Source organism: Miscanthus floridulus, chromosome 14 (assembly GCF_019320115.1).
Source record: "Miscanthus floridulus cultivar M001 chromosome 14, ASM1932011v1, whole genome shotgun sequence".
In the NCBI taxonomy this organism is placed as follows: Eukaryota; Viridiplantae; Streptophyta; class Magnoliopsida; order Poales; family Poaceae; genus Miscanthus; species Miscanthus floridulus.
The window spans coordinates 68,606,715-68,678,803 of record NC_089593.1 but is presented as its reverse complement, the minus strand read 5'-3'; the positions used below and the strand labels follow the sequence as shown (position 1 = coordinate 68,678,803).

General features: G+C 44.4%; 2 protein-coding genes, 1 long non-coding RNA gene and 1 pseudogene across 5 annotated transcripts in view; 2 read left to right on the top strand and 2 right to left on the bottom strand.

Moving 5' to 3' along the window:
* LOC136502699 (uncharacterized) overlaps positions 1-823 on the top strand; it is a 1,099-nt gene extending 276 nt beyond the window's left edge. The window contains exon 3 of the mRNA XM_066497940.1: positions 53-823. Within this exon, the coding sequence (XP_066354037.1) occupies positions 53-823 (771 nt within the window). The remainder of the gene's footprint in view (positions 1-52) is intronic.
* Positions 824-1,184: 361 nt separating this feature from the next.
* On the top strand, positions 1,185-10,209 carry LOC136505449 (uncharacterized). 3 transcript variants are annotated; one of them, XM_066500604.1, is made up of 10 exons: positions 1,185-1,336; positions 1,433-2,000; positions 2,173-2,230; positions 2,313-2,408; positions 3,730-3,970; positions 8,430-8,523; positions 8,610-8,735; positions 8,813-9,138; positions 9,215-9,280; positions 10,067-10,209. In XM_066500604.1, exons 5-8 carry the CDS (start codon positions 3,939-3,941, stop codon positions 8,861-8,863), a joined length of 303 nt encoding a protein of 100 aa, XP_066356701.1. In that variant the 5' UTR covers positions 1,185-1,336; positions 1,433-2,000; positions 2,173-2,230; positions 2,313-2,408; positions 3,730-3,938; the 3' UTR covers positions 8,864-9,138; positions 9,215-9,280; positions 10,067-10,209. The 3 variants fall into 3 exon arrangements, 2 of the variants coding, with proteins under 2 accessions (XP_066356701.1, XP_066356702.1); XR_010771209.1 differs by lacking the exon at positions 3,730-3,970; XM_066500605.1 differs by lacking the exons at positions 1,185-1,336; positions 1,433-2,000 and adding an exon at positions 2,015-2,054.
* Positions 10,210-33,235: 23,026 nt separating this feature from the next.
* LOC136503653 (protein FAR1-RELATED SEQUENCE 5-like) lies at positions 33,236-67,426 on the bottom strand (annotated as a pseudogene).
* LOC136506156 (uncharacterized) lies at positions 49,156-49,989 on the bottom strand. The gene is made up of 3 exons (XR_010771412.1): positions 49,489-49,989; positions 49,290-49,400; positions 49,156-49,185 (listed from the first exon to the last, which is right to left on the bottom strand). It is a non-coding gene; the product is annotated as an uncharacterized lncRNA (long non-coding RNA).
* Positions 67,427-72,089: the final 4,663 nt, after the last annotated feature.

Genomic DNA, 72,089 nt, shown 5'->3' with positions numbered 1-72,089 from the left:
CTTCTTTGTTTTAAATCACAAGCACTAATAAATATAATGCAACTCTTTGCTGTGCAAAATCAGATCAAGTGTTCACAATGTGTTGCGTCAAATTTCATATGGGTTTCGCAAAAGAGTGTCCACCTATGGTTGCTATGATGTGAATGGATATAGATTTCGGTCGGAGAAGTATGAGAATAACAGGACAGGATTAGCTACAACCAATAGTGGTGTTTGTGTGACGTGTAGCGATGGCAATGGCAATGTTCTTGAGTACTTTGGTGTTATTGAGGATATTATTAAAATTTCTTGGGAGGGCAGGGAACAACTAGAGCTAGTTTTGTTTTATTGTCGCTGGTTTGATCCAACCTCTAGGGGTGTTAGGCAAACTGAAAATCTTGGTTTGGTGGAAGTGAAGTATAGCTCAAGGCTTCCAAACTTTGAACCATTTGTGTTGGCTAGTCAAGTTACACAGGTGTATTATCTGTCATATGCTTGTGATAAACCTAATTTGAGGGATTGGTGGGTAGTGCACCATGTAGCACCACGAGATTGTTTGCCTCCAATTGACATCAACAATGATTCCATTGAAACCGAAGAACCATCACATGACATCTCATTTTTTCAAGAGGATGGACTGGAGGGCACATTTGTGATCGATCTAGGTGACATTGAAATAGTTGCCTCATCAGCAGATGAAATAACTGATCCAAAAGAATTGAAAGAGCTGGAGAAGCAAACTGATGCTCCACAGCAGGAAGAGATATTAGAAACTGATGATGAAGGCAACGAAGATGATGCTGAATCCGATGATGAAGACTGTTATGAGGATGAGGATTTCTAAAAAATGCTTCTTGTTTTTTCTTCTAAAAATTATTGTACTAATGTTTAAGTCTTAGTTCTATCCTAATCTGGACTCAGTGCTATGTATCTTTTGTGTGCTGCTATGTATCCTAATCAGGACTCAGTGCTATGTATCTTTTGTGTGCTGCTATGCATCCTAATATAGACTCAGTTTTATGTATGCAGCCTTTTTTCTACTGTTGTACTGTTATATTTAACATATATATGCAGTTTTTTTTCTACCGCTATATTGTTATATTCAACTTTTGTATGCAGTCTTTTTTCTCTACTGCTTGTACTGTTGCATTTAAAAGTCTGCTACTAACATTATGTTGCAACATGTTATGTGGCAGGAGATGTAGTACTTCAATCATCGGACGGATAGGCGACCAAGATCAAGTGATGTCTCACATGACATCGAGAGTTAGCCCCTTGCAGGAAAGAGGATAAGGGGCCGCAATAAACCGCATAAGCCTTGCAGTGGTCAGATAGCCATAATACCTGAGGGTGACAAGTATGTGCATGCTGATTTTTTTTCTCTTCATGGACACTGCTAGTGTTAGAACTTGCTAATATTTTTATGGTGTACTTCATTTTTCTTATTGAGCAGCCAATTCCGCTATGCTAATTACTCAATTGATGATAAAATGAAGAAAGGCCCCATCCTTGGAGTGCTTTTAAAGCAAGAATATCCTCCGATCATTGAAGGGACAACTAGTGATGGTCGTCCATTCAAATAGCATGCAAGAAAGTGGGAACACTACTCGCACATTCTAAGGGATGATGCACAGACCCCAACTGATCGTGTGAAACCAGGGGCGGATCTACAGGGTATGCCGGGTATGCACCGGCATACCCTGCGATCCTAGAAACTTTTACGGTATATATACGTGTATTTTTGAAATAAAAGAGAAGAAAAGAACACTTACATGGACGCCCAACACCCAGCGGGTCACATGCAACGTGACCGCTCGCCCCTAGTGGGTGTGACCGTGACCACATGACGGAGGCCCACGCGGCCCACGAGGCCATGCAGCCACAGCCACGGACACGTTCCCCTTCGGTCTTGTCGTACAGACGCGCACAACACATCGCCGGGCCGCCTGACCGCCGATGCCCTAATCCTCATCCTCATCTGATCGTCCACACCGCCGCCGGAGGCCACGTTCCACACGCCGGTATGAAACTTCATCGACTCCGTAGTTGCTACTCACTATCTTAGATTCGCTTAGGTGAGATTTCTTTCTTTTTCTCTTCAAGTCTCTTCCACTCTTCGTCTTCTCATAGAAAATTTTTGTCTCCTTAATTTCGTTGCTATTTGCTAATATCATAAAATCATCACTCGCGCAGGTGCAATGAGATATTGGGGATTTTCCCCGACATCAGAGACAATCGAGACCGATATCATGTCAGTATTTGTCTAGTTGCATGTGAGAATTCGATCTGTATGAGAAGACTTTGTTTTAATTATTTGGCATCGTATTTTGTAGAATCTGTACAGAGAGAGCAGGGACATTGTATCTCTTTTTCAGAAGGATGCATAAAGAAGGTGACGGCTACTGCTGTTTTAAATCCTTCATTTGATTGTGAGTCTCTTACTCTCTTTTATGCCTATATTTTAAAGTACCAATACGGTGTTTCAATTATTTATTATTTATATTGTAATTTGTGGATGTTTTTAACTTAATCTTTGAATTCAACATTTATCTTGTTATTTTTATTGCAAATATTCCTAATTATATTAAAAAAATTCAACTGTTTTTCTCAAATACACGTAAGTATGCGTATCATTGTATTAGAAGGAAAAAAAATCCAATTGTTACCGAATTGCCAGATGGCTTTACCGAATTTGTATATGAAAAATTTTGGGTGGCATACCCTGAACTAGAATCCTAGATTCGCCACTGTGTGAAACAAGAGTTCTGGGTGAGCATATAAGATATGTCACTGTATTTCTTTCAACTGTAGGCATGTAAGAGCAGTTGTCAAGTTTTAGTTGTCAACTGTAGGCTTTGCACTAATCTAAGTAGGTGTATATACTTAATACAATACTTCAGTCCAAATTTCCTGCTTTAATATTAATTAGAAGCATTAGGTGTTACCGTCAGCCTGTTCATTTGTTCTTGCAAAGGACCAGAGAATAGTACATGTACTAGTAGGCAATTAAAAGTACCTATTAGACTTTTGTACTAGGAACATGTACAATCTATTGCTCTTCATGTTCGTTCAGTAGGGTCCTGTCCTCTATTCTTTTATTCAAAGTTAGTTGTGTGTTTATATATGCACGCTTGCTCAAAGTTCGTTCACAGAATATGTTAAATACATCAACAATTCACAGGATCCAGTTTGCTCATCCTTTAGCTGCTGCACTTTCTAACAATATGAAAGTGGTGTTCAGCACTGTTTACAGTCACTACCGGAAACAGTAGCTTTGCCGTGTGCCACAGGCACCCGGCAAAGCCCGAAAAACACTCGGCAAAGCCAAAAAAACACTGGAGAAAAACACTCGGCAAACTTATCATTTTGCCGAGTGCTGGAGAAAAACACTCGGCAAACTTATCATTTTGTCGAGTGCTGGGCAAAAACACTCGGCAAAGTTGCACTTTTGCTAACGACCGGCATGCCGTCAGATGGCCGTCGCACCTGCCGGTCACGTGATAGTATTTTGCCGAGTGTTAATTTATTGCCGAGTGTCGTATTGTGGTTTGCTGAGTGTCTTATATTCTACACTCGGCAAATCGTGTTTTTTACCGAGTGTAATATGTATGCCAAGTGTCTTCTTCACTACACTCGGCAAATTAGCTCTTTGCCGAGTGCCCGATGAATTGCACTCGGCAAATCAAAAAACACTCGGCATATTTCCTGTTTCCGGTAGTGAGTAATGCTTGATTATTGTTTCTTTTCCAGAGCATATATTCAGTTCCTGAAGAACTTGAAGATGAAGCAGACCGTGTATTTGAGAAATATGCTCGCACCCAATGCAAGAATATGATGTACCAAGCTCGTCCAGATGCTGGCAAGCACTACTATCACGAAATCATAAAGAGCCCAAAGAATGATGCATTTGCTTGCGCCAAACTACTTACTTTTGAAGAGTACATGCAATGCAAGCCTGAATGGTTCACTGTAGAAGCCTGGGAGTCCCTCTGTAAGTATTGGTGCTCTGCTGAATACTTGAAGAAAAGGAGGGTTGGGCAAGAATCTCGGAAAAAAATCCTGATGGCACTCAAAACAGGGGTGCACTACTGGAAACTCGCATTTTTCTGTGTGTGCGAAAACACATAGAAAAATGCGAATACCGTCAGAAAAATATTTTTTCTGATGGTGTACCCTCAGAAAAATACACACAGAAATATAATGACAGAAAAATTCAATTGTTCTATGTGTTCGCCGTCAGAAACAATTTTTCTGTCGATCTTACACGCACAGAAAATTGTGTTTTGCCAGATTAAAAATAAAATTTCTATGAGGATATCTACACAGAAAAAAGAAATAAACACACAGAAAATACGTGTATTTTTCTGTCGGTCTAGGTGAACTCACAGAAAAATTCCTTTCGCCCAGATTAAAAGTAATTTTCTGTGTAGCCATCCTCACAGAAAAGAGTTAAACGCATAGAAAAATAATTTATTTTGAAACGGTAGCAATAGCATATTAAAATATATATTGTCCATACAGTAATTTCATGACACATCACAACATAATAAATACATTCATAGGTGTCTAAATGTTCAGCACATTCATAGGTACATAGATGGTGTCCAAATGTTCTGGCATCAATACATTCAAAACCCTCAGACTAACCAAGATTCAGCTCTTGCTAGTTCTTCATACGCTTGTCCCTGATACTATTCAACTTTTGCTAATTCTTCATGCGCTTGTCCCTGGGAGTGACCATGGCAGTTGAGTCTGTCATATCCTGCAGATCAAGCATTGACTGAGATCTCATGAGAGCTGAGAACTGCTGGAGTGGACGAGGTGCAGGCGGAGAAGCAAAAACACCCATGGCATTGCTGGGCCTTCTGTGTGGGCGACGGGAAGACTTGCATACCCCTTTCCTGACACATTAAATATAATGATCAACAATATGGAAGTCTGATATGATTTTGAAAGATAATTTCTCATAACCAAGATAAAGCTAGTATAACAATTTAAGGACTGAACAGAGAGATTCCCCAGGCTGCTCACAATGAATAAACAGACAAATTAAGTTGCCAACCCAAAACAAAGACAAGTAACTACATATTTTTAGTGTTGTAGATAACAAACTAAGCTAGTAGCTAACAAATTCATGTGGACTAAGAACACCCTGTCTGTTTGATCCTGTGCTTGGGTTATTCCATGTTGTCTTGATAACAAATTAAGCTAGTAGCTAACAAACTAAGTTGCCAACACCAAAACAAAGACAAGTAACTACTTTTAATTTTATATGATCAAGAGCATGTGCTCTAATAGACAATAGTGGTAAATAGATAATCAAATATGTCCAACAATATGCGCAAAGAGATGAATGCATTCATGTGATTCCACACACAAACCATGAAACCGTTTTTTCTTCTTTTCTTTTTTTTTGTGGCAAAATCACATAGTTTAACAAACACAACAAAGGATCACTTGCCAAAGATTACATGCATCTGCCAATCCCAAAGCTTACAACCTTACACAGACCCTATCTAACCATCAGTCAGTAAGGTCATGGAACCAGGAACAAACAAGTTATACCAGATTTCCAATAGATATTGATCTATTTGACCTGCTATGCTGTAGTCGCCTTGATTCCTCTTTATGTTCGAAATCATCATCCTCATCATCAGAATCTTTATATGGAGTCATTATGTATGACTACAAAAGTTCAACAAACCACAGAGCAGAGAATTCGCAATTAGAACCTTTGCTGACACTGAAGTGAAATAACACAACCAAATGAAATCAAAGTAGCCCAATTGGAGAATCTCCATCTTTTTCCCCATCAAAAAATAATATGCCGTCTTTGTATCCCAGCACTTTCTAAGACTTAAGATCTCGCAAGGTTCTTTCTAAGATAAAGCTAAGTGAAGACTAGAACATACCTCCTCAATACTGTTTGGGATATTTTCCTGAAAATGAGATCCAAAAATTGCAGGCCTCTCATCGGTTATCACAACCATTTCATTGTGACTATTAGTGGCCTTTCCTCCAAGGCCTGTCATTTCATCAACTTTTACTGGGACTTTCACCACTTCAGCCAAATTCTTCTGCCGCTCCTTATTATCCTGCAACGACTTAAATGATTAGTAACAAATATTTATCATATTAAGGAACACTTGGTAGACATAAACAATATAGCTTCTACTCACATGAGCTTCTGGATGAGATTCTTTGTCATTGTTGGCATGCTTTCTTTCCATAGGTCGCGTCTGTTGTTTTCGAGCTTCTTCAATGCATTTCTTTTTTCTCTCCTTTTCCCTCCTTTCCTCCTCATCCCTCTGCCTCTTCTGTTCCTCTTCCTATTTTTTTTCTTTAGTTCTTTCTCTTGCTTCAGTTTCTCATGCTCTAATTTTGCTGTTGCTTTGCACATTTCACGTTCATTTTGTTTCTTTTCTTCAAGACGTTTTGCTGCTTTAGCTGCCTCAAGTGCCTTCACTCTGACATCTTTTTTCACTACAAGACATAAACCCCATTTGTAGAGGCCTTCTGTGAGCACCACTCAACAAATATTTCTAACTCAAGGATCAGTTGCCTACTAGATTTAGCATAATTTACTTATACTAATACTCCCTCTATCCCAAAATATAGGGTGTATTATGTTTGGAGAAAGTAAACCATACTACACTTGGACCATTAATCTCTCATAGAGTATATTACCAATTGATACAAAATCAATATCGGTATTAATGATATTCCAAGTAGGAATCTAGTGGTGCAACTCTTGTAGACTAAACATGTTCAGATTTTGAGTAATTATTGGTCAAAACTTGTGAACATTGATTCCACCAATTCCTAGTACGCAATGTATGTTCGAGATGAAATAGTGAAAGTAACAAATGAGACTTACCACATGCAGGTTGCACCTTTGGCTTTACAAGAGGTATCACTTGCCAAAGATTACATGCATCTGCCAACTACAGCAGCATTTGGTAAAATCACAGTAACATGTACTCCAGGAGTAATACCAATGAAAATAATATCACAAGAATTATAAAGTGTTCTGCGCCTAGTCCAAAGTACTGCTCCAATCATACATAAATATGTGATAGTAACATAACTATAAGGAACTCTACAAACAGTTGGCGCACAATCTTTCCATCATAAATAGAAAGAAACAAAACTTTATAAAGAATAAGGTTATAGCGATTAGGCTTTATTGGAGAAATACTATGCTATTCTCATTGATACCTACATTTACTCTCATTGGAAAGCCTAATCAAAACTTATCATTGCGCAGTCAAGTGGATCACAAAGTATTTGAAGGACTAGATTAGAGTTTGGTATTCTGTGTGTATACTATCGATCCACCCCCCAAATCGAATCCTAAACCGAGCACAAAAACCCAAATAGATTACGTTAGCTAGGGTTTGGGTGCTCGGTTTCAAGGGAGAGCAAAGGGGTGGGCGCATACCTGGTGGGTGCTCGTCGTTGGCGAATGTCGAGGGCCCGATGAAGACCAGGGTGAGCGCAGATCTGGAGGAGGGAGTCGATGCCGGCTAGAGGAGGGAGGCAGCGCCAGCCGGATGTGGGTGGAGGGAGGGCCACCGGTTGGATCTGGTAGGAGAGGGAGGCGGCGCCGGCCGGTCTGGAGGAGGGAGGCGCCGCCATCCGGTCTTGCACGGGTAGCCACTGCCGTCTTCCGAGGGAAGGGAGGGGAGGAGTTGTAGTGGAGGAGGGGGTGGTGGTCTCATCGGTGGAGGAGGGGGTGGCCGCCGCGACGATGGAAGAGAGGAGGGGGAGGCAATGGGAGATGGTCGGGTCTTAGGGAAGAGTTGCACGGCTGGAAGAGGGGCGCACCTCGGCCACTGGAAGGAGGTTGCGCTCGGAGCTGTAGATCTGGACACCAGGACAAGGAGGGGCATCGCCTGGGAGAGGAGGGACGACACGCCGGGCCGAGCGCTGCACGGGAAGGGCTGCAGCCTGGAGGAGTAGCGGTTGGTTGCAGAGAACGACATCGAACCGGCGGCGAAGCTCCTTGGTGCGGCAGGAGGCAGATCTGTTGGTGGCGAGCGGCGACGGACCTAGGGCGGCGAGCGACAGCCATGGAGCTGGGGTGGCTGGCGGCGGCCTACGGGCGCCGGATATGGAGATGGGGCGACGGGCCTGGAGCTGCGAGACCAAGGAGCGATGGGAGTGCGGGCGTCGTCTTGGGCGGGTGTGGGCGGCGCGTTTGGGATAGGGATGGGCGGCCGCGTCTGGAGATAGGTTTAGGGGGTTTTGTGTTTTTTGTGCATGTATATAGTTTTTTTGTGCGTGTATATAGTTTTTCTGTGAGTTTTGAAAAGACCAACAGAATAATGGCAATTTTCCTGTGTGTATTGACACGCACAGAAAAACACGATTTTTCTGTGAATTTTTAAATATTTCTGTCGGGATTTTTGAAACCCACACCTTAATTACCAATTTTTCTGTGTGTATAGAGAAAAACGCACAGAAAAATTTATTACCCACAGGAGTATTCGAGTTTCCAGTTGTGGTGGTTCTAGGCCACTAGTTGAGACTCAACAATATCTGGTAATCTCCTTTATCACTATCCATTTTTGAATAACTTTGAAATTTTCATACGCATTAACATTGGTCAGTTCTTTTATGCCTTGAAGGAAGCTAAGCATGGACCTAGGAAGGGCACTATAATAAATGCTTTTTCCTGCATGAAAGCTGGCCTTAAGAATTGTGATGCCAATGGGAATGCCAGCCTAATTCCAGAACGGGCAAAGAAACTTGTTGTATGTAGAAGAACATTCTATCTAGTTTCATGCTTTTCCAATTGTAGTTTCTGAGTAATAATTTCTGTTATTTCTAGGATGACTACAATGAAGCATTAGAAGAAAAGTATCCAGAGAACTGGCAATAGCAAACTTTTGATGGTCAAATTGCATATAATATTGGTGGTGGCTTGCCGCATGGTCGTCTTGCAATAGGAAATGGTGCTGTCAACAAGGCTACAATAATTGATGCTTCCAAGGCAAGTGGAACAAGGCCAGCAACCTCAAGGGCTTTTTAGAATCTGTTGGCAAGATATGAGGAATCACTTGCCAACGTTGGTCGCTAACTGAACAAAACAATGCCTTGGTTCAACAGAAAGCTGCATTGACTCGAAATGTGAAGCGTAATGGTCGTGTACTTGAGGTACAATTCTGTTTTGGTGCACTATCTGTCTACAGTTCAAGGTTCATAAACATTGATTATGTATCTTCACCTGCAGCTCATTATTAACAAAGTACAAATAGAGAAACCACCAGACCAGCTTCAGGAAGAAGAAAATGACATGGTAAGATTAACATTATCTTCACCTGCAGCTGCTTGTGTACCAGCTGCCATCATACATGTTCTCCTGGCGCATTTATATTTGTACTTGTTCTCCTGCAGCTGCTTGTGTACCAGCTGCTTCAGAAATAAGAAATTTAATATTTCTGTTCTATAATCGACACATGTTCTGGGATTTGTCTATGTTCTTGGTCTCAGCTACCATCATACTTGTTCTCCTGGCGCATTTATATTTATATTTGGAGCATCTGAATAACTCTTCTGCTACTGTGCTGGACAAGTCATTAAATTTGTGTGCATTTTATAATGCAATGTACATACTGTCTTTATTTTAGAAAGCTAGCCAAATTACAGGGTGAAATATTGATTATTCTCAATATTAGTGAGAAAAGGCTAACTGTGTATGCCTTGCTTGCTTGAGATTTAAGCTGCAGCTGCTGTAGCCTTTTTAGTTCAATCCACAGTACATTATAGGAGGTAAACTGCACTGCAGCTGAGGGCATGTGTGTGTTGCCGCTAGTAAGTCCTAGTTTTTTTTATGCTAAGGACCAATGGAGAAGCATAAGCTATGCTGCTTTGCATCGTTTCTGATTCGTCAAACGAGTATCATATATCCTGTCCAGTGAATGAACTGTGCAGCTGCCGCCTTCTATTTTATTTATTCAAAGTGATTCAGTGGTTGTAAATAGATGCATGCTTGCCTTCTGTTAGGATTGGTGTCAGTAGTAGGCTGTTTTATTTATTTATGCTTGCCTCCTATAATGATCCTATTTATTTGTTTTGGTTGTAGGGAGGGACTATAGATGGATCATCTCGTGCTTCAGCCAACATGGACAGGGACAACAGCGATGGCCATTGAGTTGTCTGGTGGCAGGAAGTATTTTGTAAAGCCGTAGCCTTTTGTTTATCTACTACGGCTGATGGCAGCAACCAGCAAGTTCGAAGGCCATGCATGTGTCATGCTGGGTATTTTGTTAAGGGAGGTATTTCGGTTGTGCATGAGCTGCTGCATATTTAGGTTGTGAAGCAACATATGCGGATTCCATTGTGGAGTAGCAGCTACATGTTGCCTATTCGCTGCACGCATGCTTGTGCAGAAGTGAGTGCATACTGCCATCAAAGAGCAACTTGCTACTTGTAGACTTCCTGGGTCAAGGAATGTCGATTTTTTTGGCTATCTTGTGCAGAAGTGGCTGCATACTGCAATGAGATAGCAGCTAGCTACCTGTAGTTGTGTTGGGAGATAGATAGCACCTAGTTGTGAGTTAGCACTTTTAACTTGTGCTGCCTGTTATGTTAGTTACGTAACTAGAAGGCTGACTAGGAGGCACTAATTATTATATAGCTTTGTATTCATGAACAACTTGAATGATGTTCTAAGATTATTGAATATAATATTTGTTACTTCAGTGTGGATGAATGGTTACATATGTTGCTGTAATATTGTTTTTAATGGCTAATTACTTGCTATGAACAGTGGTCTTATAATGGCTAAATAATTAGTGATTTTGGACAGCCAATTGACTGAAAATATTTTCCTTGACGGAGGTGAACCATCAGGAATTATTTCAGGCCTGACGGTTGCGCAACCGATGGGAAAGTTGAACCTATCCCTGACGGTTCAGGAACTGACAGTGGAAGTTTTAAATTTCGCTGACAGTTCAGCAGCCGACGGGAAAAGCTGAAATCTATCCCTGACAGTTCTAGGCCGTCAGGAAAACTTTCCCAGTCGGGAGGCTTAACAACCGACGCTGTAGATCTTTCCTGACGGTCGCAGCCGTTAGGAAACACTCCATGATGGTTTCTGTCCAGGAAACTTGAGTTTCCTGACGGCTTATCCCTGACGGTAATCGTCACGGATGACCTTTCCTAATGGTTTTCGGCACTTTTCCTGGCGGAACAGGACGTCAGGGAAAAACTTGGGGTGGTGCACCCAGGGACAAGGTATGGCAGCCACCCTACCTACCAACTACCACCGATGAGACCTGCTCGACACTCTTGCAAAGTTCCAAGATCTCCAGCCTTTGGTGGCGTAGGTGTTTGGAGGTGAGCCATGTAGCACAGAGCTGAAACTTGTTCTCCAGCCTTTCTTGCCTAAGAAGCAGATATTGAGTTACGAGCTAGTCAAGACTCAAGAGGTACAGGCATGAGCTAATAAGTTGATGCATGGTCGTGGGCAAGACAGCAATAGCATCTACCACGAGCCCATGTTTTGAAGCCAAGGCTGTGCTACACTTACATCTTGTTTAGCGGTGATGCTATATACATGGCATGACTCAAAGATTGATGCATCCATTATTGTCGTCTTGGGCATAGGGAGCGGCAACCTGCTTCTAGATTCCCACTAATGCCCCCGGATTCCGCTCGCTCTTACTGCGCAGTGATTATTCCGCTCGCTCTTACTGCACATGCCCAACCTCGCCTCTGTCCTATGTTTTCTTTTTTCGTTCTTTTATATTTGTTTTTATTTTTTTAGTTTTGTTTTCTATTTATTTAATTGTTGTTATTTGCCATTATTTTTTAGAATTTTTCCTAGACATTTTATAGATTTTTTCTTGTATCCACGATCTTGTGGTGATATTCACTTGAACTAGAGCCGGCAGTGATTATTTCTCACTACCAGATCAAAAGCCTAGGATCTAGAAAATTCGAGGGAAGCTATTCACCCGGTGGTGAAAGCACATACCTGGTAGTGATATATCACTGTCGGGTCAAACCACAACATGGTAGTGATAAGTGTGATATCACTGTCGGTTGAACCTGCTTGAACCTGAGCCGAACAATATGATTGAACATTTATCAACATCCACTGCTTCATCTGAATCTGAGTGGACGCATGCATGGTTACACTCCATTCACTCTAGTTATAATAATCCCCAAAGATGATGTTCCGCTACGAGAACTGATTAACATTTATGACTTAACTTCAGTAATGGATGGTTACTCACTCACATGCATTGGTCATAACTGCATAGATCAGTTTGTACCTCCAGATGCCTTGTAGCAGTCTCTCAAACGACCTTGTCTACCTATATATAAAACAGAAGGTAATAAGGGAGCAGAAGCCAGTAGTGTTTCTAACACTCTACCTGCTGCTCCAGTAGTGACGACCTAGCTTAGCTTGCTACGGAATTATGTATAGGAGTCGGAAGCATCAGGAGCACCTGCTTTACTTAGGTCGCCACAAGAGGGGGTTCTCATGTGGTTCCACATGCGGAAGAAGCTCTCTGTAGTACAAATTCTTGCCGTGGCGGATGGGTCAGTGCGTGCCCGTGGCAGTGGCGCCCGTGCGTGGGTCACTCTCTGGATGCGTGTGACTATTCTGGCAGCTCCATATGCTGCTGCGTAACACAGTGAACGAACTGGAGCTATACTAGACAGTGCCACATTGGCAACATATATAGAAGTACAACTGCTGGCTGTGGCCAAAACTTATTCACCAGTTGGATCTTGTACAGCAATATCGCCAGCTCTTGGATGCCGAGACCCAGCTACGCCAGGAGCTCGGCTCAAATTAATGCCCGTGTAATTTTGGGTATACTACTCCATTCAGAAAACATTCATTTTAAAGATGTTGGGGGAGCCCATACGGAGTATGGGAGCAAGGCATACGTGGGGACAGTTGATGGACCTCTAGTGGGCGTCGGCTTAGGCCCAAGATGAAGACATCGCGAGACGGTGTGATGAGAACACCCCTGAGGTTAGACACTAGGGCTGGAATATTCCTGGAATGTACCGTAGCAGTTGAGGAGCACTGTTGTAAACTCTGTAAAGTGGTAGTTGAGCCCTATAAATAGGGAACACTTGTAACTGTGAGGGGGAGGTTGGTGAAGCAATTATGAAACCCTAGTTCTTGTGAGTCGGTACTTGATCCTCACTCTCTCCTTTAGGCAGAGCCTGAGCCAAAGCCCGAGTCCGGAGCATCGGCCAAAGCCGGGGGCCTCCGCCCCTTTCTCTTACTCCTACTTGGCCAAAGCCTACTGAATCTCTTGTTTAGCGACCTTCTGTCTGGAGCCTCCGACAGAGAATTTTGTCCGATAGGAGTGCGCTGCGTTCAGGGACCTCCGCCTGTCTTAGGCGGAGGCCGGCCTCCGCCCATCTCGGGCGGAGACCCCGACCTAAGATGAAGGCCTCCGCCCACTTCTCACTCTTGTTAGAAACTGGGAAGAGCCTCCGCTAGCTAGGCCTCGCCGTCTTGGGGAGAGCCTCCGCCGGCTAGGCCTCCGCCGTCTTGGGGGGAAGCCTCCACCGGCTAGGCCTCCGCCGTCTTGGGGAGAGCCTCCGCCGGCTAGGCCTCCGCCGTCTTGGGAAGAGCCTCCGCCGGCTAGGCCTCCGCCATTATTCCTTCATCAGGCCTCTTCGAGGGGGAGTTGACCCATACTCCGTATGGGCTCCCCCAACAGTAGCCCCTCAGCTACTAGGTTATGGACGGTACTACATGACCTGGTACATGTTCATACAAGAAGAGGCACTATACAACCCAGATCTTGGTAGCGAGGATTGCCCTCTGCAACCCATTCATGCACGCCTCGCTAAAAACTCCATCCCAAAAACCCTGTGGGAAAAAAGTGTATGGAGAAAAGAGCACGTGCATGACTCTAACCTATACATGCACTAATTCCTTAGGCTTTCAGCTCTGGGTGCCTTTATCTTCCAGATTTCTTCATCTATGGCCTTCGGCTCCTTCTGCTGCTTCTATGGCATGGTTCATCGGCTTCGCTCAGTGCTCTGGTCTTCATTTCTGGGATCTTCACGATGCGTAGGTCTGTATCCTTGAGGCCTTTGCTTCTGATGTCTTTTTGGCGCACAGGTGTGTCTCCAAGGCCCGATTGTATGAGCCTTCGTCTGTGTCTCTTCTCGGTGCAGAGGTGTTCACCTTCGGGTCTTCCGCCATTGGTGTCATCTCGGCGTGCGGGTCTCCGCCTCCGAGGCCTCCCCAGGTCTTCATCTCTGGGGTCTTCGCCTCTAGTGCCTTCATGATGCGCAAGCCTTTGCTTCCAAAGCCTTTGTAGGTGTTCATCTCCGAGGTCTTTACCTCCGAGTCTGGTATCGTCTTGGCGTGCTGGCCTCCGTAGGCCTTCGACTTTTCTTCGGGCGGAGGTCTTCATCTCCGATCCTTCTTTGGGCGGAGGTCTTCGACTTTTCTTCGGGCGGAGGTCTTCATCTCCGATCCTTCTTTGGGTGGAGGTCTTCATCTTTTCTTCAGGCAGAGGTCTTTGTCTCCGATCCATCTTTGGGTGGAGGCCTTCGTCTTTTCTTCAGGCGGAGGTCTTCGTCTCTGATCCTTCTTTGGGTGGAGGCCTTCGTCTTTTCTTCAGGCGGAGGTCTTTGTCTCCGATCCTTCTTTGGGTGGAGGCCTTCGTCTTTTCTTCAGGCGGAGGTCTTCGTCTCCGATCCTTCTTTGGGTGGAGGCCTTCAAATAAATCTTCGTTCACGAGCGCCAGACAAAAGGCCTCACGCTCCTGAGTGGTTGGTCCTCTGGTGCACTCCCCTAGCCCCTCTTGGCTGGCGTTTGTGGCCGAGTTTTTAGCCACGATTGGTGTAGTCGACGTAGTCGTAGTAGTCGAGGTAGAAGGTTGTTGTGAGGCCTTCAAACCGTTGCTCACGAGCACCAGGCAAAAAGACTTGATGCCCCGGAGAAGCTGGTCCACGTGCTTCCCTAGCCCCTCTTGGCTAGTGCTCGTGACCAGGTCCTTAGTGACGCTTGGTGTAGGCGACGCAGTTGTAGTAGTTGAAGTAGGTGTTCAGAACCAAGTTTGCCGATGTAGACGTCGACGAAGGTGTTGTAGAACTTGGTGTCGAAGGTGTCGACGGAGGTTCTTGAGCCATATTGCAAAAGGTGTTTGACAGAGGCGATGTTGTTGTACACGATGAAGGTGTCGATGAAGCCCCTCATGCCGTCGCGTTGGCGGAGGCTAGTTGTCATGGTTTTGCCGAAGGTCCTCCTGCAAAGCTGCTTGGCGAAGGCCAAAAGGTGTTTTTGGCGGAGGCGATGTTGGTGAAGTTACCGAAGATGGTTGCGGAGCCCCTCATGCCGAAGAGCTTGGCGAAGGCGATGCCTACATAGACGCCGACGCCGCGTGTCGAAGGCCGGAGAAGTCGTAAAAATGCAACTGAGTTGATCTCCTGCATTTTTAGGGACTTAGGTTGGGCATTATAGCTTCGTCGAATATCGACTTGCTTTGCAAGTCTTTCGACACCCGGAAAGGCATTGGCTTTCCCACTAGCTGCAAAAGATGGTTAGTCATTTATATGATACGTGAAGGTAGCACGAGAGCCTTAGCTCCGTGACCTGGTGCCCGTGTTGGTTCAGGACTTCTTCCAGGATTTGATGTTTCAGCACGACAGCCTTAGCTTCGTGACCTGGTGCCCGTGTTGTTCAGGACATCTTCCAGGATTTTGATGTCTCGGCACGACAGCCTTAGCTTCGTGACCTGGTGCCCGTGTTGTTTTAGGACTTCTTCCAGGATTTTGATGCATAGAGTCATGGCGCACGTGTATTCTCGGGACTTCTTCCGGGTGGCCCAGGCCATGCATTGCAATGTATTTACGCAATATATGTATGCGATGATGAGAATGATAGCATTTGCACAAAAATATTAAAAGGTGTAAACTTATTATGCATGCTGCAAGAATGTTGGTTAAGTTTGAATGAAAGACAAGCTATGCATATAAGAAATAATGTCCTCAAATGAGAGGGTAATAGTTTTAGATGGCTAGCGAAGGCTGCCACTTGATAGCCTGCATGAGCACAGGTAAGATTCATAGTAGTGACTATAGTAAGGATTAGTTCCCTGTGAAGGTTAGCTCAAATATTTGATTGATATAGATATTATGAAGATCTTCAAAGAATTTAGTCAGTACAGCCTGCAAAAAAGAAGAAGAGGAAAACATGTTAGTGTTTGTGGGTTCGAAGGTTGGTTGGATGTCGAAAGTCAATTTTTGATGGAGGTCTCCGACTAGAAGGCTGTTAACAGGCGAAGGCTGTAGAGTGACGAAGGCTACCAACTGATGAAGTTCAATGAGTGACGAAGACCAATCAGTGACGAAGGCTGCTGAAAACCAATGATAGATGAAATCCACTGATTGATGAACGAAGACCATGACTGACGAAGGCTCAAAAAGACGAAGGCCAAAGACTGACAAAGGTTATTGACTGATGAAGGACAATACGTGTCAAAGGCACTGACCGGCGAAGACCGTTGACAGATGAATAATCGGCGAAGGTCCTTACTGACACATGCCCTGCTGAAAGTTGTAGAGAACCTTGATTGATGAAAGCCACTGACTGATGACGGAGGCTGTTGACTGATCGAAGGCAATCCACTGACTGATGACGGAGGCTGCACTGACATATAATGAAGACCAGTCTCCGCCTAAGATGGGCGGAGGCCGGCCTCCGCCTAAGACGGGCTGTAACACCCCAAATTTTGCATATTTTTGAAAAAAGAGAAAAATGATTAATTTTGCATTTTGTGGGAATTTAAATTTAGGAAATAATATTTTTATGAAATTAAAATCAAATATAAGGTTAGAAACTTTTTGATGCATTCATGCTGCTGCACATTTTTTTTTGTAATGATTGACGTTGACTAGAATTTGAATTGAAAAAAAAAATAATTTGAAAATGCTTTTGGAAAATCCATTTGGAAAAAGAAAAGGAAAAAAAATCCCTCTCACTCCCTCTCTTCCTGGACTTTCGGCCCCATGGCCAGCACCGCGGCCCAGCACCGCAGCCAGCGCCCCAGCCCAGCAACCGCCGGCCCAGCTCGGCCAGGCAGCCGTTGCCGCGCGCCTCTGCCCCGCTCTCAGCCGCTGCTAGCCGGGCCCACCTGTCGGAGCCGCCCCCTTCCTCCCGCGCGTCCCGCAACCGCAGCGGCGGTCATGCAGCAACCGCCCGCGCTCCACTCGCGCATCGTGGGCGCGCCCCCCCGCTCCTCGGCCTCGATTTAAAGGAGCCGAGCCCCCTCCCGCGTGGCCCTCTCTCGCTCCCTGCTCCATTTTCGCTTCACTCTCGGCCGCAACCACCGCACGGAGAAGCTCCGAGGACCGCCGTCCGCGTCGCCGTCTTCCCCGAGCCGCCGTCGATCCCATTCTTCCCCGCTGTGAGACTCCCTATGATCCCCTTTACCTCCCCAAGCCGTTTAATTTGAGTTTCATGGTGCCTAGTGCCCGTTTCGCGTGCGCCCGAATGCTCTCGGCCGCCGGCCATGGCGCCCGCGCCCCGGCTTTCCCCTCCGGCCGTCTTCTCGACCCGTGCGCGACCCCCCTTCTTCCCCCGAGCTCTCGGGTGCCCTCGGTTCCCCGTTTGGCGGACCCTAGCCCCTCTATCCGAGCTCGCCGGCGTGTTCTTTGCCGCCGGCCATGGCTAGCCTCGCCGGCGACCCTGTTCCGGCCGGCCAACCCCCCCCCCCCCACGTATAATCCTAGCCGCCCATCGCGCGATCAACGGCCTGAAATAGAAGATACCCCTTCGGGGGTAAATTTGCTAAAGAGCCCCTGGACTTTTCTAAGTCCTAACCCGCCGTCCTTAGCGTATTTCCCCGAGTGCGCAATCCCGTTTAGAAAACGTAAACTTCACTGTTTAAGTCAAAAGTACGCTTTCGGTATTTACAGAAATGCCATTCGAACTGTTTCGCTTATATAATTGTCGTTTTAACTCCGAATTGATCCATTCAAATCGCGTTAGCTTCGTAATTTCGTAAGCTACATGTTGGAGCTACTGTTAGACAAGTTTGGAACTTTTTAATTTCATGATTAGAATTAATTAAATATAGGGCTATAGGAAAACCCGTTTTAATCATAACTTTCGCATTTTAGCTCCGTTTTTCGTGAACTTCGCGTTGACGTGATCGTAGAGAAACGTAGATTAGTTTTACAAACATTTTATCTTGATTTCAATACTGTTGGTGTACTGTTCTAATGATAGGAATGTTTGCTTTGCATGAATGCTTTTGGAATGTTGTATGTTGCCGTGTTGGTCGCGTTCAGACGGTGAGGAAAACGTTGGAGATCAAGAACTCTTCGACGACCAGCAGGACCAGCACGAGTTTGTGAACCAAGGCAAGTATAACATGGGCCTTCCTTGATGTCCTATTTCACTCTAATCAATGATTCATTTGCATGTGTCTAATTTTGATACCCGTAAGGACATCCTAGTGATTGTTATCCTGTTCCTTGTCTCCTATGGGTTAAATGCATATGGGTAGTTTGCTAGTGCTCTAACTGAACTTGACATACATATTGATGAATGATACTATGGAACAAAGAGAGTAACATGAATTATAACAACTGTTCCATAGGGCGAAAGTGCAAATGACCTTTGTTCATGTTGCTCCCGGCCCTCCATAAGGACTTATCTGTCGGCAAAAGCTGGGACTGACAGTGCAACCGGGAGAGTCATATGGCTCTGACTTTAGCTCAGTATTAGGATCTTTCCTAACTAGTTAGAGGTTACCTTTTTGGCGCAAATGGGGCTTGCCACTTTGGGTATAGAGCTGCCTCTGTTCCTATGAGTATAGCCGCGATGGATTTGTGCCATAGGAAAGGGGGGTTCCTACATCTGCCTGCCAAGGAAACCTAGCGGCCCTAACTTGTTAGGGAAACCTATGAAATGGCTTCATAGTGTACCCTGCCCGTTCACCTTGGAAGTGACATGGGAGTAATTAACCCGGGCATATGGGGATCACGACTCACGGTGAATGTGCACCACCTCTGCAGAGGGTAACAAACTATTATAACAGCCGTGCTCACGGTTACGAGTGGCCCGGAAAACTCACAGAATAACTGGATGCTTGATGATGATCAATTAAGTTGTTCTATGATGAAATATGGTGAACTTGACCCCGATATATAGTCTTATGGGAATTAAATGGGAGCTTAAGCATATCTTGATATTACTTGAGAATAAAAGTTTGTCCAATTAAAAATGCTAACTGCAGTAAACCAGAGTCTATCCTTTTTAAGCTTCATAACCCCATGTTAGCTTGCTAAGCACGGAATGTACTTACACTTGTTTATTTTCTTTACTTGGATAAAAATCCCGGATGGGTAACAGATGACAATGGGTATGAGGATTTCCCGGAGGATTATTAGGCTTGTGGTCAACCAGTTGACCTTCCCTGTGATGACGCCCGTGAGAGTTTCATTATCTTTTTATTATTCCGCTGTGATGTATAAGACTAAGTTTTGTTATAACTCTGATGTATGACACCGTGATGATACTATTGTAATTTGTCAGCTTGTGTGTGTGATTGATTCCTGGGCACACATGAGTTTTGTGCATCCAATTTTCTCCTTTAAATTGGGTGTGACAAATTGGTATCAGAGCCAGGTTGACTGTAGGACGCAAGCCTAGTTAGAAAATGGTCGTTTTAGCATCTTTGTTCCTCTGGTTTCTTGCTTACTGACTTATCCTTGTTATTTTATTAAAACATTTATGCTTTTCATACCTTAATCTATTATTTAAAATTGTTGATTCTAATTTCATCTCACTTTAAATCTATAGATGTCTCATAATCCGAAGACTGCTCGACTCAGCACCGCCGGCTATCGTGCCATGTTCACCCCGCGTGCCCCACCGGCGGAGAGGGAGATTGTGATCATCTCCGACGATGAGGAGATGGCTACACCGACGCCTACACCTACTCCTACACCAGTTGCCGTGCCCGTCTACCCTGTGGTAGCTACACCTGAGGAGTCGACGGCTACTTCCCCTACACCTGCACCCGCCCCAGCTGCCCCCGTGGAGGACGATGAGATTGGCTGGAAGTGCAAGTACTACTTCAAGCCAGCTCCAGAGACAGCCTACTACCACACCCTCCTCACCCACGTGCTGGACGACTACTTCCCCGACTTGCACGCCTCCATCAGCTACCACTACGCCGAGTACAAGCACCCACTGGAGGCTACCTTCTGGAAGGTAGAGCTGGTGGTCACCGCATGGAATGATATCATCAATGGACATGAGGTGGAGACTGTCCACAGTGCCCCTGCCAGGAGAGCCCATGCTTTAGATGGCATGGAGGATGCAGCACAGAATGCCTACATCCACTACCATGGTCGTCGCTTCGAGGCCATGAGGGAGGATCGTTTCAGGTTCCTTCCTCGAAATGATCATGAGGGTGTTTGGCAGGTTTTGGCTCCACCAGAGAATGACCCAACACTGGAGGCAACGGTGCAGCATGTCCACGCTATGCAGGGAGTGGATGATGAGGTCAAAGGAGAACTGCGTGCATCTCAGAGGGCGCAGAGACGTCTGCAGAAACAAGTGGATGAGCTTCGAGCACAGTTGGGACAGCCTTCTATCTACAAGAAGAAGCGTCGTTCCTTCACCATGATTGACACCGCTCCATAGGTGTTAGGTGCCTTGATCTAGATTATCACGTTGTTAGTTCGTGTCCTTATTTAGTCTTGATGGTCTTATGAACTTGGTTGATTAGATGTTGATTTGTGAACTTGGTTGAGTTGGTATTTTGCTTGATTGCTGGAAGTTTGTGGGCATGTCCACAACTTCTTTAGATTGGAACTTTAAAATTTAGAATGAAATCTTAATGCAGAAGTATCATTTTATCTTATCTCTGCTGTGCTGATTTCTGGAGCAGCCTGTGTTCTTTATCTGGTAACTCGAAATCTGGGATGATAAAAATTCTGAAAATTTTGTGGAGATAACTAGACCTCTGTATCTTTCAAGAGTCTCTGGAATCACATCAATAACTATTCAGGTTTGGGAGATCTAATTGGCACAAGTTGATGTTCCTGCGCTGTCTGGAACTCAGAACAGTTTCGGTTTAGCTCTATTTTTGACTATGTGCGAGTTCGAATCTGTAAAAGTGGACTAAATGAAAGTTGTAGCTGATGTCCTAAGCTTTCTAACGAATCTTGGTGCACCTCTGTTGGATCTCTGAAACTCAAGTTATAACAGTTTTACTGAACTGCTGAATTTGAATCTTGCCCAGAAAATTTTCAGCGTTGTTCTTATCTCTTGCAAGCTCTCTATAATTGGAAAAATCTCTAAGTTTTGCACATTTGTTGGAAAACATATGGCCGCAAGAGGAGGAAGAGGCAGAGGCCGTGGTCGTGGACGTGATGCTCTTATGAATCCACCACCGCCACCTGTGACCATGGAGCAAATATTGGGAATGCAAGCGCAGCTGATGCAAGCTATGATGCAGCGCTTGGACAATGAACCTGCAAGAGGTCCACCACCTGTCCAGGTTAGAGATAAGCGTGGAGAGTTTATGAAAGGTCGTCCACCAGTGTTCACACATGCCACAAACCCTATGGAGGCCGATGACTGGTTGCGTGCTGTGGAGAAACAACTGAACATAGCACAATGCAACGACCTGGAGAAAGTGTTGTATGCTTCCGGGCAACTCCAAGGAGCTGCTCAGGATTGGTGGGAATCATTCCAGTTTGGACGTCCCAACAATGCTCCTGATATCACTTGGCAGGAATTTAAGGACAGTTTCAGATCATACCATATTCCTGATGGACTAGTGGAACTGAAGCAGGAAGAATTCAGATCTCTCAAGCAAGGATCAATGACTGTGGCGGAATATCGGGACAAGTTCGCACAACTATCACGCTACGCTCCTAATGATGTAGCGAATGACAAAGATAAGCAACGCCGTTTCCTCAAGGGACTCTATGATGGACTGCAGCTCCAGCTGATGTCTAATACTTATCCTAACTTCCAGTCTTTGGTGAATCGCACAATCGTGATTGATGATAAGCGCAAGGAGATGGAAGCTAAAAAGAGAAGGCTCCAAGGGCAAGCTTCTGGAAGCAACACTCGCCCGCGTGCTTATCCCCAGCAAGGTTTCCAGCAGAGGAATCAAGGACCAACTCATCAGGGAAACCGTGGTCAGTATCCTCAGCGGAACCAGTTCCAACAACGCCCCCAGTATCAGCAACAGTTTGGAAATCAGCGTCCCCCGCAACAGACTAGCAATCCTGCAACACGCCAGGGAGTGACTAACAATGCTCCTGTGAAGAGTGGCGCACCCAACAATCCCAATGCCTGTTACCGATGTGGAGAAGTAGGTCACTATGCTCATCAGTGTCCTAAGAAGTAGAACTAGCAAGCACCTCAGAACCAGGCCAACAATCAGAAGTTCAACGCCCGACCACCTCTCACAGCGAAGGTGAACTTTGTGTCATCTGATGCAGCTCAGGAGACGCCTGAGGTCATGTTGGGTACGTTCAGCGTCAACTCTATTTCTGCTACCGTACTTTTTGATTCTGGTGCTTCGCATTCTTTTATCTCTCAAGCTTTTGTTAGAATGCATAGCATACCTTTGTGTGCCATGAAAAACCCAATACTAGTGAATTCCCCGGGAGGTAGTATGCCCGCTTCTTATTGGAGCCCCTCAACTAGCATTTCCTTAAGGGGGGTAGACTTCAAGGTGAAGCCTATTGTGTTGAGAACAACGGGAATTGACCTTATCCTGGGAATGGATTGGATGAAACAACACCGGGCAGTGATACAGTGTCAGGAGAAATCTGTGGTTGTGACATCACTCAATGGGGATAGAATCTGTGTAGAAGTAGTAGTGCAAGCTCAGCCTACAGCCATAGTGAATCAGCTAGATGGTGAAATCAATGAACAAGTTCGTGTCGTGGAGGAATTTCCGGATGTCTTCCCCGATGACTTGCCAGGTATGCCACCTGACCGAGACATTGAATTCATTATTGAATTATTACCTGGAACTGCACCAATAGCTAAACGTCCATATAGAATGGGAATTAATGAATTAGAAGAGCTTAAGAAACAACTAAAAGAGTTGCAAGAAAAAGGTTTCATACGCCCCAGTTCTTCCCCATGGGGGGCACCTGTGATCTTTGTGGATAAGAAGGATGGTAGTCAACGAATGTGTGTGGATTACCGCTCACTTAATGAGGTTACCATCAAGAATAAATACCCTTTGCCTAGGATTGATGATTTATTTGATCAGTTGAGAGGAGCTCATGTGTTCTCCAAGATTGATCTCCGATCTGGTTATCATCAGCTTAAGATTCGGAACTCAGACATACCCAAGACAGCATTCACTACACGGTATGGACTATATGAGTACACCGTTATGTCTTTTGGATTGACCAATGCACCTGCATACTTCATGTATCTGATGAATAAGGTGTTCATGGAGTTTCTGGATAAATTTGTGGTAGTATTCATAGATGACATACTAATATTCTCCAAGACTGAAGAAGAACATGCGGAACACATAAGGATGGTCTTGCAAAAGCTTAGAGAGCATAAGTTGTACGCTAAGCGGAGCAAGTGTGAGTTTTGGTTAAAGGAAGTCTCCTTTCTGGGTCATGTTGTCTCCAATGGTGGGATAGCAGTGGATCCAGGCAAAGTGCAAGATGTACTGAATTGGAAACCACCAACTACAGTAAGTGAAATTCGTAGCTTTTTGGGATTGGCTGGTTATTACCGAAGGTTCATTGAAGGCTTTTCCAAGCTAGCCAAGCCTATGACAGCTTTGTTGGAAAAGAATGCTAAGTATGTATGGTCGGATAAATGCCAGTCAAACTTTGAAGAGCTAAAGAGATTGACTACAGCTCCAGTATTAATTTTGCCCGATTTAAACAAGAATTTCTCTATATATTGTGATGCATCCCGGTTGGGTCTTGGATGTGTGCTTATGCAAGAAGGAAGAGTGGTCGCATATGCATCCAGACAACTAAGGAAGCATGAGTTGAATTATCCTACTCATGACCTGGAATTGGCAGCTGTGGTTCATGCTTTGAAGATTTGGAGACATTATCTGATTGGACATAAGAGTGATATCTATACTGATCATAAGAGTTTGAAGTATATCTTCACCCAATCAGATCTAAATCTAAGACAACGTCGTTGGTTGGAATTGATCAAAGACTATGATTTGGAAGTACATTATCACCCGGGAAAGGCAAACGTCGTAGCAGATGCACTTAGTAGAAAGAGCTATGCCAATGGAATTCAGATAACATCTATGCCAGCAGAGTTGTGTGCTGAAATGGAGTATCTCAACTTGAGCTTGGTCACTAATGCAATGGAATTGGTGATAGAGCCTACATTAGAGCAGGAGATACGCAAAGGACAATTGGAGGATGAAAAACTTAAAGAGATAGCAGAGAATGTGGTGCTTGGAAAGGCACCCGGATTCAGAATGGATGAGAATGGAACTCTTTGGTTCGGGAAAAGGATATGTGTACCGGAAGTGAAAGCTATCCGAGATGCAATTCTACAGGAGGCCCATGAGTCTGCTTATTCTATACATCCCGGAAGTACCAAGATGTACTTGGATCTCAAAGAAAAGTATTGGTGGTATGGTTTGAAGAGAGATGTGGCAGAATATGTGGCTTTGTGTGACACTTGTCAAAGAGTGAAAGCTGAGCATCAAAGACCTGCAGGGCTACTACAACCAATGAAGATCCCTAAATGGAAATGGGAAGAAGTTGGAATGGATTTTATTGTAGGATTACCCCGCACTCAAAGAGGTTATGATTCAATATGGGTAATAGTGGATCGACTCGCCAAGGTTGCTCACTTTTTACCAGTCAAGATTACTTATAATGGTGCAAGATTAGCAGAGTTATACATGGAACGAATAGTGTGCTTACATGGTGTTCCCAAGAAAATTGTGTCGGATAGAGGCACCCAATTTACATCGCAATTCTGGCATAAAGTACATAGATCGTTGGGAACAAAGTTGAATTTCAGTTCTGCTTACCACCCGCAAACTGATGGACAGACGGAAAGGATCAATCAGATATTGGAAGATATGTTGAGAGCCTGTGCACTTCAGTATGGTGATAGTTGGGATAAGAGTCTGCCTTACGCAGAGTTCTCATACAACAACAGTTATCAGAAGAGCCTCAAGATGGCACCTTTCGAGGCGTTGTATGGACGTAAGTGTAGAACACCCTTGTTCTGGAATCAGACTGGGGAAACCCAAGTGTTTGGTCCCGATGTCCTTAGAGACGCAGAGGAACAAGTAAGAATGATTAGAGACAATTTGAGAGTAGCTCAGTCTCGACAGAAGAGTTACGCTGATACTCGCAGAAGAGAGCTGATTTTCAAGATTGGTGATTATGTGTACCTGAAAGTGTCACCAATGAGAAGTGTGAGAAGATTCAATATGAAGGGAAAATTAGCACCAAGGTATATAGGACCTTTTAAGATCCTGGAGAGACGTGGAGAAGTAGCTTATCAGTTGGAATTGCCTGAGAGCTTGTCCGGTGTGCACGACGTGTTCCATGTTTCCCAGTTGAAAAAGTGTCTGAGGGTACCAGAAGAACAAATTCCTTTGGAAGAACTTGTTGTCAAGGAAGATCTTACTTATGAAGAGCATCCGATAAAGGTCTTGGAAACTGCCGAAAGAGTTACGAGAAGCCGGACAGTAAAGATGTGCAAGGTGCAGTGGAATCGTTATACAGAGGATGAGGCTACTTGGGAAAGAGAAGAGGATCTGAGAAAGACTTATCCCCAACTGTTTGAGTAAGCAATCACCCGAATCTCGAGGACGAGATTCATCTTAAGGGGGGTAGAATTGTAACACCCCAAATTTTGCATATTTTTGAAAAAAGAGAAAAATGATTAATTTTGCATTTTGTGGGAATTTAAATTTAGGAAATAATATTTTTATGAAATTAAAATCAAATATAAGGTTAGAAACTTTTTGATGCATTCATGCTGCTGCACATTTTTTTTGTAATGATTGACGTTGACTAGAATTTGAATTGAAAAAAAAAATAATTTGAAAATGCTTTTGGAAAATCCATTTGGAAAAAGAAAAGGAAAAAAAATCCCTCTCACTCCCTCTCTTCCTGGACTTTCGGCCCCATGGCCAGCACCGCGGCCCAGCACCGCAGCCAGCGCCCCAGCCCAGCAACCGCTGGCCCAGCTCGGCCAGGCAGCCGTTGCCGCGCGCCTCTGCCCCGCTCTCAGCCGCTGCCAGCCAGGCCCACCTGTCGGAGCCGCCCCCTTCCTCCCGCGCGTCCCGCAACCGCAGCGGCGGTCATGCAGCAACCGCCCGCGCTCCACTCGCGCATCGTGGGCGCGCCCCCCCGCTCCTCGGCCTCGATTTAAAGGAGCCGAGCCCCCTCCCGCGCGGCCCTCTCTCGCTCCCCGCTCCATTTTCGCTTCACTCTCGGCCGCAACCACCGCACGGAGAAGCTCCGAGGACCGCCGTCCGCCGTCCGCGTCGCCGTCTTCCCCGAGCCGCCGTCGATCCCATTCTTCCCCGCTGTGAGACTCCCTATGATCCCCTTTACCTCCCCAAGCCGTTTAATTTGAGTTTCATGGTGCCTAGTGCCCGTTTCGCGTGCGCCCGAATGCTCTCGGCCGCCGGCCATGGCGCCCGCGCCCCGGCTTTCCCCTCCGGCCATCTTCTCGACCCGTGCGCGACCCCCCTTCTTCCCCCGAGCTCTCGGGTGCCCTCGGTTCCCTATTTGGCGGACCCTAGCCCCTCTATCCGAGCTCGCCGGCGTGTTCTTTGCCGCCGGCCATGGCTAGCCTCGCCGGCGACCCTGTTCCGGCCGGCCAACCCCCCCCACGTCTAATCCTAGCCGCCCATCGCGCGATCAACGGCCTGAAATAGAAGATACCCCTTCGGGGGTAAATTTGCTAAAGAGCCCCTGGACTTTTCTAAGTCCTAACCCGCCGTCCTTAGCGTATTTCCCCGAGTGCGCAATCCCGTTTAGAAAACGTAAACTTCACTGTTTAAGTCAAAAGTACGCTTTCGGTATTTACAGAAATGCCATTCGAACTGTTTCGCTTATATAATTGTCGTTTTAACTCCGAATTGATCCATTCAAATCGCGTTAGCTTCGTAATTTCGTAAGCTACATGTTGGAGCTACTGTTAGACAAGTTTGGAACTTTTTAATTTCATGATTAGAATTAATTAAATATAGGGCTATAGGAAAACCCGTTTTAATCATAACTTTCGCATTTTAGCTCCGTTTTTCGTGAACTTCGCGTTGACGTGATCGTAGAGAAACGTAGATTAGTTTTACAAACATTTTATCTTGATTTCAATACTGTTGGTGTACTGTTCTAATGATAGGAATGTTTGCTTTGCATGAATGCTTTTGGAATGTTGTATGTTGCCGTGTTGGTCGCGTTCAGACGGTGAGGAAAACGTTGGAGATCAAGAACTCTTCGACGACCAGCAGGACCAGCACGAGTTTATGAACCAAGGCAAGTATAACATGGGCCTTCCTTGATGTCCTATTTCACTCTAATCAATGATTCATTTGCATGTGTCTAATTTTGATACCCGTAAGGACATCCTAGTGATTGTTATCCTGTTCCTTGTCTCCTATGGGTTAAATGCATATGGGTAGTTTGCTAGTGCTCTAACTGAACTTGACATACATATTGATGAATGATACTATGGAATAAAGAGAGTAACATGAATTATAACAACTGTTCCATAGGGCGAAAGTGCAAATGACCTTTGTTCATGTTGCTCCCGGCCCTCCATAAGGACTTATCTGTCGGCAAAAGCTGGGACTGACAGTGCAACCGGGAGAGTCATATGGCTCTGACTTTAGCTCAGTATTAGGATCTTTCCTAACTAGTTAGAGGTTACCTTTTTGGCGCAAATGGGGCTTGCCACTTTGGGTATAGAGCTGCCTCTGTTCCTATGAGTATAGCCGCGATGGATTTGTGCCATAGGAAAGGGGGGTTCCTACATCTGCCTGCCAAGGAAACCTAGCGGCCCTAACTTGTTAGGGAAACCTATGAAATGGCTTCATAGTGTACCCTGCCCGTTCACCTTGGAAGTGACATGGGAGTAATTAACCTGGGCATATGGGGATCACGACTCACGGTGAATGTGCACCACCTCTGTAGAGGGTAACAAACTGTTATAACAGCCATGCTCACGGTTACGAGCGGCCCGGAAAACTCACAGAATAACTGGATGCTTGATGATGATCAATTAAGTTGTTCTATGATGAAATATGGTGAACTTGACCCCGATATATAGTCTTATGGGAATTAAATGGGAGCTTAAGCATATCTTGATATTACTTGAGAATAAAAGTTTGTCCAATTAAAAATGCTAACTGCAGTAAACCAGAGTCTATCCTTTTTAAGCTTCATAACCCCATGTTAGCTTGCTAAGTACGGAATGTACTTACACTTGTTTATTTTCTTTACTTGGATAAAAATCCCGGATGGGTAACAGATGACAATGGGTATGAGGATTTCCCGGAGGATTATTAGGCTTGTGGTCAACTAGTTGACCTTCCCTGTGATGACGCCCGTGAGAGTTTCATTATCTTTTTATTATTCCGCTGTGATGTATAAGACTAAGTTTTGTTATAACTCTGATGTATGACACCATGATGATACTATTGTAATTTGTCAGCTTGTGTGTGTGATTGATTCCTGGGCACACATGAGTTTTGTGCATCCAATTTTCTCCTTTAAATTGGGTGTGACATGGGCGGAGGTTGTTGGCTGTTGAATACCACTTACTGGAGAAGGCCATTTGTAGATGAATATTCACTGACTCATAGAGGATCACTGAGTTATCTGATAAGTGTTGAATATTCCATGAGAACCACTGACTGGCGGAGGTTATTGACTGATTCATATAATTGTTGGACAGATATGTGACGAAGGCTGATCACTTAACGAGAAGAATTGCCTGCTGTAGAGTATTGACTGATTTGGCTTGAGGAGGTGAAAACACGCATATAACGAATGAAAATATATTCTAAGGGAGGATAAGAGATACTTACAGTACTGGTGACCTGCATGTTATTGAAAAAGAGATTCGACAAGAATTGAAAATTGTTTTAAGTTTAGTCGGGTCAGGACCAAGCATGTATAGCCACTTAGGCCATGCTTTGATTGTGGCGAAGGCCACGAGAAGATTTTTGGTCACATTGGTGACAAGTTGTATGCAAGGTATTTAAATTTTGCCTTAAGAGGCGAAGGTTAGATCAAGAATGCGTCAAAATAAATCATAAGAGCAAGAGTACTAGGCATTAATTAAAAACTGGCAAGAATTATTCTCTCGCACTAGATTGGTACCTTAGGTGTGGTGTATGCGTTGGATCGCAAAGGTTTCAAAGGTAGCATATATGTGATCCAAATCTCTAAAGGCTTATATAGATTCTGCGCATCTTTTCATAAACAGAGTAAAGGCATCATAGTGGCTAGCGGAAGTTGTATGATCAATATGATGAGAAGATCTGGTTACGAAATCCAGACTCATAAAACTTTTTACTGGATTTTGCGAAGTTATTAGCAAAAATAGAAATAAGAGCAGAGTACGGAGTTGTCAAAATATAAAAATGTGAGCAAAGATGAAATCAGAGGGTAGTGATGCTTTTATTTCTGAAAGCCTTCTAATCTTTGTAGAAACGTTTTTAAGTAGTAGCGGCCGAAGGCTTTAGGAGTTTGGCTAAAAATTCTTCTTCTTTTCTTTCTCTTTAGATCTCAAATAGTCTTTACGGAGGTGTAAGTATGTCGTACACTCATACCTTCGCCCAAAGGTTCTTACCGTCCTTTGAGGTTCACTGCCAATCTGCTAATGAAGTCGTTGCAACAAAGGCTAAGCCGAAGAAGGTGCGCCGACGAAGGCAGGTCGGAGAAGGTCCTCTGATGAAGGTCTAGCCAGAGAATGTCGACGATGAAGGCCAGTGGCGACTGGCGAAGGACAGGCTGGAGAAGGCCCGCCGACGAAGGCTCCAACTTCTAGCTCTGCAAAAAATTTCGTGCCGAGCACGGTGGGCGCCACTGTTCAAACATCGGTTTCTAACAAGAGTGAGAAGTGGGCGGAGGCCTTCATCTTAGGTCGGGGTCTCCGCCCAAGATGGGCGGAGGCCGGCCTCTGCCTAAGACAGGCGGAGGTCCCTGAACGCAGCGCACTCCTGTCGGACAAAATTCTCTGTCGGAGGCTCCAGACAGAAGGTCGCTAAACAAGAGATTCAGTAGGCTTTGGCCAAGTAGGAGTAAGAGAAAGGGGCGGAGGCCCTCAGCTTTGGCCGATGCTCCGGACTCGGGCTTTGGCTTAGGCTCTGCCTGAAGGAGAGAGTGAGGATCAAGTACCGACTCACAAGAACTAGGGTTTCATAATTGCTTCACCAACCTCCCCCTCACAGTTACAAGTGTTCCCTATTTATAGGGCTCAACTACCACTTTACAGAGTTTACAACAGTGCCCCTCAACTGCTACGGTACATTCCAGGAATATTCCAGCCCTAGTGTCTAACCTCAGGGGTGTTCTCATCACACCGTCTCGCGATGTCTTCATCTTGGGCCTAAGCCGACGCCCACTAGAGGCCCATCAACTGTCCCCACATATGCCTTGCTGACCTGATTGTTCCTTGATGGGCCTCCGCCGCCCTGGGGAACACCTTCACCATGATTACTGCACTTGGCCTTCGCTGTCCCGGGGAGAGCCTCCACCGTCCCGGGGAGAAACTCCACCGTCATTCTTGTACTAGGCCTCCGCCGTCTTGGGAAGAGCCTCCGCTAGCTAGGCCTCGCCGTCTTGGGGAGAGCCTCCGCCGGCTAGGCCTCTGCCGTCTTGGGGGGAAGCCTCCGTTGGCTAGGCCTCCGCCGTCTTGGGGAGAGCCTCCGCCGTCTTGGGGGGAAGCCTCCGCCGGCTAGGCCTCCGCCGTCTTGGGGAGAGCCTCCGCCGGCTGGGCCTCCGCCGTCTAGGCCTCCGCTGTCTTGGGGAGAAGCCTCCGCCGGCTAGGCCTCCGCCGTCTTGGGGAGAGCCTCCGCTGGCTGGGCCTCCGCCGTCTTGGGGGGAAGCCTCCGCCGTCTTGGGGAGAGCCTCCGCCGGCTAGGCCTCCGCCGTCTTGGGGAGAGCCTCCGCCGGCCGGGCCTCCGCCGTCTTGGGGAGAGCCTCCGCCGGCTAGGCCTCCGCCGTCTTGGGGAGAGCCTCCGTCGGCTAGGCCTCCGCCATTATTCCTTCATTAGGCCTCTTCGAGGGGGAGTTGACCCATACTCCGTATGGGCTCCCCCAATAGTAGCCCCTCAGCTACTAGGTTATGGACGGTACTACATGACCTGGTACATGTTCATACAAGAAGAGGCACTATACAACCCAGATCTTGGTAGCGAGGATTGCCCTCCGCAACCTGTTCATGCACGCCTCGCTAAAAACTCCATCCCAAAAACCCTGTGGGAAAAAAGGGCATGGAGAAAAGAGCACGCGCATGACTCTAACCTATACATGCACTAATTCCTTAGGCTTTCAGCTCTGGGTGCCTTTATCTTCCAGATTTCTTCATCTATGGCCTTTGGCTTCTTCTGCTGCTTCTATGGCATGGTTCATCGGCTTCGCTCAGTGCTCTGGTCTTCATTTCTGGGACCTTCACGATGCGTAGGTCTGTATCCTTGAGGCCTTTGCTTCTGATGTCTTTTTGGCGCGCAGGTGTGTCTCCAAGGCCTGATTGTATGAGCCTTCGTCTGTGTCTCTTCTCGATGCAGAGGTGTTCACCTTCGGGTCTTCCGCCATTGGTGTCATCTTGGCGTGCGGGTCTCTGCCTCCGAGGCCTCCCCAGGTCTTCATCTCTGGGGTCTTCGCCTCTAGTGCCTTCATGATGCGCAAGCCTTTGCTTCCAAAGCCTTCGTAGATGTTCATCTCCGAGGTCTTTACCTCCGAGTCTGGTATCGTCTTGGCATGCTGGCCTCCGTAGGCCTTCGACTTTTCTTCGGGCGGAGGTCTTCATCTCTGATCCTTCTTTGGGTGGAGGTCTTCGACTTTTCTTTGGGCGGAGGTCTTCATCTCTGATCCTTCTTTGGGTGGAGGTCTTCATCTTTTCTTCAGGCGGAGGTCTTTGTCTCCGATCCATCTTTGGGTGGAGGCCTTCGTCTTTTCTTCAGGCGGAGGTCTTCGTCTCCGATCCTTCTTTGGGTGGAGGCCTTCGTCTTTTCTTCAGGCGGAGGTCTTTGTCTCCGATCCTTCTTTGGGTGGAGGCCTTCGTCTTTTCTTCAGGCGGAGGTCTTCGTCTTCGATCCTTCTTTGGGTGGAGGCCTTCAAATAAATCTTCGTTCACGAGCGCCAGACAAAAGGCCTCACGCTCCTGAGTGGTTGGTCCTCCGGTGCACTCCCGGCGGAGGCTTCCCCCCAAGACGGCGGAGGCCTAGCCGGCGGAGGCTCTCCCCAAGACGGCGAGGCCTAGCTAGCGGAGGCTCTTCCCAAGACGGCGGAGGCCTAGTACAAGAATGACGGTGGAGTTTCTCCCCGGGACGGTGGAGGCTCTCCCCGGGACAGCGGAGGCCAAGTGCAGTAATCATGGCGAAGGTGTTCCCCAGGGCGGTGGAGGCCCATCAAGGAACGATCAGGTCAGCAAGGCATACGTGGGGACAGTTGATGGGCCTCTAGTGGGCATCGGCTTAGGCCCAAGATGAAGACATCACGAGACGGTGTGATGAGAACACCCCTGAGGTTAGACACTAGGGCTGGAATATTCCTGGAATGTACCGTAGCAGTGAGGGGCACTGTTGCAAACTCTGTAAAGTGGTAGTTGAGCCCTATAAATAGGGAACACTTGTAACTGTGAGGGTGAGGTTGGTGAAGCAATTATGAAACCCTAGTTCTTGTGAGTCGGTACTTGATCCTCACTCTCTCCTTCAGGCAGAGCCTGAGCCAAAGCCCGAGTACGGAGCATCGGCCAAAGCCGAGGGCCTCCGCCCCTTTCTCTTACTCCTACTTGGCCAAAGCCTACTGAATCTCTTGTTTAGCGACCTTCTGTCTAGAGCCTCCGACAGAGAATTTTGTCCGACAGGAGTGCACTGCGTTCAGGGACCTCCGCCTGTCTTAGGCGGAGGCCGGCCTCCGCCCATCTCGGGCGGAGACCCCGACCTAATTTGAAGGCCTCCGCCCACTTCTCACTCTTGTTAGAAACCGATGTTTCAACAAAAGACAAATTGCGGCATACAACAAAAATTGACATTTTCCTAATGGAATCGCATGGTCCGTCCGCTCAAGGTATATATCACGTGCCTGCCTGTGTGATGGAAATGCAAACACGAAACTGTTACAACTCGAGGAGAGCTACAGGGAAGGAAGAAAAAGAGAAGCACATTAATGTAACTACGAAGCCTACCCCGTGCGTTGCTACGGAAACTACTGATTTGTGAGAAAATTAAACTATTCATATAATTCATTGGAAGAGATTAATTATTATAAACTAATGTTAGTGGATACTGTGGCACGCTAATGCGTGGGCAACTAAATGTTTGTTTATGGATAATATGTCTTGCTGACATGAATATCATAATTGCATGTGCTAGCGAATTTTAATTGCAAGTGATAGTGGATTGTTGAGGTGGATACCTTGCATGTCCAGATAATATTCTAGTGGGATTTAGGATTATAAGATATAGATATAGATTTACAAAGTTTGCACATGGCACAGTTCACATTCACAACGACCGACCTGGAAGCACGTTATTGTAGTGCTACACGGCTACTGTGCTTCTCATCCATCATAGGGAGTGATGCAAGTCGATCACACTCCATCTTTTTTTTTGGGCCTACAGCCTGATGCCCATCTCGGTCATCTAAACTTAAGTACCCCAGCCGGCCCTTCACATACAGAAACAGAAGGGGCCCGGGGTGTCTGAGTGTTGGAAACAATAATGTAATCTTTACAAAATCATTTGGCCCGTTATGTTGTAGAATGTCGAGATATAGCTCTTGTTGTAACAAAATTTTGTTTTCACTGTATGATGGATATCTCCAGCCAAGTAAGCCACGATGGCACTTTTCACGTCTTCTATAATAATTTACAAAGTTATAATATTCACCTTGATCGTAACCAATAATGTATATGTCCCCCCCCCCCCCCCCCCCCCCCCCCCCCCCCCCCCCCCCCCCCCCCCCGGTCAAGATTACCTGCTTCGTGATGTGGATCTGTTTATCCTCTTGCTCATTGCAATCATTCTGGAACCCTAGTTATTAGGACCAGACCGGACCGGCGGTTCGACCGCTAAAAGACCGAACCAGAGCCTAGACCGGTCCAATTCACTTAAAAGACCGTCTGTGCAATCGAACCGTTAAAAACCGGCCTGTTTTTTACGGAACCGGTGAACCGGCTGGTTCCATGTGAACCGCCCCGGTCTGATGCCGCGCAAGCAGTTTGGTTGTGCAGCGTGGAGCCATGGACACGTGGTCCTATCCAAGCTGGTGGAGCGCCTGCACCTGCCACCGGTGGGCCTGCACTGCTGCTGCTCACTTTGGAATTTGAATGGCATGCGTGGAGGTGTTGTCGGCTGCTCCTGGCTCCTTTGACTTTTTGGTAGTGCTGGCGTGAGATGACGTGCCTTTTAAATTTCGAAATTTCATAACTTTTTTAAATGAGCTTCAAATTGAACAAACAATATATGTATTTTGATTATCTCAATGAGCTCTGCGCAATGGTGTACTCTATTTTAGCATTCGAGATTGTTTCCAATAGTAAATATTTGAATTACTATTCTAGTCATTTTTGCACTAATTTGTAAGTGCTCCATATATTATTTATACATATGTTTTAAATATCTGGTAAAACAACTCTAGAGCACCGATGTCTCGGAGTGCGTGTGTAGATTAGTGGGAAGCAAGTTATATAATTGTGTTTTATCATCTTATTTGTATATGTGATCAAATATATGTTGCTAATTATTTATTATATATTTTCCTAAAAATTATTTATTATATATCATTATATTACACCGGTTTGAAGTATTTGTGAGCGGTTCAATTCACCCGGTCCAAAATAATCGAACCAGCGGTTCAACCGGTTCTTAACGGTTGGACCAGTGAACCATCGAACCGATGGCGTGACCGGTTCGATGTCCGGTCCGGTCCTAATAACTATGTCTGGAACTCGTTGAACTTGCTCACAAACACATGCATCGGTGCATAACGTTGGATGAACTGCTTCAGCATGTGGTTCGCGCTCTCATTCCGTTACGTGCTGGTCATGCCAGCGCAAAACACATGCATGAAGTAAGGCCTAGCCCACATACCTCGATGCCTGTATATTCTTTTCAGGAACTTGTTTTTTTTTTCAAGCTTATACTTCCGTACAAGCTGCCGCCACCCCCTCTCGAATTTCATTACTGACACCTCCTCCGTCACCAGCCTGTGGAATTCTTTCTTGAACCCTACATTCTTCGTGTACACATCAACCACTGCTTAGCTTTTCTAAGTACATGCCATTTACACCAGCGATGCCTACATTTCTTCATGGTTGTCTTGATGGCATCCACCATAGCCTGACATTGATCTGCCATCCAAAAAGAAAAAAAAAACAACGACGAACAGAAACATAAGAGGAGCCGTCCACTTATTATTAGATATAATAAACTAGATTGCGCACATGCTAATGTAAATACCTGTCAGGATTGTACACGGCTTCTTCCCTCCCATTATGTCGATGAAGTTTGAGAAAGCCCGCTCGCAGTCTTCTGTTACTGGTAGAGAACAGAGCTTTACTCCCGGTGGGGAACCCCCTCTAGTCCTGGTTCCCCACCCGGGAGCAAGCATCTGGGACTAAAGGGGGTCCTTTAGTCCCGGGTCAGGAACCGGGACTAAAGGAGGATTTTTAGTCTCGGTCGGTAACACCAACCGGGACTAAAGGTGCCTCCTGACATGCCACGATGGCCGGCACCTTTAGTCCCGGTTGGTAATACGAACCGGGACTAAAGGTTTTTTTTCTTTTTTCTTTTCTTTTCATTTTTTTGTTTTCTTTTCAAAATAGGTTTTCGAAGTCGTATTGTACGCTGCTAATTATACATTTATACGCATGTATAGTATGTTTCGATTCAAGCACAATGAACGTATTAAATCACACAATTCAAGCATAGAAAAAAAAAATATATATATATATATATATATATATATATATATGCATGCATGCATCATATATATATTTACATGTATGCATGCATATGTGTATTTTATATTATATTATTTCATGTGCATATATTACAAAAGATTGCATTACAATTGTTGTGATATAACAAGTTTCCTCTCGTCCTCTAGCTTGGCTTCAATGGCAGTGTTGGGTCGAAGTAGAACTCGCCCTTGGAATCGATGACCTGGTCATTAAAAAATCCAGCTATAGACTCTTGAATTGCTTTGATTTGGTCTTGCCGTATGACCTTTTCCTCCAACCATCGAGCCTACAGGTTTGAATTAAAGGAAAATAAATTAATATATGTATATATATATATATATATATATATATATATATATATATAAAGACATAGTAACACAATCAATAATAATAATTAAATGAATATATAGTGTATTTTTAACGTACTTTGAGTCTCTCTGTAGGGGTTCTTTTGGAGACCACCTTGATAAACTTGCAAACATAGTAACCACAGTAGTTGTTCCCCTATTCCTGCCTCAGACACCACTTTACGAGAAAAAGATTTGTCATCCAATCTGGTGATCCGGTGAAAGCTATATGTTTAATTAATAAAGATGATGCAATTTAGGGGACTTACTTTCAAAGGGATTACATTCAGTGGCGCTTTGCATTTTCCCATGTGTTGCTTCTCAATAAAGGTTTTCCAAACACTGCCCAATAAAAAATTTGCCACGTCATCAGATATAGTTAATTATCATGTTTGTGTGTATATATAGTTGCTAGAGATACTGAAATTACCTCTGGATAATATCTATCATATCTTGGTAGTCTTGTTGTGGTTTTCTCATCGAGTCATAGATTATCAAGTGACTTTTCACCAGATCGATGTCCATCAATATCCAGTGATTGCTGCATGTGTTTATAAGATATAACGCATAGCACTCATTAATTAACTAGAATCAACATATGAGCCATTAAGGATGGTCGACATTATTAACACTCACTTGAAGTTGTAGGGAAAGAGTATATCCTTCTTGTGGCGTTGGTTCACTAAGAAGTTCATGAGGTTACTCTCTGACTCAGACTTCCAATTAGGCTTTGGAGTAACTAGGTCTTTGAATACTATATGGGGATCAACAAAACCAATTTCATTGCAGCCTTCCTTTCTGAGCTCTGTCATTGTAAATTTGCATATATATAGTACTTGTTAGGATAATTTATATGCATATAGACACATATGATGAGTTTAATAATAGATCGAAAGAATTATTACTTACAGGCAATAGCAGCTAATGATAACTTTATCCAGAGAGGTCCGGTGGCATAGTTGATGAAATTATGCAAAGTCAACATACATAACATCATCGCCACGGAACCAATGTTCGTCTCTAATTCTGACACCAACGCAGAAGTCTCCACCGGTAGACGCCTGCATGTACCACTTGTTTAGCAGGTACATTTGCGTCCCCAGATCACATAAGGCTTGAGGGTTGTATAGACTCTGGCCTAGTACAAATTTTTTCTTCCAAATATCAACCTCCGCTGCACTCTCAATGTTTCCATCACCAAACATCTGGTAAAGGTCGAGACCAGTCTCTTCAATAAATTCACCAAGGTGATCCAAATCGACATCCGGAGGTATGTTTGCCTGATGCATTAATCCTAAATTCGAACCATATTCATTACCAACAACTAGCGGGGGGACTGATTGGTGCGATTGTTGTCCGAGTTGTGCAACTCCTTTCCCTGCTCGCTTCTTTTTCTGTGCCGCCTCAATTGACTTGGTGAGAGTGCGGTCATAGTCTGTTAACGTTGATTTGGACGGCTTACGAGATTCCCGCAGTTGTTGCTGGTAAGAAGCCACCTTTTTTCTTAGAATATCTGGAGCTACGAAGAAGTACGGTTTCTCCAGGTTTCTTCTTGCTTCTTGACCCTTTTTAAGTTTGTCATAGAATCTGGACATATCTTTTTTATATGCATCAGTTACTTCTTCCTTCTCTTTAGATACTATTTTGGGAATAGCCCTTGGTTTCACGGTGGCTTTCTTTGCCGGCGGGGACTGGTTCTTCGTTTGCGGGGCTGGCCTCTTGCTAGTACTTGGCTTCTTGGTAGGCGGGGGCGGGGGAGGCGTTGGAGACCTCCTTGGAGGTGGTGGCAGCGGCGTTGGAGACCTCCTTGGACGTGGCGGCTGCGGCATTGGAGACCTCCTTGGAGATGGTGTGGATGCAGCCTCGCCTTCCAACACATTGTCATCGTACAGAGCACTATGATGATCTGGCGATTGAACAATTGGATTTAGGTTGGGGGGGATCTGCTACAAAAAAAGGAATGACATATTATTATGAGCAGATTATTAATTATTTAAGCCAATATAAATTAATGATGTAGTGTTTTCATCCGCACCTATGGTGAGGTAGTTCAGGAGGTGGAGCCGACATCCCAGGAATGATGATGTAGCGCTTGCGCCATAGAATGAATGTCTTCTCTGCTTCTCCTAGAGTCTTCTCGCCATCACCTCCAGAAATGTCAAGAGGTAAATCACTAAAACCTTTTTCAGCTTTATCTACCGAGATGGTAGCATATCCTTCTTGGATTATATTCCCATGAATCCTTGGTGTCTTGGTTCGGTCGATAGGATTAACAAGACCGATAGCCACCTTGATTGTGGAATTCCCCTTCGGAATGTGTAGCTCATACGATGTACAAGGTTCAGTGATGTCATCCACAGGGAAGCGCAGTCCTGTGTCCCCTTGATTTGGTATCTCCGTTGAAGTGCAGCTGCTTTTCAACTGAACAGATTGGCTAATGTTGATTCCTGGCTCTGATGCCTGCTTGCTTGCACTCACTGCTATTTGCACTTGCCTTCTAATTTCCTCCTACATTCTCGCTTCAAGGTTTTTTTCTCGCTCCTGTGCTTCACGCACTGCTTCCTCCAACCTCTGGAGCCGCTGTGCCTCTTCTTCCTTCTTTCTCTGGCGGCTTCTGTAGGAAGGTCTGTCCTGAGGGAATCCATGCTCCCACGAGACACTTCCTTTGCCTCTAGTTCGGCCCCCGTGTTCAATAGTCCCGATGGCGTATGTTAGTTCATCCTTCTCTCTATTGGGCCTGAATGCACCACTAGCAGTAGCTCTATGAGCATAAAACAATCTTTCTGCTGCTTCTTGCAGTCTTGCGCCATAAACGCACTTCCCTGTCTCCTGGTCCAGTGTTCCCCCATGAGCGAAAAACCAATTCTTTGCACTCTCTCCCCACTCGAGTGATTCTGGTGTGATACCCTTAGCAAGAAGGTCTGCTTCCATTTTGTTCCACATCTTAATGGCAGTCGGGTAGCCACCTGATCCCAAGTTATGGTGGTATGTCTTCTGTTGGGCATTACGTTGGTTCTTTATCACCCGACTCACACCCTCTTCCGACGTCTTGTACTGTACAAACTCATCCCAATAGGGCCTCTGCTTTGAGATCGGGCTTGGGACAGTGAAATCTGGTGCTATGTTCTTCTTGACATACGTCATGTATAGGTGTTTCTTCCAAGTCTGAAACTGGGTGGCCATCTTCTTCATTGCCCAATCCCTAACTCACTCCTTCAATTCATCACCATCTATTATATCATCATAACCATCTATTTGGAGTGTGAAATGTACCAAGACATCTTTCCAAATTAACGTCTTGTCACGATCGAAGACAAAACTGATATGAGGAGCATTGGTCTTCTTCTTCCATTCGCGGGTACTGATCGGGAGCCGGTCCCGTACAAGGTAACCACAATGGTGCACGAATTTTGTTTTATTTGGCCCCCCCCCCGGTTCGCCTGTATCCACATTGAACTCTGAGATGATGAAGCGGCCCTCCAATGGCTTTTTGGGATTACTCTTCGTTGTAGTTGTTGATGTCGATCCAGAGGGCTACAAAACATAAACATTATTTTTAATGTCATGAGCACACATAAGACATATGATAATATATATAGCTAATAATAAAAAATATATACTTGGCCAATATGTTGTTGCTCATTTTGTTCAAGAGCTAAGTACCGACTCCCGTCATCTGCATCCTCTTACACGTTATTTTTAGCACCATCATCGCCGGCAACTTCAGTGCCAGTGTTAATCAAATTCAACATCAACTCCTCCTCATCCATGTTTCTCGGGTCAGCCATCTAGCTTCAAAAAACAAAACCAATATATAGTACGTCAAATCTTTGCTTACATGCATAAAATCTACGAACAATATGCATTATTAAATCTTACCCCTCGGTCACGGACGTAATTGGCCACACTAGGGCGAACTGCGTCGGTACTAGGGCGAATTAGGGCTATACATAAACAGTTGAGGGCGAATTGCGTCGGTGACTAGGACGAACCACGTCGGTGACATCAACAACGCGGTTCGCCCTAGTCACCGACGCAATTCACCCTAGTGTGATTGTTTAGCGTTAACGATAACGATAACGATAATACGAATGTTGATCGACTAGGCCGCAAGAGAGGGCGGTGTGACGAGAGTGGCGGTGCTCCACTCCGCCATATATATGTTTGTACACTTGGGTGAACGAGGGCGGCGGTGCTCCGCCGTATAAACCCTAAACCCTAGGGCGAACGAGGGCAGCGGTGCTCCACCGTATAAACCCTAAACCCTAGGGCGAACGAGGGCGGCGGTGCTCCGCCGTATACATAGAAACACATGGCGCTTATATACCAGGGGCCGTATACATATGCCAGCCACCAGCCGGGAGTACTCGGTCGAAATGGTTCACTAATTTGTATAATGTTGGTAAGCCGGAATAATTCCCAGCTCCATTCCTGACTAGTTGAAGGGGCCCTAACTTGTGGTCCAACTATCCAGTATTCCATGACGTTAGACCCCAACTGTACGTTGTTGTACCAGTTATGTACTGTAACAATATATAATAACTCAAGCAGCCTAGCTGGGTCACATAAGAGAACTCCGATTCCATTTCGCTAGCTCTTTAAGTAGATGCCGCGCATTTTGAGATGCCATCGAACTACCTTCCATTCTAAATTGCAACAAACTTCCACCTTTGATCTTTCCATTTATAAAATAAAATTTTAACAACACACATACACGTACGAATTAATTAGCCATGAAACTTATACCTAGGATCGATGTCAGATCGCCAAATCACGTTGTAGAACGCACATACGACGGTCGCGGACGAACTTAAAATTTTAACAACATTATACGACGGTCACGGAGAATCGTTGCCGTCGTAGAACGAATTAATTAGCAACAACATTATACGACGGTCGCGGTCGCGTTGTAGAATCGTTGCGGTCGCGTTGTAGAATCGTTAATTAGCAACAACATTATACGACGGTCACGTTGAAGAATCGTTGCGGTCGTGGACGAACTTAAAATTTTAACAACATTATACACGTACGAATTAATTAGCCATAAAATTTTAACAACACACATACCGCATTGTTCAAGATCGCCAAATCACGAACAAACTTACCAACCACCAAGCACGCACGTACGACGGTCGCGGAGAATCGTTGCCGTCGTAGAACGTATGTACGTACCTCGGGAATGGAGAGGAAGCCGCGCGCGTTGGGCCGGGGCGGGCAGCAGCTGGCGCCGCGAGGTCGTCGGCGCGCGGGGTGGCGTGGGGACCGCGGACGCGCGCGAGGCGGTGGCGACAACCGGCGTCGGGCAGGGTGGCGGCGGCGTCCTCGGTGTGGCGGGCCGGGTGGCGTGGGCGCAGGGGGAGAGGAATCGGCAAAGAACGCAAGGAAGAAGATGGCACTGGTATATATATGCCACACCCCTTTACTCCCGGTGCCATCCCCCCACCGGGAGTAAAGGTCCTTTACTCCCAGTGCGTGTTACCAACCGGGAGTAAAGGGTTTTTTTTGGCGGGCCACGAAACTGCAGCCCACCTTTACTCCCGGGTGGGCTTCCCACCCGGGAGTAAAGGTGGGCTGCAGTTTCGTTTCCCGCCTATTTTAAGCAAATTTTTTTAATAGAAATGCAATAGTCTTGTTAAATACATAGTAAATTAAATAAAAGACATAAAATTATTTTGTTAAAAATATGGATTTTTTTCTTTATTGCACATAGGAAAAATCTATAACCTAACTTTTTTTATTTTTTGTTACAATTATAAAACATAATGTAACTAATATTTATTATTTTGTTAATGCAAAAATGTAGTGTTTAATTAAAATTATTAAAACTATTGGTTTTGGACAGGAAATTTGTTTTCACATCATTTTAATGTTAATATTTTAATTTTTCATCACTCAATATCCTAATTTACCTTTTTGAGAGAGAAATCCCACCAAATCAAACATTGATTTAATTTGAAACATGACATAATAAACAACTGAATTCACAATTATTACATAATATCTCAAACACACACTACATTAAATCACTATATCATCAAGTGGGCACAGCAGTGAACTTCTTCTTTACGTATGTCCCTTGGTTATGATCGCGTCGTAACCATGGAGTGTCCTCATCATTTACCAAGATGCTAGGGTCTTTGTTCACTTTGAAGGATGGAATTCGGTCATCCTTTTCATAATCTTCTGACATGTCCGACTTGTCCTCAATTCCCATGATGACTCTTTTCCCTGAAAGAACTATGTGGCGCTTTGGCTCTTTGGTTGAGTCATTATCGTTTTTTCCTCTTTTTGGTTTGGTAGACATATCATTGACATAGAACACCTGATTCACATCCTTGGCAAGGACGAATGGTTCGTTTTTGTACCTAATATTACAAAGGTCTACTGTTGTCATTCCATACTCGTTGTCTACTATTACCCCACCTCTGGTCACCTTGACCCATTGGCACTTGAACAATGGCATCTTCAAAGTAGGTGCATATTCTAGTTCCCATATTTCATCTATGCGTCCATAATATGTCTGCTTATTCTCATTCGGGTCTGTGGCATCTATGCAGACACCACTGTTTTGGTTGGTACTCCTTTTATCTTGGGCTACTGTGTAGAATATGTTCCCATTTATCTCGTACCCTTTGTATGTGACGATATGCCATGATGGTTGCATAGCCAATAAATACAGTTGCTCATGGATGCTCTCATCACCTTGACATTTTTTTCGCAACCAACCGCCGAAAGTTTCCATGTGCTTACGCATAATCCAAGCTTCAGTCTTCCCTGGAAACTCGGATCGTAAGAGATCCTTGTGTGTCTCAATATACGGATCTACCAAAGAGGAGTTCTATAGAACTGTGTAGTGCGCTTTATTGAAATAATCATCCTCCGTACCAATATATGTTTTCCTCCCTAGTGTCCCGTTTCCGCTTAGTCTCCCCTCATGTCTCGATTCAGGAACACCAATCGAGTCAAGGTCGGAAATAAAGTCAACACAAAACTCAATGACCTCTTCTGTTGCATAGCCCTTGGCGATGCTTCCTTCTGGGCGAGCACGGTTGTGAACATATTTCTTCAGGACTCCCATGAATCTCTCTAAGGGGAACATGTTGTGTAGGAACACATGACCGAGAATGAAAATCTCCTTGACTAGGTGAACTAGAAGGTGTGTCATGATATCAAAGAAGGAAGGAGGGAACACCAACTCAAAGCTAACAAGACATTGAACCACATCATTCTGTAGTTTAGCTAGATCAGTTGGATCAATTGCCTTCTGAGAAATTGCATTGAGGAATGCACATAGCTTCACGGTGGCTAGACATACATTTGGAGGTAGAATTCCTCTTAATGCAACTAGAAGTAATTGCGTCATGAGAACATGACAGTCATGGGACTTTAAATTACAGAATTTCTTCTCTGGCACATTTATAATACCCTTTATATTCGAGGAGAATCCAGATGGTACCTTGATGTTGTTTAAGCATTCAAACATGATTTCCTTCTCCTCTTTGCTTAGAGTGTAGCTGGCAGGACGTAGGTAATGGCGTCCATCATCTGTCTTCTCTGGATGCAGGTTGTCTCTTTCTCTCAAACAACGTAGGTCCTGTCGTGCTTCAAATGTGTCCTTAGGCTTTCCATACACACCCATGAAGCCTAGCAGGTTCACACAAAGATTCTTCATCAGGTGCATCATGTCGATCGAGCTGCGGACCTCTAGGACTTGCTAATAGGGTAGGTCCCAAAATATGGACTTCTTCTTCCACATGGGTGCATGACCGTTAGCGTCGTTCGGAATAGGTTGGCTGCCATGTCCTTTTCCAAAGACGACTTTCACATCATTGACCATATCGAGTACATCCTCACTGGTTCGGTTGTGAGGCTTGGTCAGGTGGTCTGCCTTCCCTTTAAAAAGCTTGCCTTTCTTTCTTACGGGGTGATTTGCAGGAAGAAATCGACGATGGCCAAGGTACACGACCTTTCGACATTTTTTCAAGAATACACCTCTAATATCACCGAAGCAGTGTGTGCATGCATTATATCCATTGTTTGACTGTCCTAAAAGATTACTTAGAGCAGGCCAATCATTGATTGTTATGAACAACAATGCTCGTAGATCAAAGTGTTCCTGTTTGTACTCATCCCACACACGTACACCTTCTTTATTCCACAAAATGGGAAGTTCGTCAATAAGTGGTCTCAGGTACACATCGATGTCATTGCTAGGTTGCTTCGGGCCTTGGATGAGCACATGCATCATAATGAACTTCCGCTTCATGCATAACCAAAGAGGAAGGTTGTAGATACTTAGAGTAACAGGCCAAGTGCTATGACTACTGTTCTGCTCTCCAAAAGGATTGATACCATCTATACTTAAAGCAAACCTTAAGTTTCTTGCGTCATTTGCAAACTCCGGGAATTCTCTGTCGATTGCTCTCCACTAGGACCCATCAGTAGGGTGTCTCAACATATTGTCTACCTTACGGTCTTATTTGTGCCATCGCAACAATTTTGCATGTTCTTTGTTTCTAAACAGACGTTTCAAGCGTGGTATTATAGGAGCATACCACATAACCTTGGCAGGGATCAACATTGTACATCCAATGCCGGCTCATCTGCATTACATGACATAAATACCATATTAAAACGTAAATCATAATTAATTATTTATACAACATGCGTGCCACCACAAAAGGTACAAATTTATAAAAGCATCGCTACAATGTAGACAATCCCAACTACCACTAAAAGAACTAAAGCTAAAATACATTTCAGGAGCACAAGGATTTCGCGACCAATCTCAACTAAAACAGATAGATCCCCCGATTATGCAACATCTTTGGGCTTCTTCGGCTGGATCACTGCCTCATTAGCCGTCGTATCTGCCTGTTGTGCAAGATATTTTTGCACGAGTTCAACATACTCTTCCTGCCAGTAGAAGCCTGAACATCGTCCACTGCCATCCCATTGAAATTAAAACAAAAAATTAGAACTTTAATCCCAACCATCATAAAAATAGGTATAAACTAACCATAATCATTAAATACGATAAAATAACTCACATTGCGATCCGGACACTTGTAGAAGATACGATCCTTGTTGGGACCCTCCTTCTTCACTCGGTACTCCATCACAATCTTCGTCTCATCACGACACTTGCCACATGGAATGAGAGGGAGGCCCAGCCTAAGTCGCTTTGGAAACCCATGAGAGGCCGACGACCCGGAAGCAGTTGCCATCTACTCTCTATACTCATTTTTTAATACACTATAAATTTCTTATTTTATAAACAAATAAAATTAAGAAATTATAAAATTATCTATATCTCTAAACAATGATATTTTTAATGGTCATTGTGTTCTTGTCTTTTACTGCGGCAGGTAAGTAATTCACATGATATTTCCGCAAATTAACAGAAGAATGGGAGTGTACACACATAATAATCGATTATCGTTTATATTTATATATATACTACGTTTGGGTACGGTGATTGACAGACTACTGCGATGATATTGGGACGTGTGAATAAATAACCATCCGTACTAGTTGACCTTGCTTACGTGATCATCTCGGCGAGCATTTCTCCACCGGACGGCACCGTACTTGACCACGGAAGAGCTCCGATTCTATGAGGAAGGGAACACGGTCTTCCACGACCGTTGCCGCTCTCCCTCGTAGAATCAAAGCTCCTCGTTGACGTCTGTTACCGCTCGGCAGAGAACATGCTCGCCGAAATAAACACGTTCCGCTAGTTCAACTAGCTACTTTAACCTTCCTTCATGTAAATATGCAAGCTTGAAGTGATTTTGACCTCAAATTGCTTACAAATGAAAAAAACCACAATAAAGAACCATATATATATAGTGAACAAAATGGGATAAGACAATGATGAAGCATGAGAGTATAAAGTTGGTAACCTTTAGAACCGAAGAATCGACGGAGGAATCGAAGAAATCGATGGAGGAATCGAAGAATGGATGGAGAAAGAGCAAGAACACTGCTTAAATTTGAACTTAAGCTCTCGGGCGGGCTCGGGGAGGAAGAAGACGGCCAGTAGGATTTATAGCTCAAAAACATGTTTTAATAAATAACCATCCGTACTAGTTGACCATGCTTACGTGATCATCTCGGCAAGCATTTCTCCACCGGACGGCACCGTACTTGACCACGGAAGAGCTCCGATTCTACGAGGAAGGGAACACGGTCTTCCACGACCGTTGCCGCTCTCCCTCGTAGAATCAAAGCTCCTCCTTGATGTCCATTACCGCTCGGTAGAGAACATGCTCGCCGAGCTAAACACGGTCCGCAAGTTCAAATAGTACGGATTTTCTATAATTTTCTAACTATTTTCTAAATTTTTCATTTCATAAAAAGTTAAAATAAAATGTTTAGTCGCGGAGTCCATAGAAATGACCATATTTTGACCTAGCAACGCATTGTCAATTGTCATTGCGTTGCATTGCACCCCAGACCGGACTCCGGACAATAAAATACTATGGTCGATCGATGTCATTCTTTGTCGTACAGTCGCACGGCGACGGCCGACGGACCCGTTCAACCACCAAATCTGTCTGGCCCGGCTGTTTAGGCGTATTGTCAAAAGAGAACGGATTTGCTTCCTATTGCACGGCCTTGCATTTGCATCTGTCATACCAGTCGGAGGCACTAGTCCATATACTCATTTTTTAATACACTATAAATTTCTCATTTTATAAACAAATAAAATTAAAAAACTCTAAAATTCTCTATATCTCTAAACAATGAAGTGTGCTATGCATGCTACAAATGAACGGTGAATACTAGTTTTTAATAGCTACTTTAACCTTCCTTCATGTAAATATGCAAGCTTGAAGTGATTTTGAGCTCAAATTACTTACAAATGAAAAAAACCACAATAAAGAACCATATATATATAGTGAACAAAATGAGATAAGACAATGGTGAAAAATGAGAGTATGAGATTGGTAACCTTTACAACTGAAGAATCGACGGAGGAATCAAAGAATGGATGGAGGAACCATGGAGGGAGAAAGCAAGAACACTAGTGCAGTGAGCTTCAAAATGTGCTGAGCTCGAGCTCGGGGAGGAAGAAGGAGACGGCCGGGATATATAGGGGGGACCTTTAGTCCCGGTTGGTGGCTCCAACCGGGACTAAAGGTCCCTCCCAACGGCTACTGCGCCAGACAGAGGTGGCAGAGACCTTTAGTCCCGGTTGGAGCCACCAACCGGGAGTAAAAGTCTACCTTTAGTCCCGGTTGGTGGCTCCAACCGGGACTAAAGGTCCATGCCACCTCTGTCTAGCGCAGTAGCCGTTGGGAGGGACCTTTAGTCCCGGTTGGAGCCACCAACCGGGACTAAAGGTATCTCTAGTCCCGGGCGCAAAAAATGCCAGGAATAGAGCCCATTTTAACCGAGGATCAAAGGTCTGTTCTCTAGTAGTGTCTTTTCTGATGTTAGTAGCACACCCCCAAACACTATTGACTGGAAATGGTTGTTAATACCGATGAACAATCCGAACGGAAGGTTGTAGAGGTTAGTGCGATAGGTGGTGTTGAAGGTCACTGCGTCCCCAAATCTCACTACTACAAAAAGCATTTTTAGGGGCGGCTGGTAACCCTTTGTAGGGGCGGTTTGGCCAGCCGCCCCTACCGAACCGTCTCTACAAATCATGCATTTGTAGGGGCGGTTCCCAGGCCGCCCCTACAAATCGATTTATAGGGGCGGTTGGTGATTGAGCCGCCCCTACAAATCGATTTGTAGGGGCGGCTGGTATTACGAACCGCCCCTACAAATCTATTTGTAGGGGCGGCGCAAGAACCAACCGCCCCTACAAATCTATTTGTAGGGGCGGCTGTAGTGCCAGCCGCCTCTATAATACCTGTTTGTAGGGGCGGTTCAATCTAGAACCGCCCCTACAGTACGTTTTCCCGCCAAAAAAAATTCAAATTTACAATTCAAATTCGACCAGAACTGTTTGTTTCTGCGTATTCCATCCAGCATCCGTGTTGCCGAACACCCCGCGACCAACGTTCCGAACCGCGTTCGCGTTGCCGAATGCCACGCGACCAATGTTCCGAACGCGACTACAAGCACAATAGTATTATATAAAGTACAATTACAAGTCCAATTCGTAATGATATATATATACAATCTATCATTAAATATACAAATTTCATACACATTGTTATCAACGTCCTAGAGCTAGCCTTTCAGTCTCACGAAGGTGTTGGTACTGAGGATTTGTACCTAAGTCAGACTCTCGATCATGGTAGGCGCCTCTGACGTGTACAATCTGGTCCAATATGAAGTTGCAAAGGTCGCCGACGAGCTCTAAGAGTTGGTCATCCTTGTATGGGTCTCTTTTCATTCCTTTCTCTTCTCTCCACTACAAGAAAACAAGTTTCAGTTTAGTATTTCATACCATTTATGAAGTTTTTATACTACGGGTGAAGAGGTTCAAACTTACCCTTAAGGGGTGTCTCCTGTAGGCACCGGTGTTACTCATCATAGAACATATATAGTATCCACAATGTACACTCCCAGGCCTCTGCTTGGGGCACTGTGTGTTTTGCATATGAAAATATTAGGTAATGCTTTTGACAGCCATGTAACGGAGTACTGAAGAAGTAAGTTACACTTACCGCACATAGTGTTTTTATAGCCAGCTTTTCCTTCCTCGCTGGATCATGCCTTCCATGATGATGAGAGACATAGAACCTAAATGCCCTGTTCGAATTATTTTAGCAAATACAACTTGTTAGTATGCATAAGTGAACATTACAAGTATGTATACAGATATATAAGCTAATGAGGATTGTCGATATGTATACGTCTTGAGAATCGATATGAAGTCTTTGTATGTCGCCGGGTCCTTATCTATTGAATCAAAGACCCATGCCATGCTCTTCCCGACATCGACGGCTATACAAATCCAGTGGTTGCTGCATGGATTTAATCATAGAACTAGATAAGCTCTTTTACATCGAATAAAATATATCGAACATAGCTTTAAGTTATAGTTGAACTTACTCGAAGTTGTATGGTAGCCATATAGTAGAGTGTTGTTGGAGATTTTTGAAAGCCAGAGCAATGTATGCCGCAACCTTAAGGGACTCTTCCCTTAGCTTCGCACTACGGATGCGCTCTTTCTCCCGAAGAGTCTTTGCAGCTGCTAGCTCTTTGGCATCCAGTGTCCACCGTTTAGGGTAATTAAAATTTGTTTGGGCTATAGCTTGAGGGTCTACATACCCGGCTTTCACACTTGGCATTTGTTTGACAATGTGCACTTGCATTCTACAAATCACGGCGTGGGTTAGTTACAACAAAATTCAAAGATTACATTCATATCATATCGGGAGGACAAGGACTTACAGGCACCACGTGCGAATTAGATTCATCTTCATTTCTCCCAGGTGAAAGCATGTGTGCATGTCATTGAAGTCAAAGACAATTTTCCCGGCTGGGCTTCCAAATGTGCCGGTGGGAAAGCATGCTTGTATGATATCTATGCTCGTTGGGAGAACACGCAAGTACCAATCATGGAACCTTCTCATTCCAAGTGGTAGGCGCTGGATGTCCCGGTTTGGTAGGAAGGGCTTGCCTCTTTCATATTTTTTCAGGCAATCCTTTGACCATTCGATGGCATCAACATTTGGATACTGCTTTGCAATTTGGTGAAGTTTGCTACTGACGGCCTCCTCAGAACCCCATGATGGGACTTTTTTAACTTGGTTTTCAGGCTTGAACTAATCATGGGAATACCACTTGGACACTGACGGGACATCTTTGATCGGAACATAAACTGGCCTTATGTGGATTGGAATCTTCTTTCGGAGTTCCCATTCAGACACGTCCTCATCTTCTTATGCATCACCTTCTTCAGGAGGCACTCGTTGTTCATGTATCGGTTGTGCTTGTTGAGAAGACTGTGGCATCTCATGATGCACTTGCCCGGTACGAGCTGGAGAAGGTTGTGGCATCTCATCAGGCACATGCTCGATAGGAGGCGGGGAAGAATGTGGCATCTCAGGAATGTGGGGGTCACGAGACGGTGAAAATATCTCCCCGGCCTCAACAACTCGCTCCAAATTTGGGAGAGGGGGAGGCGGTGAAGAAGCAGTCAATATAATGTCCCGTTTGTGCCAGAGGATGAACTGCCCCATAACGTCTCCGAGTAACACCAGCCCCTCGGGAGTTGCGTAGTCTATCCTCCACTGCATGAACTCGGGCTTCACTATATGCACCTCGACCCTAGTGTAGTCCGGCAGTATGTTATTATTGTGGTGTAAGCCACCGGGAGGATGTGCAACACCCGTAGCCACCTCCATCACAGTGTTCTGCCGGCCGCTGAGAAACACCAAGGTGCAACTAGTAGGTTCCCGTATGAGATCGACTGAGGTTGTGGCTGCAGTGGAACCTTGGCTGCTAGGAACTTTCGGAGGGCTGCCAACTAATGCCAGTTCTCCCGGTGGCATCACTAATATACGTGGCTCCGTAGACATTCCTTGCTCCTCCAGCGCCTTCGCAACTAGAGCCTTCACTTGGAGCTCAAGACTAGTCTCCCGGTCTCGGCCATGTTTCTTGTACATGTGCCTGTCCTCTTCGAATCCTTGCTTCCAAGTCATCCTTTTCCCTAGCCCCCTGGTGCGGCCTATGTGCTCCTTGTTTCCCAAGCCAAGGCTAAGCTCGTCCCTCTCTCTGGAAGGATTGAATGAGCCCTTCTCTTTGTCTTCAGCATATTTCAGTATCCTTGATACCGCCTCTTGGGTCTCCGGCTTATCAAACTTAAGATTACTGCCGGATGGTTCTGTACTCCTCGCATATATCCAGTTCCTTGAGCGTACCTTCAACTTCGTCACATCGATATTCCCAGCAGCTGCGGCCTCTTCATCCATCTTTCTAAACTGCTCTTCCTTGGCATAGTAGCCACCGGGGCCTAGATGATGGTGGTGTTTGTTCCTCTTTGCTAGCTCGGTGTTACGAGCACTGAGCTCCAATGCCTCCGCTGAAGTCTTCTGAGCCACGAGCTCCTCCCATTGACTAGGAGTTATTTTGCCGAAGTCATTGAAGGGAGTTAACCCCTTTTGGATATACTTCGTGTTAAGCTCCGACCTCCAACGTCGCAATGACTCTCCCATCATCCTGATAGCATTTTTTTTTACCAATTCGTGCTTACCCTCTGGAAATCTAAAATTGACCTTCAGCTACCTATCCCATAGTGCATTCTTTATGTTCTCTGGTACCTCTTTCCAGTTAGGGATTGCTGGGTTCAATTTATCTCTTACTAGGGCCCCGATCGCATTACAGAATCGTCCTCTTAATTCCTTCGGCTCAAGGATCTCCCCTGCTGGCCCCACCTCCGTTATCACATAGCAAGCCTTATCTGGATATAGATTTCCTTTTCTATCCCCTCGTTTCCTCTTAGGCTTGGTAGTCATGGTTGTGTCTTGAGTTTGTGGAGCAGAGGCATCGTGATCCGTCTCTGTGGTTGTTGCCTCTGCTCTCCTTTCCTCTACTCCGTCTTGTCCAGCGAGATGTCGCGGACGTCGACGTCGTCTTTTCTGAGTTTCAGGAGGGACCTGTATATAGGACAGGTCAAAGTGTTAGCAGAGGTAACACAGCCAAAGCTTTAGCAAAATTTACAAGCTAAGGCTTCTTCCCTACCTCCTCGTTCGGGTCAAAATCCTTGTCCAAATCTTCCTCCGTTGGCCTCCTTCTTGCTTCAGGTGGGAAAGGATCCTCGGGACTTTCATATCCCTCTTCTGACTCATCATCCTCTTCTTCTTCGCCTTCAGCAGCCTCTCCTTCAGGGCCTTCCTCCTCGTCACACTCCTCCTGAGTAAGCATCACTTCTAGATCTTTTTCTACCTCGTTATCGAACTGTTCCTGAGTAAGCTGGTCCTCTAGTGCTTGCTCCTCAAAGGTTGGCTGCTCATCATGCTCGGGGCATCGAGCTGCACGGTCTGTTGTCCGCGACATTATTTTGCGCTTTGTTCTAAAAGATGCAAGAAAGTGTGCTTTAGGTACGCGAGAAGGTATAAGAAATCAAAAAGGTCTATAAACCAAAGTAGTCCTATAAAACAACAATATAAAAAAACGAGAAGTAGCAGTGGTAGAGGCCTCAGAAACATGTCAATCATCATCTGATCTTGAACTTGGAGCATCAAGGCATCATAACAGAGAAGAGAGGAGAAGGTAATGTAGGGGCGGCTGCTAATGATGCCAAGTTCCTCACAAGTTCTTGATCATCAGCTCATATTCCATATAATGTATGGACTTGGACAATTTCATCATTGGCAAAACAAAGGAGAGGAGAGGAGAGGGGAGATTTGGCAAAAAAAAAGCAACTGCTGCTTAACAAACATAGTGCAGCAGCTGATGGAAAAATACAGGACAACAAGTCCTGGGCGAGTCCTAGGAGATTTGGCAAAAAAAGCAACAACAGCCAACAGTTAGTAGCTAGAAGTAGCAAGTAGTAGTAGTAAGTAGAAAGTAGTAGAGTAGAGTAAGTGTAGCAGTAGAGTGGTAGTAGTAGAGTAAGAGCAGCAGCCACTTAGGAGTAGCAAGTAGTAAGAGGAGTAGTAGGAGTAGTAAGAGGAGGAGGAGTAGGAGTAGTAAGAGGATTAGTAGTAGGAGTAGGAGTAGTAGTAGCAGTAGCAGCAGCAGCAGCCACTACACACCAGCAGTATATAAGCAAAAAAATAGAGGAGTGGTAGTAGTAGAGTAAGAGTAGCAGCCACTTAGGAGTAGCAAGTAGTAGTAGTAAGTAGAAAGTAGTAGGGTAGAGTAAGTGTAGCAGTAGAGTGGTAGTAGTAGAGTAAGAGAAGCAGCCACTTAGGAGTAGTAGTAGGAGCATCAATGAAAGAAGAGCAGCAGTAGGAGTAGCAAGTAGAGGGAGGAGTAGTAAGAGGAGGAGGAGTAGAAGGAGGAGGAGGAGTAGGAGCAGGAGGAGTACTAGTAGGAGTAGTGGTAGGAGTACTAGTAGTTAAGTAGTAGTAGTAGCAACAGCCACTACACACCAGCATAAGCAAAAAAATAGAGAGGAGTGGTAGTAGTAAGAGGACGAGGAGTAGGAGGAGTAAGAGGAGTAGGCGGAGTAGTAGTAGTAGTAGTAGTAGTAGTAGTAGTAGTAGTAGTAGTAGTAGTAGTAGTAGTAGTAGCAGCAGCAGCAGCAGCAGCCACTACACACCAGCAGTATATAAGCAAAAAAACAGAGAAGGAGTGGTAGTAGTAGAGTAAGAGCAGCAGCCACTTAGGAGTAGCAAGTAGTAGTAGTAAGTAGAAAGTAGTAGAGTAGAGTAAGTGTAGCAGTAGAGTGGTAGTAGTAGAGTAAGAGCAACAGCCACTTAGGAGTAGCGAGTAGTAAGAGGAGTAGTAGGAGTAGTAAGAGGAGGAGTAGTAAGAGGAGTAGTAGTAGGAGTAGTAAGAGGAGTAGTAGGAGGAGGACGAGGAGGAGTAGTAGTAGTGGTAGGATGAGGAGTAGTAGTAGTAGTAATAGTAGTAACAGCAGCAGCCACTACACACCAGCAGTATATAAGCAAAAAATAGAGAAGGAGTGGTAGTAGTAGAGTAAGAGCAGCAGCCACTTAGGAGTAGCGAGTAGTAAGAGGAGTAGTAGGAGTAGTAAGAGGAGGAGTAGTAGGAGTAGTAAGAGGAGTAGGAGGAGGAGGAGTAGTAGTAGTAGTGGTAGGAGTAGTAGTAGTAGTAGCAGCAGCAGCAGCAGCCACTACACACCAGCAGTATATAAGCAAAAAAATAGAGAAGGAGTGGTAGTAGTAGAGTAAGAGCAGCAGCCACTTAGGAGTAGCGAGTAGTAAGAGGAGTAGTAGGAGTAGTAAGAGGAGGAGTAGTAGGAGTAGTAAGAGGAGTAGGAGGAGTAGTAGTAGTAGTAGTAGTGGTAGGAGTAGTAGTAGTATAGTAGTAGCAGCAGCAGCAGCCACTACACACCAGCAGTATATAAGCAAAAAAATAGAGAAGGAGTGGTAGTAGTAGAGTAAGAGCAGCAGCCACTTAGGAGTAGCAAGTAGCAGCAGCCACATGGTCGAATTATACAAAATCTCAGAACTGTACAACACACCAGCAAAGATAGGATAAAATCATGAAATTTTTAGGACAACAAAGATACTTAAATTATCTACAACTTTTATATTATCTAGGTTCACATAAAAGGTCATTTAAAGCATGAAAACATTTTTCTAACCAAAACTATACCAGCAGGAATTTTTTAAGCACACAAATCAAATGTTCTTTTATGCATTTCAGTACTCTTAAAGACAGGTCATTTAAACTGATGAAGCAATAGTTTAAAGGGTGGGGGCTCAATCTTCAGGGGGAACTTAGAAAGCTTAGGAAAGAACTTCAAGAAGAATTGATTACTCTTGAAAATTTAGAGGAAACAAACTCTCTTTCTATAGACCAGTGGCAAAGGAAAACCTGGATTATCAGTGAAAATCTTAGACTTCTTAAACAAGAAGAGCTATATTGGTATAACAGATCCCATGAAACATGGTTGTTGAATGGTGACCTAAACACCAAATATTTTCATAGAGTTGCTAGTGGAAGAAAAAGGAAAAACATGGTTGTTGAATGGTGACCTAAACACCAAATGATCATTCAGACCATCAACTACTAGGTACCACCAGCAGAAATGAGCCAATAGCAGCAGCTAGCTCATAGTTACAAGGACAGATTCAACTTTCATTGAACAACAGACATTTTAAGATAGTGGATAGCTGCAGTTTAGGTAACTAAAAATGTTGGCATGCAACATCCCAAGCAATAAAACAATCAATGTTGCCATAACAGCGACAAGCAGTTCTTTGAAAAAAAAACAGTTCCTAGCTAGATGTCAGTAGCAAATGTCCTAATAATATCATGGTTTAGTTTTGTGTATTGCGGAAGAGAAACCTTTAATAGATACATATCTAGCATACACAGCGGCAGAAATTTCTAGCACAACAATAACCCCTTGGAACCTTAACCCTTTTACCAGAACAGAAAGAGTGCAGGTTAAATCATGATGTACAGCATAAAGAGTTAACAACTGGCACAAAATGGAGGAAATGCTCAACAGATGTATGGCAACCTCAAGAACAAGCCAGCCTACTTCAGAATGACATCTAGCAGGCAAAATTACTAAGAACAGATCATGCAAGATCAAACAGCTTCATGGTTTTCACGAATCATTTTCACCATAGCCTTGAGTGAAGTTGCATCAAACCAGATCTAACAGCTTGATGACCGAGCAGTTCTACTAGATTAACACACAAGCTATTGAGCAGACTCGCAAGGCAAAGCTAGCAAGAATCACCAGGCGGAGGCAGGGGCGGAGATCACCTGCGCGGCTTGTGGCAGGCGGGGTTGAGCTCGCCCGTGCGGCGCGTGGGGCCCAAGGGCGGTGCGGGAGGCGGGCGCCAGGAGCCGGCGTCGTCGGCGTGCGGGGGCCGGGCGCGGGGCGCCGAGAGCCTGCGTCGTCGGCGTGCGGGGGCAGGACGTTGGGGGCCGGGCGCGGGGCGCCAGGGAGCCTGCGTCGTCGGCGTGCGGGGGCGGGCGCCAGGGGCCGAGGGCGGGACGCCGAGCGCCGAGGGCTGGTGTGGGCGGGCGCGGGACCAGCGGCGGGGCCGGCAGCATGGGCAGCGGTGGAAACCCTAGGCAGCCTGACGGCGTCGGAGGAAGAAGACAGCGCCCAGACGATGACTCCCGTGCGCTATCCTCCAATTTATACTAGGTATCATTTGTAGGGGCGGTTCCTGATCCAGCCGCCCCTACAAATACATTTTTAGGGGCGGTTCCTGATCCAACCGCCCCTACAAATATTTTTTTTAAATTATAAATTCTATATTTTTTATATCATAAAAACACAATTATAAATTCTACATTTTGTTCAAACTTTCTCAAATGAAAAAATGGACTATATAAGTATTGTAGATCTTGATGAGATGAACAACCTTGTTATTCAGAGTTTTTTCATCTGAGGTCATTTAGTGTCTCATTTGAGCAAGTTTGACCAAGTCAAATTTGGTCAAATGAAAAAACAACACTTTGACTCTAGTATTATGAACTCTAAATAACTTCAAATTGAAAAGTTTTGAATACCAAGTTTGATCATCTCAGCAAGATCTACAATTGTTGTTTTGTACAACTTTCCATTTGAGAAAGTTTGGACGGTTCAAATTTGTGATTTTTAAATTTCGACGCCTACAAACTAGTTTTCGGAACCCTAGGTTATCTCAAATTGAAAAGTTTTGAATACCAAGTTTGTTCATCTCATCAAGATCTACAATCCTTATATAGTCCATTTTTTCATTTGATAAAGTTTGAACAAAATGTAGATCAAATTTCACAAGTGTGTGACATAGTTTCAGAAAGTCTATATGAGATTCAAGAATTTGTGACTAGTGTTTGATAAAACTTTCTCAAATGGGAAAATAAGCTATGTAAGGATTGTAGATCTTGATGAGATGAACAACCTTGTTATTCAGAGTTTTTTCATCTGAGGTCATTTAGTGTCTCATTTGAGCAAGTTTGACCAAGTCAAATTTGGTCAAATGAAAAAACAACACTTTGACTCTAGTATTATGAACTCTAAATAACTTCAAATTGAAAAGTTTTGAATACCAAGTTTGATCATCTCAGCAAGATCTACAATTGTTGTTTTGGTCAACTTTCCATTTGAGAAAGTTTGGATGGTTCAAATTTGTGATTTTTAAATTTCGACGCCTACAAACTAGTTTTCGGAACCCTAGGTTATCTCAAATTGAAAAGTTTTGAATACCAAGTTTGTTCATCTCATCAAGATCTACAATCCTTATATAGTCCATTTTTTCATTTGAGAAAGTTTGAACAAAATGTAGATCAAATTTCACAAGTGTGTGACATAGTTTCAGAAAGTCTATATGAGATTCAAGAATTTGTGACTAGTGTTTGATAAAACTTTCTCAAATGGGAAATAAGCTATGTAAGGATTGTAGATCTTGATGATATGAACAACCTTGTTATTCAGAGTTTTTTCATCTGAGGTCATTTAGTGTCTCATTTGAGCAAGTTTGACCAAGTCAAATTTGGTCAAATGAAAAAAACAACACTTTGACTCTAGTATTATGAACTCTAAATAACTTCAAATTGAAAAGTTTTGAATACCAAGTTTGATCATCTCAGCAAGATCTACAATTGTTGTTTTGGTCAACTTTCCATTTGAGAAAGTTTGGATGGTTCAAATTTGTGATTTTTAAATTTCGACGCCTACAAACTAGTTTTCGAAACACTAGGTTATCTCAAATTGAAAAGTTTTGAATACCAAGTTTGTTCATATCATCAAGATCTACAATCCTTATATAGTCCATTTTTTCATTTGAGAAAGTTTGAACAAAATGTAGATCAAATTTCACAAGTGTGTGACATAGTTTCAGAAAGTCTATATGAGATTCAAGAATTTGTGACTAGTGTTTGATAAAACTTTCTCAAATGGGAAAATAAGCTATGTAAGGATTGTAGATATTGATGAGATGAACAACCTTGTTATTCAGAGTTTTTTCATCTGAGGTCATTTAGTGTCTCATTTGAGCAAGTTTGACCAAGTCAAATTTGGTCAAATTAGTGTCTCATTATGAACTCTAAATGACTTATGGATGTTGCAATAGAGTGGATGTTCAAATAGAGTCATCTGGATGTTGCAAAGGGTAGTCTCACACACATGCATAAAATGTAGTATCACACACATACAAAAATATGTAGTCTTACACACGTACACAAATATATAGTCTCACACGCATGCATAAATGAAGCCTTACAAACACACACAACTAGCTAGCCCGCTGTAACGACTTTCCCATTGACACCCTTTTCGTTCCCATGGCATTATATCTTTGGGGATGTTCTTTTCCACAACACTGATCTTCTTAGGAAAGTCTGTGAATAACGGCATCTCATCATAGTTATTGTAAGCTTCAACATCGTCCACGCCATCAACTCCAATAATGTGTTGTTTCCCGGAGGCAACCACGTGCTTTGTCTTCTTCTTCGGGGGGAGGTTACTTTGTGGGTCAGACATATAGAAAACTTGTGCGACACGTGAAGCGAGCACCCAAGGGTCATCTTGGTAGCCTAGATTCTCGAGGTCCAGGACTCTCAATCCGATCTCGTTCAGTTGGTGTTGTTTGATCCAGCGGCATCGAAACAGGGCCACCGTTATATCCCTTCCATAGTCAAGTTCCCATATCTCTTCAATGATGCCAAAGTATTGGATCTTTCGCCCTAATCCATCGAGAGCCTCTATTCGAACGCCGCTGTTTTGGTTCACATATTTACTATCCTTTGCATGGGTATAGTACGTGTACCCATTGATATCATAAGTATTCCAAGATGTAACTTGTCTCGATGGCCCCTCCGCCAACCTACTGATGGTAATAGAGTCTATGGTTTCTCTAGGCGGTATGTTTTGGTCCTTCAACCATATAGTTAGTCGTTGCTTGTGCTGTTTCATGACCCAATCATCCGAACGGCCATTTCTCTCCGCCATAATGATAGCCAAGTGTTCATCAATATACGGTTGCATCAGTTGTGTACTCTGCAAGACACTGTAATGCGCCCGACTCACCTCTTTGTAATCATGGTCGATGAACACTTTTCTACCACTGGTGCCCTTCCCAGCCAGCCTACCCTTGTGACGAGAATCGGGTTTACCAATCCCTTTCTGTACTTTTAGGTACTCTTGACAGCACTCGACGACTTCTTCAGTACTATAACCCTCTATCATGGAGCCCTCTGGGTATGCTCGATTATGCACGTATCGACTTAAAACCGACATGAACCACTCATAGGACCACATTTCATGCAAGTAGCAAGGGCCAAGCGCCTGTATCTGATGAACCATATGAATCATGAGATGTGGCATTATATCAAAAAAAGCAGGAGGTAAACACATCTCCAGTTGGTTTTGTGTCTCCACCACAAATTCATGTAGGTCACTCAGCTCTTCCTTGCCAATCGTCTTCTGTGAGATCTTCGAAAAGAAGTAGCACATGCGGGTGATGGCCATTTTCAAGAACTCTGGCTTTATAGCCCTGATTGCAATAGGTAGAAACACTGTCAGCATCACATGGCAATCGTGAGCCTTGCAGTGTGTTATTGACAAGTCCGTTCATCGACACTAGCTTCTTCACATTTGCTGAAAACCCAGTTGGGACTTTGATCCCCCTCAGGAAAGTGCATATAGCTCTCTTCTCGTCTGGTGTTAGGTTGAAGCACGCCGCGGGCAGAGTGTATTTTCCATTAGCCTCAGGTACCGGGTGAAGCTGTGGCATCATGTTTAGCTGCACCATGTCTTTCCATGCTTTCAGACCATCCTTTGACTTGCTTGTGTCCATCAAGGTAGCAATGAGACTCTCAAAGACATTCTTCTGTACGTGCATAGCATCAATGGCATGGGGGACCTCCAAGTCTGGCCAATAAGGCAGATACTGAAAGAAGATCGATTGTTTCTTGAAAGATATGCCTTCGATAGGAGGTGTGCTTCTATCTCTGTTCGTCCCATCTGGATTCTTCTTTCCATAGACGACGCGTATATTTTTCACCATTCTGTACACATGTTCTCTGTTATGACGTCTCTCCGGAGGGGGTTCAATCTCTAGGGCGTTGTCATAAAATCTAAAGAACAATTTGCTGCGGTACTTGTGACTTGTCTTTAAGAAGCGTCGGTTCCTTAGGTAAACTATCTTCTTGGATGCATCCAGGTACACCCATGTAGTACCATCCAAGCAAACCAAGCATCTCGTCTTCCCTTTGATCTGTCCAGACAAAGCAAACAATGCGGGGTAATCATTGGTAGTAACAAATATTATTGCTCTACATATGAAGTCCTCCTTTCGGAACGCATCGTACATCTGCTCCCCATGCCTCCATAGTCTCTCCATTTCTTGCATCAAGGGCTCGAGGAACACGTCTATATCAATGCCTGGTTGTTTAGGGCCAGAAATAAGAATAGTGAGGAGAAGGTACTTTCTCTTCTGACACAACTATGTTGGGATGTTGTATATGGTCAAGATCACTGGCCATGTGCTGTGGTTGCTCATCCTCTCATTGAAGGGATTCATTCCATCGGTGCTCAGGCCAAACCGTACATTCCTTGGGTCATCGCTGAATTCTTTGTGCTTCTCATCAAACCTTTGCCATTGACTACAATCAGCCGGGTGTGCAATCTTATCATCATCCACCTTGCGCTCATCATCCCACCATGTCATGAGTGCGGCTTCTTTAGGGTTTAGGAACATACGTCTCAAGCGGTCGGTCACTGGCAGGTACCACATTACCAGGGCAGGAATTCTTCTCTGCTTTGCATCGTTGCCTAATGGAGTGTCCTCTAGGGGCTGAGATTCTTGTACCACCTTTTTTGTACCCTTCTTATTCCTCTTTTTCCCCGTGGATGGTTCGTTCCCACCGTAAAGGTCATTGTTCTTGTACCGGCTGGCCCCACACCGGGGACATTTATCCAATGACTTGAATGTTTCACCACGAAAAAGTATACAGTGGTTGGGGCATGCATGTATTTTTTCAACCCCCATTGTCAATGGACTTATGATCTTCTTCGCTTGGTATGTGTTGGCGGGAACTGAGTTTGGTTGTGGCAGCACCCATGATAGGAGATGCAATAGATCATTGAAACTACAGTCTGACCAGCCGTACTTAGCCTTCAGGATGAGCAGCTCAAGCACGAAACGTAGCAATGTCCAATGTGTCGGACAACCCTTTTCAACACCATACACAGTCTCCTTCGATGCTTTTGTCACTCTTTCTAAATTTTCTAGACATTTCGGGCTATTTAGTAAAATCTCTGGTCCAAGGGTTCGAATCATGTCATCTAAATCATCTTCAACTCCGACACGTGCTCCACCATCATTATTGGCACCACCTTCGTCGTTACCATCCCAACCAACAGCATCACCACCTTGTTCATTGCCAAACTCGAAATCCATTTGTGCATCAAGCTCAGCTGAATATTGGGACAGGGATTCTATGGTTTCATCGTCGTATTCCTCCTCATCCTCGTCGTTAACAATAACCGTTTCACCATGATGAATCCACACTGTGTAGTCCTCAACAAATCCTCGTATAATCAAATGTGATCTGATGATAGTCACATCTGTCCATGCCATACGGTTCTTGCAATCTTTACAGGGGCAAATAATTGTATCCTTATTCTCTTTCAATGTCGTTGCATGCTTCGTTGCGGCTTCAATAAATTTATCCACCTCTTCACGGAAACCTGCCTTGAACCTTAACGAACCATACATCCAAGAGTTTCTGTACTCCATCTTTTACAACAACAACAAAATAAACATTAAAGGACTACTTATTCAGATATATATAAAAATTAATCAAAGTAATAATTATTTGAGAATAATTGTATATACCTCAGATATATATGAATATAAATCTAATATAATTACATGAAGCATACAAACACACCATGGTAGAGGAAAATTAATTAATGGCCCATTTATCCATAAATAATTAAAATACATATTTATTGATTACAATAAACAATTTCAAAGACAACAATTAGCAATAATTATACTTTACACAATATCTTTCGTACAAACCCTAGTCCAATTTTATCAAACATAAATTTACAAAAACGAAATTAATAAAAAAACCAAACCCTAGATCTAGATCATATGCACATGAAACATCCATAAAACTAACTAATGGTTCACTAAAATCAAGAAACATGGACCAAATAAGGGTATGATCTTGTTCCCCTCCCTAATTTACCCTAGTATATTTAAAAGTTGGGTCTAATTTGCTCATAAATAGCTCAAGCACCATAGAAGAGAGAGAAAAACAAAACTCTAATTATTCACTAATCAACCATTAAAACTTCAAAAAAAAGTGTGGAATAGCATTTTCTTACCTTCTACAACCTCTCCACCAAAGGATTTGAGACCAAAACCTTCCCCCTTAATAGAGCAATTTTTGGGAGGTGCCCAAGCCCTCCCCAACTTTCTTTCACGGGTTGAAGTGAATGACCCGAGGAGGAAGAAGGTGCTGCTTCAGTTTTATATGTCATTTGTAGGGGCGGCTGGTGATTGAGCCGCCCCTACAAATAGAAGCTATAAATACGGGCCATTTTTAGGGGCGGCTCAATCACCAGCCGCCTCTACAAATACCATTTCTAGAGGCGGCTGGTGATTGAGCCACCCCTAAAAATCATACTCCATTTGTAGGGGCGACTCGTATCACCAGCCGCCCCTGCTGTTCCATTTGTAGGGGCGGCTGGTGTCTGGGCAGCCGAGCATGCCACTGTTGGGGCGGCTCCATCACCAGCCGCCCCTACAAAAAAAATTGAACCGTTGCTAAAAATCGTTTTCTACGTAGTGTCTCGCGTAGTTTGCCTTGTTTCTCCCTGTGCTCCACAGCATGTGCACGATTCTACCACCTCCATCAAGCTTGAACCGCACATCCATGTCGTGATCTGATTCTTTCATCTTGTCTAGTAAACTCAAACGTTTTCCAAAGGTCATCTCTTACGTTCTCCTGCGCTAATCTCGCGCATATTGACCTAATAACTTCCCTACAGACTGTAAACCCGCTCCACCATTAGATGTACCCAGAATGCTGCACACTCTCCCCGTCGTTACATTGTTCTCCCTCAGTCGCCGGATGAAATCTTTCGTCAAAGGATCAATTTCACTGTGCGATAGCCACTGCTTCTTCTCGCCACAGCTCACGTACATGCTGTGGTTGTGCTCCGTCAAACTCCTGCTTATGTACCAGCTGTGGTCCTTCAATCTAAGGAGCCTAATCATCGCCTTGCACCCTGTCGTGCATGAAGCTGTTTTAGGATTCCGACTCCTCCCCTGCGTACCAAAAAATAAAATAACATAAACATATTCACATTCTCATACAGGTATACAACAGTTTTTAAATGCACAACTTCAAACCACCGACCTCGCACGGACAACAGATGTCCTTCTTGGTAGTGTAATTATTATCATTTGTTCTTCCCCTTGAAGTGCGAATTCCAAACCCAACTTCCCAGGAGTAGAGGTTGTAAAATTCCTTCGCCTCCTCGAATGAGTTGAATGTCGTCCCCTCGTATGGAAAGAATATGGGTTGACCCTCCCTTTCTTTAGCTGTTCTTATTGCTCTTGCGATTGCGCTCTCATGTAACACCCTAAAATTTACAATAATTTTAAAATAAGAGAAATTGATTTATTATGTATTTTTATGGACATTTGAATTTAGGAAAATAATAATTTTATTAAAAATAAAATCAAATATAAGGTCACAATCATGTATGTGCATTCATGCTGCTGCATAATAACTTTTGAGTGGTGTGATTTGAAATCAAACTTCAAATTGTTTTGAATTTGCATTTGAGATTTGCTTTGGAAAAATTAGAAAAAAGGAAAAATGGATTTCTCTTCCTCCCTTCTCCTTTCCCTGCTTTCGGCCCAGTTGGCCTGCCTCTCTTTCCTCGCTCGCGGGCTGTTCCCGTCCCGCGCTGGCCCATCTCCCTCGGCCCAACAGCGCGTGCCCCGGCCCAGACTGACGCCCGCGCCGCGTGTTCTCCTTCCCTCCCTCTCGCTGACCGCCCTGGCCCACCGGTCAGGGTTATCCTCTTCCTCGCATCGTGTCCAAGTCGGAGACTGCGCCGACACCGTCCGTGTCCGGTCGTCTCCTCTACGTGCCACGTCATGCCTCTCAAAACATCCCCGCCTTATAAATAGCCGGCCCATCCCGCTCCGCCTCCCTATCCCGTCTTACAGCAAGAATTCGCCCTCGCATCGAGCTCACAGCCGCTTAGACCTAGCGCCGCCGTCGACCATCCCTGAGCCGGCCACCGTCATAGCTTCTCCGCTTGTTTCTTCAGTTTCGATGAGTTCCCCATTCCTCTCTCTCTCTCCTGGATCTCCCCGTTCGAATAACCATGCACTGAAGGCTCTAAACCGAGAACTCCGGTGAGCCGGCCATGGCGCCGCCGCGACAGTCTTTTCCGGCCAGCCGGCGTCACCTTTCCCCGCCTGATCCGTTTTGGCTCGTTAGATCGGGATCCAACGGCCGGTTTTCAACGATACCGATTTGGCAGTTCGTTATGCAAAATGGTCCCTCGAGTTTTTAATTATAGAACCCACGGTCCCTAGCGCCTTTCTAGATTTCGTCTTCTTCTTCAGAAAGCATACTTTGGTTCGGTTAGATTGAAAATACGTTTTCAGCAATTTACAGTTTTACCACTAGATTTGTTTAGGCCATAACTTTTTCATTTTAACTCCGATTTGGTCCGTTCAAGTTGCGTTAGGATCGTGATTTCATAATCTACGTGTTCATACTACTGTTAAGTAGGTTTTCAACTTTTAAAATTTGAGATTAGATTTAATCTATTATTTTACTATAGAAAATCTTGTTTAATTCATAACTTCTTCGTTTTAGCTCCGCTTTTTGTGATTTCGTGTCTGTGTGTTCGTAGCGAGACGTAGATTCATTTTCCAAACTTTTCATCTTGATTTTATGATGTTGGTGTACCGTTCTAATCTATAGCTTTTGTTTGATATGCATGATTGCTCCTGGATGCTTGTTTGTTGCTGTGATTATCGAGTATAGACGGTGAGCAATTCGTGGGAGATCCAGGGTACTACTTTGACGTGCAGGATCAGCAGGAGTACTTTGCTCAAGGCAAGTATAGCATGGGATCATCCTTGTTTCCTATTCACTTTAATACATTAAATTCATGTTGCATGTGTCACCTTGATAGGGATTCCCTAGAGTTGAACTTTTACCTTGTCACCTACGGGATATGCATTGGGTAGCTTTGCTAGTGCTCAATTAAACCATGATCTTGTAACTTGATTAATGGTATATGCACTAAACATTAAATTATGACTTTTTAGCAACTTGGAATCAGGGGGCTGGAGTGTTTAGCTACTTTCTAAATGCTTCAGATTCCTCTCCCTAAGGACTAATCTGTAAGTGATCATCCGGGACTTACAGTATGGCTGTGAGGGCTACATGGCTCTGGCTTTAGCTCAGTATGAGGACCTTTTCTAGCTTGTTAGTGGTTACCTTTATTGGCGTAAGAATGGCTTGCCGAATTGGGTATAGTGCGGCCTCTGTCCCCATGTGTATAGGCTGCATGTCAATGTGACATCGGAAAGGGGGGCTCTACATCTATTTGCCGAGTGAATCTAATGGCCCTAACTTGTTAGACCAACCTTTGAAAGGCTTCATAGTGACCCCTGCCTGTTCACCTTGGAAGTGTTTTAGGAGTAATTAACCCGGGCATATGGGTATCACGACTCACAGTGAAAGTGTACAACCTCTGCATAGTGTAAAACCGGTATAGCAGCCGTGCTCACGGTCACGAGCAGCCTTGGAACCCTTATGGAATAGATGAACACTAAAAATTATCTGTTTATGCTATTCATTATTCATGTTTACATTGATCATGTGTTTTTGCATTGGGAATTGAAACAACTTATTGCTATTCTTAAGCTAAAATTGTGAACTAAAAGCTGAATGTTGTTAAGCCTGTGTCAAGCCTTTTGAGCCTCATGAACCCCATGTTACACTTGTTGAGTACGACATGTACTTACGCTTGTTTATTTTCATTATTTAGATAAAAATCCCGGATGGGTAACATATGGCGATGGTAATAATGATTTTCCTGAGGATTACTAGACTTATGGTCAACCAGTTGACGTTCCTGTGATGTAGAGCTTTCGCGAGAGATCTTTTCTTACTTCCGCTACATTTATGAGAAAACTCTGTCTTATTCGTGATGTAATAAACACTTGTGATGATACTATTCATAATTTGTCGGCTTATGTGTGTGACTGATCTCTGGGCGCACATAAGATTGTGCATCCCATTTTATCCTTAAAATCGGGTGTGACATTTCATCAGCCGGTGACATTTTCGCTTCTGGTCCTTACCTACCTCTCTTTCTGCCTTCTAAGGTTAGGATTTTTCGTAAGTGTTTATGGCCTTGTTTAGATTGCAAGTTTTTTCACTCTCTCTCCATCACATCAAATCTTTGGACACATGCATGGAGTATTAAATGTAGATAAAAAAAATAATTAATTACACAGTTTGATTGTAAATTACGAGACGAATCTTTTGAGCCTAGTTAGGCCATGATTGGACAATAATTGTCAAATACAAACGAAAGTGCTACAGTGCCAAATACTGATTCCTAACCCCAATCTAAATAAGGCCTATGTTGATTTAGGACCCACTAACAAGAACTTGCATGCCCATACTCATGCCAAAAAAACACATAGCCTTTTCCATTTGTTTCTACTCATACGTACAAGTCATTTCTACCATTGAACTCTACTCGACTATGTAGAACACCTACGTAAACTGTACCCCACACATACTATAAACATAAATCGATCCTACACCCCCCTTGGAACTGCACTACACACATCTTAAGTATCTCTTTTCAGATCTTACAATATGTTGAACTACATCATTGTGAATTAAATTACATTAAAGATGTCACTACGCCAGATTTGCACATCACTGCCGGATTTGTGAGAACCGACAGTGATGTACCTTCACTGCTGGTTATGAGCTTGAAAATGAGAAAATGATTGGGTTTGGGCTAGAACTGGCAGTGAAGGACCACATCACTGCCGGTTTGTAGATTTAACCGGCAGTGAAGGACTACATGTAGGTGTGTAGAGTACCTCTTCTTGCAGTCCTAGGAAGTAGCCAACGGGCTTGTTGATTCCACCGCCACACCTTGTGCCTCCGGCCCCAAAGCACTCGCAACCCCAGCTACCTCCATGGGCACACTGTGAATCCCTGCAGTCCCTAGCACCCGGAGCTCATCTGTGCGCTCCCGATCATCCATGGCAGCGTCCACTTGGACTTCCTGCACGCCCGCACAGCTCCCCCCGCCATCTCTTCTGCCGTAATGGCCATACCTTGGAGGACTTACACTAGAGCTCGCAGCCAACACCGTAGCCATGGTTGCAATCCCTAATAGACTATGCATATCTGTTCTTCAGCTCCACGCCCCTCCCCTCGATTCGAAGCTTTGAATCCCCTCCGCGCGCACATACTTGACCTTACATATGCAGAGCATTCACCCTCCTTGTGACGGAAGCTACGCAACCACCGCGTTCAATCGCCCATCCACCTGCCTGGCTTTTTACCGCTCCACTTCCTCTCTCATCCCCATCGGATCCACGCTGTAACGTTTAAATCATAAACACTATCCACATCGCCATGTACCTCCATTCCCTTTTCCGAATCTCCATGCCCGCTTGCCATATGGAACCGTTGGATAAGGGTGGGTACCTGCAGACGGTATTACCATTTTCACGTTCACCATTCTACCAAATAGGATCTATCAAAACAGAGGTGCATGCCATCTTCTCATACATGCCTTGCATAAACTATGTCCTTATAGTCGTAACATCCTTTTGGGCTTATTCGGACGACCAGTATGATCATTTCACTCGGTTCTGATGCTGATGTCCATGGCTCCTCCTCTCTAATAGCCCAAGAAGACGGTGATGCTCATTGGCATGTCTCGATAGACTTGAGTGGATCCATCGCCATCACCAGGACCACAATCAGGTAGCAAAATTGTCATCGCCCTTATGTACAATTGCCACTTTGTCATGCCGGGACTGGATCAAGGTCCTCAATTCAATTGCGTGTGCAAAGTTAGGCACGACCTTGAATTGAAGTTCTCACTTCTCAATTGCAGAAAGCTCTGGATCTGAACTCTGACAGAATAGTTGTACTAATGTACATGCGGTGGTTCAAGTGCTTCTTGTGACTTGTGAGTACAGTCGTGATTGTAGCAAGGACTTCATGCCATTGAGCTAGCTACTGCACTTCATCCTGTAAACTGCTGAGAATTTCAGAGTTGACAGTGATTCCCAGCGTAATGAGGAGCATCTCCTATGGACTGGTGCACGCACCTGGCTCCAGGGCTGCTTCGCTGAAACATACATGACGGCGAGGCACCGTATAATACTGCTCCAATTGTCCATTCCCCTGCTGAGGATTGGCGAGGAGTGGCGAGGACATGTTTCTGATTTGGCGCCACTGCTTACTTCTATCTTACTTCCATCGGACGACTAGTAATACAGGTGCTCCTGATCCTTCCTAGTCCTACACACAATTTCCATAGCAAGATCACTTGGGCGGCCAAGAAACACTGGTTTTCTGCTCCATCCCCTGCTGTTTTATATGCAGGTTAGACTAGGGAGACCGAAACAATTAATTGAAACATAGTCAGGCACTTACCACTCATATGAATGAGTCACCAACTAGAAATTCATTCAAATATAGCCGGGCAGTAAATGTTAAATCAATTCTGAGCTGACATCGCTGGAGGTCCTGCAAGCACAACTGGTGACTTATTAGGTCCGTTGGCCTGTTTTTTTTTTGTAAACGATATGTAAATAAGTTCTGGCTAACCGAAGGTGACCGCTGAGCACCAAGTTCACTAGAAGTACAGTCTAACGTTTTTACCTTTTTAAACCTTTCTTTCATGAAAAGAACAGTTGTCTGTTTTGAGACAAACCTGATTAAACCTAGGTACCAAACTTTCATCCAAGATGAGAATCAGGAATCTGTGCAAGCATGTTCTATTTAATTTGATTGATTCAACACGATTAATTATTCAGCATAATCAGTCCAGAAAGATTGTGCGCACACAACTATCAACTGCACTGCATGGGTGTACCATCCACTCAAATTCAGACAATGCAAAAAATAAAGTGCACGTGAGTTCATTTTTAATCACTTTGTTCGGTTTAGTTTCAAGATAAGACAGGATGCTAGATGAACCAGATTGGATGTAATCTAACAAAATAGACGTGCATGCTATTATGCTAGCCCCACGCCAGGTGCACGTACATGTCATGCATAAACACTGAACCTAGCTACCAGGCTTTAGATGAGGTCACGAACTGTACTGCAGCAACATTACTTTTCCTTGTTGAATCATGCTCATTCCCACAGGCTCCATGCATGACCATCCTTCACTATAACCAGAACATTCCTGGCGCCTCCCAAGCGTACTATAGAAACAGAGTTGAGAGGCCTTCAGGAAAATATCGATATGTTTATCTAAGTTGGACCAAAACAACGAAGCTGAAGCAAGAGCTAGCTCATACTCAGGAATTCGGGTTGCTGCTATGGTGTTTCTTCTCCCTCATTGCCCTTTTATGGGACCCCAGACCCCCTCCCTCCGACACCGACACAATACCACATTGATGGAAATATTTGGTTCCATTATTGTTTAGTACTTTGATGCATATTTTTTTTTCAAATTAACCAACCAATTAAGTTAGTGGGCTTTAGAACCAAAGATGCTTATCAGCTTGTGGAGTGTGTGACATGTGAACTACCTTAATGCAGAAGTACTATCAGATTACTTCAGCTTATGGGCGGTTGTCCAAGAAGCCAGTCTTAATCCACAAGATGAGGACCAAGACAAGATCATTTGGATCTTAGATATCTTTGGGGCATAACGTCCAAATCAACATATGAGATACAATCTGCCGACAACATAATCGGAATCTCATCTAGAAACCATCACTACTGGCAGTGGCGGACCCAGAGATTGAGTGGAGCCTGGGCGAAGCTCAAAGAGAGTAGGATTGTAGATAGTTCTAACCCACAAACTAGGATGTATTCTATGGCTGTTAATTAGAGTGCCAATTAAGTAACATGGTGATGTGACATTGAAATTAAGAAAGGGAGATAAGAAACCTGTTTCTTGTACAATAAACTATGTGTACACTTGAAATATGATAGAAAGAGATGTAACATATGGATGTTAGGAAAGATAAGACATATAATTGGATAAAAACCTATTTTAATGTAAGCATCCATCGAGAGTTTTTCTTTTTTTCAAAATTTTTGGGTAAGTATACACTAGTAGAGAAACGATTTTTGATCCACTTCGAAATTTGGCTTTAGTCCCGGTATTTTTCGCGCCTGGGACTAGAGAAACCTTTAGTCCCGGTTGGTAGCTCTAACCGGTGCCTGCCCAACGGCTACTGTGGCAGGCTTTTGCTGCAGGGGACCTTTAGTCCCGGTTGGAGCTACCAACCGGGACTAAAGGTTAATTTTTACTCCCGGTTGGTCCCTCCAACCGGGAGTAAAAGTCTACTCCCAGCTGGAGGCTCCGTCCGGAACTAGAAAGGGACCTTTAGTCCTGGTTGCTGTCTCCAACCGGGACAAAAGGTCTCCTCCTATATACCCCTTCTTTCTCCCCGAGCCCGAGCCACTTCGAGCTCAGTGTTCTTGCTTCATCACCGGCCTCTCTTCTTCCACATCGCCGGTAATCATAAGATTTCTTCGATTCCTCCATCGATTCTTCGGTTCTAAAGGTTACCAACTTTATACTCTCATGTTTCATCAGTAGCATATCTCATTTTGTGGACTAGATATATGTGGTTTTTTATGGTGGATTTTTTTATTTGTAAGCCATTTAAGCTCAAAATCACTTTAAAGTTTGCATATTTGGATGAAGGAACGTTAAAGTAGTTATTCAAAACTAGTATTCAGCTTTTATTTCTAGCATGCATAGCACACTTCATGGTTTAGAGATATAGAGAATTTTAGAGTTTTTTTTAGTTTTATTTGTTTATAAAATGAGAAATTTATATTATATTAAAAATGAGTATAGAGAGTAGATGACAACTGCTTCCGGGTCCTCGGCCTCTCATCGGGTTCCAAAGCGACTGAGGCCGGACCTCCCTCTCATTACATGCGGCAAGTGCGAGGAGAAGATTGTGATGGAGTACCGGGTGAGGATGGAGTGTCCCAACAAGGGCCATATCTTCTACAAGTGTCCGGATCGCAATGTGAGTTATTTTGTCGCATTTGATGATTATGGTTAATTTATACTTATTTTCACGATGATTGTGATTAAAGTTCTAATTTTTTTGTTTTAATTTCAGTGGGATGGCACTGGATGTTCAGGCTGGTACCGGGAGGAAGAGTATGTTGAACACATGCAAAACTCTCTTGCACATGCGGCTATGGCGGCTGATGAGGCAGTGATCCTGTGGAAGAAGCCCATAGATGTTGAACAAACGCATGATCTGTCTGTTTTAGTTGGAATTGGTCGTGAAATCCTTATGCTGATGAAGTGCATTTTAGCTTTAGTTTTTTTAGTGGTAGTTGGGATTGTCTACATTGTAGCGAGACTTTCATAAATTAATACCTTGTGTGGTGGCATGCATGTCGTATAATTAACTAATTATGTTGTAGGTTTTAATATGGTATGTATGTCATGTAATGCAGATTAGCCGACATTGGATGTACAATGCTGATCGCCACTCCCAAGAGTTCATTGAGGGCGTGCATTCTTTCTTACGTGTGGCCGAGGCAAACAAACGCGATGGTTTCATGTGCTGCCCATGTGCCATATGTAAGAATTTGAAGGAATATGCTAGCTCAAGGAGTCTTCATTCACACTTGTTGAAGTTAGGTTTCATGACAAACTATATTTGTTGGACGAAGCAAGGAGAAACTGGGGTTGTAATGGAAGAAGGTGAAGAAGAACAATGGGACGATGATGACATTATTGCTGAATATGGTGCCTTCAATGATACTTCAATGGGGAAAGCTGAAGAAGAGGTAGGGGCAGAAGATGAGCC

Bases quoted from the DNA above. Each gene is read 5' to 3' on its own strand.
- LOC136505449 (XM_066500604.1), top strand. From the start codon at position 3,939: ATGGTTCACTGTAGAAGCCTGGGAGTCCCTCT. The intron at 3,971-8,429 runs GTAAGTATTGGT...CTGTGTGTATAG, and splicing joins AGAAGCCTGGGAGTCCCTCT to AGAAAAACGCACAGAAAAAT. The intron at 8,736-8,812 runs GTATGTAGAAGA...TGTTATTTCTAG, and splicing joins AACGGGCAAAGAAACTTGTT to GATGACTACAATGAAGCATT.